This window comes from Euphorbia lathyris, chromosome 1 (assembly GCF_963576675.1).
Source record: "Euphorbia lathyris chromosome 1, ddEupLath1.1, whole genome shotgun sequence".
Lineage (NCBI taxonomy): Eukaryota > Viridiplantae > Streptophyta > Magnoliopsida > Malpighiales > Euphorbiaceae > Euphorbia > Euphorbia lathyris.
In genome coordinates this window covers 99,695,138-99,762,482 of record NC_088910.1, presented here as the reverse complement: position 1 = coordinate 99,762,482, position 67,345 = coordinate 99,695,138, and the positions used below count along the sequence as shown (strand labels likewise).

The window sequence follows — 67,345 nt, the reverse complement described above, 5'->3', positions numbered from 1 at the left end:
ACGCAAGCAGTAATGTGAAACGTGTAAGTTGAGATACTTGAAAGGTTGTTGATAGTGAGCCACCGCAGTTCTTCTTCTCGAGTCCTCGAGTGAGTATCTGATTATATACAGTAAAGGATTACAAAACTAATGTATTACAATTTAAAAGATTAAATTAAATAACAGAATAAATGTCTTACTTGATCGCCTCGATCTGAGCCTCAATGTCCTTGTGCACATTCGCCCACACTGTATCGAGTGCACCAGTAGATGAATTCAACCACTGTTTCAACTGTGCATATGAACTCTCCACTCGACAGGTTGTGGTGTTTCCTAAGTGCAACACCTTGTTCGTCCATGCTCGATAAAACTTCTCTTTATGCACTAGCCATGTGGTCTCCACGTACTCTATCACACGAGGCCAGTTGGTAGTAGTATTCTTCATGGCTACCACGGCCGCCTCATATTCGGCTACTGTCGGGGCTTTAATTATACGTTTCTATTTGGAATTCTTAAAAATTTCACCAAAACTCTTCATTCCACACAACTTGCCTACTTTATCCTCCACATCTTTATTAATATGCCATGTGCACAATAAATGATGACTATGAGGAAATACCTCACGAACCAGTCTCATCAGTCCTAACTCCCGGTCCGTAGCAATGGCTGTCAGATGCACATCAGGTTGGAGCAAAAGCTTCAATTTTTGTGACACCCACATATAACTTCCCTCAGTTTCATCCTTCATGATTGCATAGGCGATCAAGAAGTTTTTGTTTGAAGGCGTCATTCCAATGATCTCAAAGAATGACATCTTATACTTGTTTGTTTTATATGTTGAATCCATACCAACAAACAAGTAATAAGATCGGAACAGTGTGATTGATGTAGGATGTGCCATAAATAAGTGAGTCACAACATTGCTGCCCGGCACCGCTTGCGTCCAATGTATGTATTCCTTATCTATAGCAAGCCGATAAAACTGACCAATTACATCCCGACCCTCAAAGCTCTCAGTCCTGATTTTCTCCCTGTAGTTATAGATGTCTTTGTGTTGGGCAATCCTCCGGATGTTTTTCTTTGATTGCAGCAAAAATAGCACAAGGCTTAGCTTGAGCTGAACTCATTTCACGAACAAGTTTTTTGGAACCCGGGCTTAGTCCGCTCATCTGTCTGTAGCCCTGACGATATACAGCCAACTGATGACAGTGTTGTCCTCTATCTCCAGCAATCCCATTCACCACCCAACCGCCTAATTCAGCGATTTCCAGAACCTTTATCTGGAATTTGCAACCACAGTACTTTGTTTTTGTATCCCTCCGTAGTATATCATCCGTATCCATATCCCTTTTCCTTCTATAATTCTTAATACCACGAGCACATTTAACCAATATCCATTTTGACTTGCCCCCTGTCTTGTGCGACGCTGTGGTTAACTCGAAGCCGATCTCAATTGTCGTCTGTTTTGCCCAGTTAACAGCTTCATGATATGTTTGAAACGTTTGTTTGGGAAAAAACTGTGAACTATAATCAATGACGTTTCCGTCAAAATCTTCAAACGAAACCTCCTGCAAATGATAAATAACGAACATTACATTCCAACACGCGACATTTCTACAGCGTTTCGGTGTCTAAACCCGAAACAACAGCAACAAATATGCTCGGGCGTGTGAGCATCACGTCCCACCATGTGGTGGGGCATATGAGCATCACGCCCACCATGAGGTGGGGCGTATGAGCATCACGCCTCACCACATGGTGGGGCGTAATATTCAAACGCCCCACCACATGGTGAGGCGTGATGCTCACACGCCCGAGAGCCGAACCAGCAATTTTTTTTTAAAAAAATTTACAGAATTCAATGGAAGTTTAATCAGAAAAATACATCGATTTCAGGGACAGCGTCACTCTCGTCTCTTCCCGGTGATACCGGATTGCTCTCCATCAAACGTGTTGTCTTTGATTTCGGATCAAAATGTATTTGGGAGAGTTTGAGAGAGTTTGGGAGGGTTTGAAATTTTCAATTTTTGGTTAAAGGGCGGTTACGTCTTTTTTCGAGGCTGGAAGTATGAAATTGGGGCTGGATATAGTAATCTACTAAATAAATAATAATAATAACCATGCATATATATTCATCACCTATTAATTTCCAGCAAATAATTAGAAAATATGATTGCATGGACCAACCAATTAAACATATTAAGAGTTGAATAATGAACATAGGACCCATTTCTATCACACTCTTTTACCTGTATGAGATTGCAAATGAATTGGAATTAATTATTGTTGTATTCATTCACTTTTCCTGTCTTTTTTATTTCTCTTTATTCTCCTTTTCCAGACATCTTTATATCATTCTACTCATATTGCTATTTTTTTAACAGTCTTGATTGTATGCATTTTAATAAACAAGTAGAATTTGCTCATTCACGGTTAAATCTAAGTTTATTAGAATTTTAAGGTAGAAATTCAAAACATCCTGAAACTTAAATTAATAAACCTATATCTAATGATAAATAGACAAATTCACTTGCTCATTAAAATACATGTGAAAATCGTTGCTTTTTTTTAACATAAGGTTTTGCTCCTTGTTTTCTATTTTTGCTTCTATTTAGTTTGATATTTGACTTTAGACAACATTTTATTAAATTAATTAAAGTGATACATGTCAATATATAAAGTTGACACATGCCTGTAAACCATGACATGTATCAGAATAATTTGATAAATAAATTAATATTTCATTTTAGAATAAATTATCCAGCAAACCAAATTGAAGAGTAAAATGGAATCTTTATTCAAAATTACATCTGTGTGATCATATTGTTTTTTCTTTTAGAAATATTCTTTTTAGAAAAACAATAATCCATTTCAGTAACCAAAAAAGTATACATCAATCATTTATCCCATTTGTAAAAAGTATTACTTTTATATTTGGTCAAAACAAAATGCATACTCATCATCCTCTAGCAACAAAACATGTAAGTCGGTTCAATATTTATTTTTTAAATAGATAAGATAAAAATGAAAATTAAATACTCAAAAAATAAATACTGAATTTTAAGTGTTGAATATTATAAATGTTAAAATTATTAAATGATACACATATTTGATAAATATTAAAAATAAGTACTGAATATTAAAATATTAGTTGATAATGTTTAACTTAAAATTTTAAGTTAAATATTTTGACTTAAGAGAATAAATGATATATAACTTAATTGAATAATTTAAATGGTTAATAAAAAACTCATTATCAAACACACTTAAACTAAAAAAATGCTTAATCTATTAATTTAAGTGATTTTTATTGTTATCAAACAGGTCCTAAATCAATAAAATTAATTTTATTCCTACTTTCAAAGGTTGTTCACTTTAGCATAAACTCAAATTTGCCTTTATAAAAAAAGGTAATTGCTTCCATGATTGAAGTACCAAAAGAAGGAAATTAGGGGTTAAATTCTTACTTAGACATAAATTTTGAGTTTGGATCATGATTTAACACAAAAGATAACCTTACTTTAGCAACCAACGACTAAAAACGTTGATGATATAAAATAAATAAGTTGTCACATTTCAATTTTAGGAATCACGGAATGCATTAATTTTTTTTTAGTAGATAAGAAGGCTTAGAAAGAAGAAGAAAATTGAGAAATGGAAAAAGCTAACTACAAATAGACTCGTCTGCTCAAATGCATTAGTTAGATTTTAGTTTTTCAATTTATTATGTATATAAGTTTGTGTGAATTTCTGATTTCGGATATCCAAAATTTGACTTAAACTATTATTTGGCTTTCGGACTATTCAAAATTTTGTGATTTGATATCTGACCTATCCTAATTAGTGCAATTTGAATGGAGATTTAACATAATTATTATTCTATTAACACATGATGATATTTTAACACTTAAACTTGATAAATTTTAGTTTTGGGATTTGTTTTTATTTTCTTTTGTAATCTAATTAATTATTTTCACATAAGAAAATTTATGTGGCAAATGAACTTTAGGACAACGATATGTCAAATCTATATGTCAAAATATCACCACATATCAGGGGAATAACGGTTTTGTTAAGTCTCCACCCAAATTGGGTGAAATTTCACGAATTGGAATAGTTCATGGGTCAAATATGACTGAATAATAGGTCAGGGGGCCAAATGATAAGATTTTGGATAGATCAGAGGCTAAATAACACTTTCAACCTACAAAATTTCTTACCATCTAAATACCTTCTTACAAAATAGCGTATGTGTCCGCTATCCGCTGTATACACTCTCATAAGAGAAGAAAAAGCAATGGAGATTAGAATTTAGAGCATATACGAAAGATTCTTTTAATCATCTAATTATAGTTTCCTCATAGTCTTTATTAAGGTTGTAGGATGCCATTTTCTTAATGCCTCCACATGTATCACCTTTTTTTGGTTATATTCACACGGAATTCTCTTGATGCATATCTAATGACTTTCATTTATGATCAATCATTCAAATCCCAGACATGTGGCTATGAGACATTTAGATGGTCGTACATTGGTTGTTGTCCACATCCTTGACAAATAGTCTAATGATACATAGGCATTCCTACATCGATATTTATTTGAACCCCTATCAGACGATTCTAGAACATCTGGCCAAAACCTTACGCTGAAGTTCAGATAACATTAGCTTGTTATCAGACCCCTCCTCCCCCAAAAGGGTGAGGACACCTTTTAAAGCTATGATGACGCTTTGATTCCCATGCTTAACTACCCAGCCTACGATCTGAAAAGAATGCCCCTTGGGTGGATGGATACTCGACAAGTGTATGTATCTAATGTGAGAACATGCCATGAGTCTCTCTTTTTTAGCGTTTTCAATGAGTCTCCTTCTATAAATTGGAATTGGTTTATTCACTTTCCCCTTTCATGTTTTCTACCTTCTTCACAATCCCTTTCACCTCTCTGATATTTCAAGTTTGGAATTTTTCGTCTTTGTAGGCAACTGATTTTCTTCTTTCTCTGGTATGTTTTAGAACTCACTTCACAATTCAGTTTTTCTTCCTCTTCTTGTTCTTATTCTTCTTATCGGTTTAATAGGCACGATATGACTCAATAGTCAAATAGGAAACTACCTCCTTAAGGCCACTGTTCCCCCAGTTGTGACCATAGACTCGTCCAAAACTCATTATTATCTTCGAGATCCTTCAAATGGAGAGGCTTTTGCTTCAGACATGAAAAATATATTTCGATAAAGTAAATAGACGTCGACATGTCCAAAATCCCTAGGAAAAACCGAGTAATTAAAGATCCCACTTATAGGATCCATGATAAGATGTCAAAGTTTATTTTTAAAAAATCATATACAAGTGTATCGTTTATCCTTGGTTGAGGACGATGGATATTTTGATTGCTCATTCTAAGGGTAAAGTGCACCTTCCCCCATCGATTACTTCACTATCTGTCTTGACCAAATATATAACAGATTCTCATAGCCTCCATTTTGGAGGTGTACCATTTCTGTTCAGGCCAAATCCATATGGATGTTTGGACATAATTGATATGTTTCTACTGGATGTGGAAAGCATAAGTAGATCTCTAAACCCTTGCATCTCTGTAAGTTGTATGCACATAAGGTTTGGGTTTCAGAGGATCACTTCACCTTCTACTGAATCCCCGGTTGTCTTCATATGTTCCTTAACGACAAGTCATCATTCGTAAAACATTGAAGGAGTTTTGGTTCTTCATGAAGATAGATTCAGTAACTCCTTTGAATTTCCCTTATCTTTGGAATCTCAACACCAAAAAGAAAAAATGCACTTTGAGAAACGAACCTAGAGGAGGATACATTCATAAATGAACTCCTTAGTCTTACACCGTAGCTTTGGACTTGTACCAAAGTTCTATATGTCTACCTATGTAAAAAGACTTTGATCACCTGGGACAAAGAGACTGGACGTCCTAATACATAACATTCTTCAAATCTCCACCAAGTAACCATGTTGTTTGTATGGTTCGATTTTTTTTTTACTTTTCCCCCTTTTTATAGGGAACTGTGATTTGCCATGTTGCATGCTAACTTTGCAATGTGAATATTACCCATTGTCCAACATAAGGGAAAGATCATACCCTTAGGTACCGAGGATGCGGAGAACCTCCCTCCGGCCAAAAAAAGATGAAAGTAGTCGAAAATCTTAGGATCAATGAGGCAGAGGTTACCCTCTTCAAGGCAAAGTCAACTTCATTCTACTTTAGGTCAACTATTAAAACTCTTCTCATATATGATTTTTAAAGCTTTTGCACCTTCCTTTGGATGACATGGTATAAGACTAATCGGTATTATCACATGGAGGATCTTCTAATTTATTATGCTTTCTATCAAGGTGTTGTTAACTCTTTGTCTACTGGTGGTAAAATGCGACTGGCTAGTCCTCTTGGTATTGCCTCTTTAGATGCCTGTCAGCCTTTTCCCTAGGGAGTTATTAAGCTTAACTGTGATGCGTCTTTCTCGATAAGAGGTAGTATAGATGCAATAAGTTTTATAGGAATGAATGATTGAGGGGTCGTCGTGGTGAGTGGTGCTTGTCCTACTAGAGTGTGTTGGTTGGTGGAGCATTATGAGTTGATGACAATTCTTAATGGGGTTACTTTTGCTAAAGATTATAGCCTTTATAGCATTATCTTCATAATATTATCATCGTTTCATATTGCAAAAAATGCTATTGAGGATATTATTCGAGCCATTGATGTAAGTTAGTTGACACTATTTTTCATTTGATCCGACTCTAAAGCCTCAACTTTTCATTCCTTCAGTTTCATCTTTGAAGGAAGAAACCAGAATTTTTATACAAAATTATCCTAAAGGAAAATAAAACAAGAGAACACTTTTCATATGAAAATAAAACAAAGAACACTTTTTTACACAAATAGGACAAAAAATCACTTTTTTTTATACGTGAGCTAAACGCAAACAACTTTTTTATAGGAAAATTTCCATCAGTTTAGCGGAAATTTTCATAGGTATAGCAGATCTAACTTTAAGATCACTAAAACAATACAGATTTACCTGATAGTTCACAAAACAAGGCAGGTAGATTTTGTTTTAGGTACTTATTTTAAAGATAACAGTCATTTTTGTGAGATATAACTAGATCCTCTGCGTACAAGGTAGATCGACCTTCTATAAGAGAAACCAATTTTTCCTTAAGAACAAGGCTGGTCAACTTTGTTTGGAACCCTGAAAAATTCGATCGACCTTGTTGCCTAGAAACAACAACCAACTGGAGAAAAGAGCAATCAAAATAAAACTCAAAACATAAACAAAACACAAGAATCAAGGCCCCTCAATTTGTTAACTTTGTTGCATGTATCTAGAGCGTTCGTAGAGTCCAGCTTAGTGTTTTCTCACATTCTAACCCGTAGCCAAAGCTCTTGAAACGAAACCAAACAAAATAAGAGATTTTTTAGAATTTCAACACAATGTACACCAACTTATGAGTTAAAGAAGCTTAACAAGTTTTTGAAGTGTTGGAAGATATTTTGGCGACTGAGATATGATTTTTGGATGATCAAAGCTCTCAACTTAGATTTTTCTTTTTATATCTCTATAAAATTCAAGTTTCTAATGAGATAAAGTCTCTCATCTCTCAAAAACTCAAAATTTTATAAAATCTGCAAAATGATCACCCCATTAACTCTTCGAAGTTGAATGGTACTTATGAGGAGGCTAGAATGTAACCCTCAATGTGTTCCACTGTGTGATTTTAATAAAATTTCTACTTTACCCGAACTAAAACTGATTGACTTTAATTAGTTTGACTCATGACAAGTCTGATCGATCTTATCATACAAGAGATAATTGAATTGTCGCGTACTTGATATGCAGTAATTGTAGTTCTTTTGGATTTTAGGGGACAAGACCAAATGATTTTTATGATCAAAAGAAGGCGGATCAGATAACCTTAGTTGACATATTCTGAATTTGATTTTTGTTTTGTTAAGCTTTGACTTTGATGTATGAAAATTGAAATTTACCCAATCAAACATGTAGCTTAAGGTTAACATGAACACTTTATAGGGGTTAGAAAATTCGTGCCAATAGTGGTGATGATGTTTTGATTAGACTTAGGTTAGAGAAGAAGAAGAGAAATCTCTAATTAACTTCCTTTTTCTTATAGTGAAAATCAGTTAAGATCCAAAATTGATTCATATATATTCTGAAGTAGAAAGATAGAGAAAAAGGAGTTTGGAGAAATTTGAGTATTTCATTTTTAATTTATCCTTTTTTTTTATTTTTTTAGGCTAATACATTATTTGGGGTCTGAATTTGTTTAATAAGCTTGATTGATCCCTGAACTTTTAAAGTGTCCTAATAGTTTTCTCAACTTACATAAAATGTTCGGTTAGCCATTTGAACTTGCGTAAAATGTAATCAACTAATTACTCAATTGTAAAAAAGTAAGTTAAATAAAGAAAATATATTGCACACATCTTAAAAAAAATACAACGACCAAGTTTCATCAGTTGCGTGTCAACAAATCTTGCCAAATGTCCATCAAGTTTAATGGTGAATTTATATATTAAACCAAAAAATGAGAGCTAAAAAGTAATTTTTCAATTTAGGTTTTTTATTACAAAATTTTCAATTTATTTTTTTTGTTTTGAAAGGACGAAACTTTTCAATTTATTAATTAATCATAAAGATTGCTAATAATCAGGCTTTTGAAGTGCAGTTAAGAGAATAATATGTCCCATCTCATTGCAATCAATAACATGAAATAAAACGAAGGGGATTGTTTTTCTGTGGGTCCAAAATAGACTTTATGCTCGTGTCTGTCTTAAAACCCATAAAAGATAAACAAAGATAAAGAAAAAGCATTTTCTTGGTATTCAGATCAGATATAGTATAATAATATTCATCTTTTGCAAATTGCAAAATAATATCTTCATCATAGATATCTAAATTGGGCATTAAATAAAATCATACTACTAATATTTGGCTCTTTATAACTATGTGTCATTTAAATTCCACATAATTTTTTTTTTTCTTTTTATAGAAATTTTTCTTTTCATTTATATATCATTTTATTATATTCAAAACATTATATATATGCTTCTCATAATAAAATCTTATCTAAGTGAAAAATAAAAGTTACCCGAATAGTAAAGAGTTGATATTTACTTAGCAAATTTTAAAGTTTAATTCGTTACTCAATCAAAATTCTAACATTTTCAATAAACAAGATGTATATTGCACTATAAATCTTGATAGAAATCATTTTTTTTTATTGACATGGAAGGCTGAAAGCCAAGAAACAAGAAAAAAAGAAACATGAAGTAAGAATGAATCACTTTACGAAGCATTGATCCTCTATCATTAGACGACAAGATCTCCTAGAGGCCTGCAGAAGGCGAATCAAACTCATGATGACCCATCGAACAATAACCTGCGAAGTTCGCCAACCAATCAGTATCACAATTTTCTTCTTTTTAATTATGCAGAAACTCAATCGACCAATCCCTGTCCTGCCGCTCTTGGCAGCGAACAAAAATCTAGTCGTATGGGTGGTGGAGATCCGTCACACCGGCCAATAGCTGCAGCATAGTCCTCGAGTCCAACTCGACTTTAACCTTCTGGAATCCCTTATCCTAAAATAAGCATAAACCATAGTATAGTCCCCAAATTTCTGCCAGCGTAACCGTACAAAACCCGATATCAACACAAAAATCTCCAAGCCATTCTCCTTTCTCATCTTAGATTAGACTCCATGGAAGCAAGCCTCGGGTTCCCCTTACAGGAACCATCAGTATTAACCTTAACCCAACCTGTCTTAGGCACCTGCCACCTCACCCAAATGCAGCGATGAACCACCGCGTTAGTACCTCGGTTGTATGTATGAGCCTGCTAAAATTAGGCACAAAGCTGAGTAACACTAGTATAGAAATGGCCTACGGCCATGCCTTTTTAGCTACGGTTATTTGCAAAACCGTGGCTACAGGTAATCAGAGTCGGTTATTTAAAAAACCGACTCAAATAGTTAGAGCATTGGAGTCAGTTTTTTGAAAAACCCGACTCTAAATGTAATTTTTAAAAATGGCGCACGGTTTGAACGATCATTGGTGTCGGTTCTTCTTAAACCGAGGCTAATGACCTAATAATTAGCGTCGGTTTAAATATAAACCGAGGCTAATGAGCCAGTAATTGGCATCGGTTCAGATAGAATCGACCCCAATTATTGGAGTTAATGGTGTTGGTTCATTGAAAACCGATGCCAATTACTCTTTAGAGTCGGTTAATTAAATAACCGACTCGAAAGATCCATTTATGAATCGTACGTATGGTTCTCCCCTTTCTCTTTCTCTCCTTTGCGCAACCTAGGTATTAGCATCTTTCTCCTTCTTTCTCTCATTTGCGTCGACAACCACCATTCTTTCGATTGTGGCAGAAACAACAGAAAAGAGGTAAGGGTCTGCTTGGATGGGGGTTAGAGGAGGTTCATTAAAGGGAGGTTATTTTCCTAACCTTGTTTGGGAAGGAGTTTAAGTGGAGGTTATTTTTCTAACCTTGTCTAATCTTGCTTGACTAGGAGTTTAAGTTTAAATGAGGGTTAAATAGAGGTTCAAAAACCTTAAAATAACCTCAATTTCAGTCTTGAAGGTTATATAAATAATCTCCCATCCCCTTCCTTTCCTTTCCTTCCCTCCCCTCCCCTCCCCTCCCTCCCCTCCCTTTAATGAACCTCCTCTAACCCCCATCCAAGCAGACCCTAGGTGAATGATTTCTTTTATGGGTTAGTGTTCTATCTTCTGGGTTTCATTTATGATTTCTTTTTCTGTGTTCTTTCTTATGGGTTTCGTTTATTATGAGTTTTTCGGTGTTCGTGTTCCGACTTCTGGTTCCGTCCGTGTTCGTGTTCGCTCTTCTGGTTTCCTTTATCATATGGGTTTAGAGAAGCCATTAACTTAGGTTTGCTTAATGTGCAACACCACATCCACATGTATGTCGCCAGTTTCTGAAAGCTGGAAACTATGAACTTGGGAAGGAACATCGTTATATAGCAGCTAATAGAAGTAATTGGCTTACATTTACTTGTGAGTCTGTTTTGTCTGTTTCTTACAATACAACATTAAGATTGAGCGTTATTATTGAGCATCTGAATAACTTCCTCAATATGTGATTTATGATCTTTGGTTAAGGGTTATCTGTAAGCTTAAGACAAAAATTGAAGTTCAAGTTGAGTAATTTCATATAATTACTGCTCATGTTGGTTAAGATTCATTGCTCTGACTTATAGTTATGCCGATTGATGAGATTTTAACTGATTTGAATGCTTCTGTTGTGATTATTTTGAATATGTTTGAGATTGAAGGTAGAACCACTTCATGCATTGAAACTTCCAGTCTGGTTTTGTTGGTGAAGGTGGTTACTTTTATTTACTTAAGGCTCTCTTCCAGCATTGAAATTATTTTGTAAAGTGATATATTGGTGTCGTTTTATTTCCTTGCCTTGAAAACTTATCCATTCAATCTCGACAGGTTTTCCCGTGAGTGAGCTGTCAGCACCAACGAATCTCGGAATCTAAGATTATAAGGAATTCAGGTTCTAGCTTATAGATTGTTGATAAATTGCATCTGTAAGTTTACTTTTTTAAAATTGATAAACTCCCTCTCATGGTAATTGTTGTGTTCTTTGTGCTTCAGTTTAGGATTCATTGGGACCTCAACATGTTCAAACGTCTAAGAGAAGAGAGGATTGATCCTTTCTGCCAAAACCCGAAGGTCAGTTCATTTTCTTATATTAACCCGAGCAGAGAGGTTACATTGTTGATTTACTTCAGAACCTGAGTGCTGACTAATTAATTACAAGAATCAAACTTGAGTTATGAGTTAGGAGTTATAAAAAGACTGGGATTTTGGAAGGGATGGAAGTTTATTTTCAAGTAAGGAGTTCTGTAGTTGAATCCAATGGTCAAAGTAATGGTTTGAGCTCTGATAATAGTTCAGAGAACACTAAGTTTGAGATGAAAAAGTTCACATTCCTTCCTAAGATAGTTTTTGAGAAACATGAGGAGTTCTTGTATTTGCAACTTGCTTAAGGTATGATCTCAGATGGTGTTATGAAGGATGACAGAACACCATCAATTATTACACAATAAACTTGCTCACTCATGAGCTTTAATGTAACGAGTTCATTATTACACAATCAATTATGTTTTTTATTGCCTATACCTATTTGCTTTGTCGATCGGTAGTTTACTGTCTATTTTCAGTTTTCACATTGTGTCACCACTTTACTTTTATTATCAATTCAGCAAAAGGATACTTGTTTCCCTGTACCTGTTCAAATTTTGATATTAAGCCTCTGAACTTCAAATATGGTAAGATTCAGTCCATGTACTGTTTATTTTGATCAAAATTTAGCCCCTTCGTCAGCCGTGTGATACATGCTCCATGAAGTGGAACATTTTTTATATTTTATATTCATAAATTGTCTATTTGATTTGGATCTGGTATTTTATTGTTCTAATTTCTTATTTCTTGCGCAGGTTCGGGAAACTTTCCTAAGAGCGACAAGCAGAGTGGTGATGGATGGATGAATCTGCTGAGGACAGAATGGGTAAATATGGAAACATGATTTTTGCATTAAAAATTGATTAAATCTTGATTATAATTTTAATGGATAATCTTGTTTCATTATATTTTTTAATGCCAAACATATGAACTTGTTGTTGTATGTGCTTTTTACCTTTACTGTATATTTCAAATGTCATATATGTGTTTTTCTAAATATTCATGTCTTTTATTCGTTGGTGTAGTGGGTGGTAATATCATACTTGTATTTGGCTATATGGTTTTATTTTCGGTTTTATATCATATCGACACATATAGATAACTTAACATGATTATGATAAGATAAGCCGAATTGCCACTTCTAAAGATAAGCCAGAGAAATCACGTGTTCATCCATAAATTTAGCTGCTGTCTCAATGTATTTGCTTCTTACAAATTGAACTTTCAAACAATATTTTAAATAGTATATTCACAAAGCACAAACACACAGACATGTAACACAATAATTGAAACATTTCACCAACTTCCCCTATAAAAAGACAAACACTAATAATCAAATAAACCAATAGAACCACCATAAATACACCAATAATGTTCAACCAAACCTGAGGATAGGAATCTAGCCTAAAAACATCCAAGGAGCTTCTTTGGAGCAGTTCCAGTTGCTCGGTACTTGGCAACAATCTCTTCCGCCTTGAGAATATCTTTCCCGCGTTTAGCTTCAATCACTGCTCTTTGCTCTTCTGCTGCCTTGTGAATTAGTGCCACTTTTGTTTTTCATTTTCTCTGCATACTCTGCCTTTTTCTTCTCCAGTTTTTCCTAAACATACATAATTAATGTCAATTAGTAGCAGTGTCAAAACCAAATATTTGAGGGTGAAACGATAGAAATTCATTAAGAAATACAATTTTTTTTAGGAAGATAAAGAATTACTGCAGGCTGTTGTTTTTCATATGTAATTTTATGTTTTCACTCCCTCTTAACCTCAAACTTTCTTTTCACACAGTAAGGTTTGAAATTGCAATTTGTTGTTAATGAAAAAACTCATTTAGCCTTAACGAGAGGAGGCTTGAAATTACACTATTAAACGCTAAGATTAAAATTCATTGTTTTGTCCGTGAATGTTAAATCCCAAGTTAGGGGAAATTTTTAGCTTTTGGCGCAACGGTAAAAACGTTGTTGCCGTGTGACCAGAGGTCACGGGTTCGAGTCTTAGGAGTGGCCTCTTGCCAATTAAATTGGCAAGGGAAGGCTTGCCCCCAATACACCCTTGTGGTGGGACCCCTCCCCGGACCCTCGCTCAGCGGGGACGCGTAATGCGACCGGGCCGCCCTTTATCCTTTTGAAATATAAGGTTTAACTTGTTACCTCAATTTGCTTCAACTCAGCCTCTATGGCTGCTTTCTTGCTGTTCTCCCATGACACAATGGCAGATAGTTTTCTGCGAGCTCTGTTCAACAGATCATTAGCAAACTAAGTTAATCAAAAGCTTAATTGGTAAAAAAGGAACCATGTGACTGAAAATGAAACTATAGAATATGATTATAGAGTTAAAAGAAAAGAAATCCAATATTGAGGATCTTACTTTACAAGAGGCATCAGTGTCAAGCTCTATAACAAAATATACAAAACACTGTTTCTGCTAATCTGTGATGAACTGAAACCTCATCTACCTATCTTCTATATGTCTTTTTTTTAGCAAAAAGAAAGCTTGGAATCCGGTAGTGTCTTCTCGGGTTTAGGTCATCCAAGTTCTATCCTTGTGGCCTTATCTTCTCAAAATTCAAGAACACTACTTCTGAACAAAATAGGAAACTAGCTTGGTTTGTATGTAAAAAGGCAGGCAATACAACAACTAGGCAGTTCAAAATCAAGCAGAAAGCTGGAGATAACAGTTGTAGTTGCATTGAAGATTGTAGAAGCTGGAAAAGTTTTCCCTCCCCTTCTAAGAATTCCATATCAAACCTTAATTTATGTGCTGTCTTAGTTTAGCAAAATGACAACTGATGAGCTTTTCAACAATATGAGTTATCCATTTACAATTCGACGATGCATCTATGTAAGCTACTATATACATCAATTCAATCACATTCTTCAATGAATAACTCGTCCATTTCTGTCTATAATTAATTTCGAGAAGGAGGTCTATATTCTCCTTGTTCTATTTCCTGCTACGTTGAGGGGCTATGGCTAAGTTCCATGATTTGCAAACAGCTCAAGTATAAAGGTAAACGATCTTAATCAGTATGTTTTCCTGCAATTTCTTGAAGGATACAAATAAAATGAACTAAAAAGTGATAAGTTATGGAATAATTTGACAGTTAAGCAATGGTAAAATGAGTGATGATATTGAAATGGGGATGGAGACTCCAAGGAGCAGCACCGATGTGGGAATGGAAGCTTTCAATAAGCATGTATAATTTTGTATTTCATGTAATTGATGTCCGAGCTAGCTAGGAAAATAAGGGTTGAGAGCCTAATTTATGGTGGTTGTCTGTGATTGCCTTCTTACACTTGTACTTCCTTTAGATACAAGAGGTGGAGAAATAGGTCGATAAGGTCTTAAGAACCTCCAAGGTATGTTCACATCTTCCAATTAGCATAGATTTTGCTATATTAAAAGATGGCTTGTTTAGAGAAACACAGTGATTCTAGCTGTTAGATCATGATGCTTCATCACTTCAAATATAATTAATTTGGACAGGATGCTAATGAGGAATCCAAGTCTGTGATAAAGCATATGTCGTGAAAGGTAAAATTATGGTCTACATCTCAAGTTATACATGTTCCACTTATATCTTTCCTTTCTATAAAAATAAATATAGCTATAAAGAACCGAATGGAGAAGGATATTGATGAAGTGGGCAAGGCATAAGTTTTGAAACTAAAAATTATGCTATTTTGGATAAAAATGTAGCCATAATTAATTAAATTTGGTTCCTGTTAGACAATTGACAACTCGATATAAACTGGAAACAGCGAGCAAATATTTCAAAAGGCAATTCAAGAGGATGGGTAGAGTTCAGGTATGAATGGAATTCTAATCTCTTATCTGTACCAATTCAACATTGAATTTTTCGATTAAGGCATTGGTTGTTGCAGGTGCTAAATACTGTGGAATAAATCCAAAAGAGGCATGATGCTGTAAAGGAAATAGAGAAGAAGCTCATTGACTTTCATCAGGAAAATGGAATTAAACATGAATTAGAAAACAAAAATTGTGTTGATGTGTGATATACTTAAACAGATATACCTTGATATGGTTGTTCTTGTTGAGGCCCAAGGAGAAATTTTAGATAACATTGAAAGTCAGGTTTGTTTGTGCGTTTCCTGTTTGTAAATGAAACATTGAATTTCAGATGGATGATTCTTAAAAATGATAAGTACAGGTGACAAATGCAGTAGATCATGTTCAGAATGGTAGAGATGCTCTTCAAACTGCAAAGAATTTACAGAGGAAGTCAAGGAAATGCATGATGATTGCTATTATTCTGCAAACAATTTACAGATGGAGATTATCATTCTCCATGTTTAAAGCCAGAGATAATAGTTGAAAGGTGTAAAGAAAAGGGTTACTCAGTAGTTACAGTTAGCTGCAAAGATAGAGCCAAATTGTTATTCGACATAGTATGTACTCTTACTGACATGATAATACTTTGTTTATCATTGAATCTGTCCTTTTTCTTATTTCATAAGTAAAAAGTTGTTTAATTAGCAAAATGTCTGCTTTAGCAATTTGTTGCTTATAGTTTGATGTATTATATTGCAAGTTTTATATTGTTGTTTATAGTTTGATGCATTACGACAGATTTTATTGTTATAATATTTGTGTATATTTTTATTGATTTTGCATTTAATTTCAGTAATATATCAGGATCAGTTTTGATTACAGTAAACGATTGAGGATAACAAATTTTGTTTACCGTTAATTACAGTAATACAAAAAAATAGAGCAACATTAGTCATGGTTGCAGAACAACCAACTCTAATGATTAGAGCATTGGAGTTGGTTGTTACAACAACCGACTTCAATGCTCTTATCATTAGCCACAGTTTTTCTACAACCGACTCTAATGGTTAGAGTATTAGAGTCGGTTGTTACGAAAGACCGTGGCTAAAGACCCTTTTAGCCACGGTTTTTCGCAACAACTGTGGCCAAAACATAAGACATTAGAGTCTGTTATACTTAAAAACTGACTCTAATGCCTCTTTGGCCACGGTCGAACAACCGTGGCTAAAGATGTCAAGCATTTGCCACGCCTCCTTTGGCCACGGTCGTACAACCGTGGCTAATGATGATAAACGACCGTGGCCATAGGCCATTTCTGTACTAGTGTAATAAACCTAGGACAGTCAATCAGACGAGTTCTCCCTTTTACAACCTCATCTGCTAACGACAGGGAACCATCGCCAGTCAGTGGCCTATCACTGTACAATCGATCCTTCCACAATCCCACGTTAGGTACTCGAATGAGCCGATTGACACCTGAAAATATCCATTCTAGTACAGCTATCCCCATATTTCGATCTCATCACATGCACCCAAAGAGAGTTAGAATTAGTCAGTAGAGTCCAACTTAGCTGAGCGAGCATAGCTAGGTTAAAATGCTCCATCCATCTGATCTCGAGACCTCCCTCATTTTTCATCTTACAAGATATAGCCCATTTAACTAGGTGAATTTTTCTGTCCCGACCATGGGATCCCTAGAGGAAGCCTCGATTGAACTTATCTAATTGATTACGTATACTGCGAGGGAGTAGGGCAGTTTGCACAACATAATTCAAAATAGCCGACATAATAAACTTGGCACGGGTCAACCCTCATGCAAAATTAAGGCACTTGGCTTTCCATCTCGCGAGTTTAGCATGGACTCAATCCAGGACATATCCATAAGTTTCCTTGGAAGTCTGCTGATGAACCACATGCATGCCTAGATAGCGACCAATGTCAGTAGTTTGAGCAATGGCCATAATGTCACACATTATTTGACGAGTAATATTAGAAACATTAGTAGAAAACAAGACATGAGATTTAAAAATACTCACCTTTTGTCCTGAGCAATCTGAGAAATCACAAAAAAATCTCCCGAATCAGATAGGCTTGCTCCACTGAGGCTTCAGCCATTAGGACGATGTCATCCGCAAAGAAGATCTGGGAAAGAGTCGAAACACCATGAGATAGGCTGACAGTCTTCCAACTTCCTCGATTAACCACATCAGTAATTTTATATAAATTAAACAAATAATTTTATTTTTCTATAAATTAACTACTTCAATAACTTTAATAAAGTCACGAGATTTTTTTATATAATTTAATATGAATATTTGCTAGAATTGTTTGATATTTCTTGATAAAAGAATATATAAATCGAAATGAAATATCAGAAACAAGTTGATTTAAGACTTATCCACAACTCCTAACTATAATTATTGGTTTAAAATACTCAAAATGCATCTCCATTTACGCATAATATAAAATGATTAAATAATTGTTAGTTGTTAGAACAAGAAGGATTAAGAATAATCAAACAAAAGGAAACAAACAAAAGCAATAATCCAACCGTCCGTTCTATAATCTCAACTCAACTTATCAAACACAAATATCTACACACACCCACGCTCATACAAGGCAAGTGTTCGAACATGCAGGGAAGTTTAAGGGTGTGTGAGCGAAACGCGCGTGAAAGAGAGTGGGGGAGACAGATTAGGGAAGATCCCCATTGAAGAGGGGTCAGCTACTTTTGGAAACTGTTGAGTTGTTGTTAGAGTAAACGCAGGTGTCTGTATATTTTCTATGTAGGTACTTATAATATTGTGTGCCCAAAAAGCATGGAAGGTAGAGAATCTAGAATTTCTCAAAATTAACATTTGTCCCCCATATCTTTCTTTCACATCCCTATACTAAATTTAATTTAATTAAATTAAATTATTGAGGCAAGCTAAGGTATAGGTGAAGTAAAGGAAGGTTATTAGAATAATGGGAGACCGGAAGTTGACAATTTTGAAGTCATTTTTTCTTTGAGAAGAAGAGACTTTTCTGTTACAGAAAGAAAGAAAGAAAGAAGAAAGATCTCTCTTATTTGGGAATTGTGGGGGGGGGGGGGGGATCTATCTTTCTCTATTGAATTCAGATATTTCAGTTAGATACTTTTCTGGGCCAGCAGATCTGAGTTTCTGTTTCTGCTCATGATTCTATTTTCTGAAATTTCAGTCCAAGGTTTTAACCACCAATCACCATGGGGTTTTGGTTCTTGGCTTCTTTCTGAATTTTCTTTTTGCTTCTTCCACTCCGAATTCTTTTGGAGCTAACCCTGGGGTTTTATATGGTTTCGTGGAGGATGCTATGAGGTAATTTTGTTTTTCTGTAATTTTATTTTTTTCTATGGCCGATCGAAGTTAGTGTTGATGAGTTCTGGGGTTTCATTGATAATTTGTTTCCAGTGACGAGTTTATGTGAATTAGATGTTTTGATTTGCTTTTCCCTTTTCTGTTTATTTGAATCTGTTTTTGATGATCCTTATGCTGAATTTGATCATGCAGAATTTACCCTCATTATGATTAGAAATGCTGTTATTTTCATTGAAGTTTCATGTTACGAATTAGGGCTTTTCATTCATTTGAGCTCCTTTTTCTTCTTTGTTTTGGGAACAATTTCCTTTTAGGTTTCACTTCCACTTACTCTATCTCTCTGTTGGCATATGAATGATAAAGATTGTTATCAGTTATGTGATTTATCTCTATTCTGGCTTTGATTGCTGTTTGGGTTTCTCAACAATGTCATTTTTGGTAGCATTGTGTAAGGCCCTTGAACACTATTTCTCGCACACAACTTCCGAGTGCTTATCCAATTCACCTGAGTCTAGTTTGTTTGTTTGAAGAAATTATTCATGAAGTTCTACTGAGCTTCTACTGTTTAGCTGTCGTTCACTGTCACTTCGTGTTTTAATCAAAATTGTCACTGTCAATAACTTCACCCTTTTTCCTTTCGAATGACTCCATGGTCCGTCTTTCTTCATATTTATTCGTAATTCAGTTGATAGTTTGACGAACCATTGAACAAATGTAGTGAGTTCTTCCTTGTATGCAATTAGCTCAACTTTGATCTCTTCAGGATCATTGGATGTCATACAGGTTGAGGGTTTCAATCATTCGTTAGTTTATGTAAGCATTGATAGTGATTGGCAAAAGCAGAGGTTGAAGCAATTGTTTTGGTAATAATGGATTGTTCTTTATTGATAACTTGCCGTTTGCTTGAACTCATCTGCTGTATATGTTCAACTGATACATCTTCAGTTTAATTTATTTTGATATTTCTTGAGTTATTTGCAGGAATGGGTACTAAGGTGCAGCACAAGATGTATCTACCAGGATATTATCCAATGAGAGACTTAAACAACGGTATTGGCAATGGTAGCTGGCCTTCCCATCATGAAGATAAAACTTTCGTGCAGTACTATGGTATGTTTTCTGCACAGCCGACAATAGATGGATATGTAGGATACGAAAAGGAACAGCTGAGGCAAACCATACTGAAGCATGAAATGATATTTAGGCAACAGGTATGGTGATTCATTTGAATTTTAACTGTATCAATTCAAAGCTCGATCATAATACTTTGTTGACCAAGATAGTATAGTCATGAAACGGCCTTTTTGAGCACGCTTTGGCCTAATGAAGTGAGCATGATGTTATATTTATTTTGTGTAACTCGGTTGTGCAGCTCCATGAACTGCATCGACTGTACAAAATACAAGCGGACATGATGAATGAAGTTAGAAGCAAGGAACCACACAATTACCTTAAAACCAATGGGACATCACAATCAAGATTTTTCGCCATTCCATCTTCAGAAGACAAAAACAGGTGGCATGATTCTAGTTTACCGCCAGTGGCCCTTACTAATCATATTCCATCATCCGCATTAGGTGCCGATAGCATCCAATCACAGTTAAGTTCCATGAAGTTGAAGACAATGGAATCTGGATGTGGTAATATCCACAAAGGGTCGAGGTCTAATGAGTATGACTTTGTTGAATCGAAATGCAAGAAGCTTCAGAGAAGATTGTTTGACCTGGAACTTCCAGCTGATGAATGCGTAATTGACGAAGAGGAAGGCCAAGGGGCATCTGGAGGATCAGGAGTGGAAAGTTGCCCTCCTAATAGGAATTGTGAGAAAAACAGCAATATCTCCTTGCAAAGTGGTGCATACTCTATTTGCAATGGAGATGCTTTGAGTTCATGTGTGAATTTAAAGAGAAACACGGGATTCGCTGATCTGAATGAACCTGTCCTGTTTGAGGAAGCATCTGGTACAGCTTCTGTTGATATTCTAGGTAACATTACATGCTCTACAGAGAATATGCAAAGGAGAGATCTTTCTGCAAGTTCATGTTCAGGCATTTTGGCTAAAGAAACTTCTCAGAGCCCCTCTAAAGAAAAGGATGGTGTTGGCGTTAGTAATCTGCGTTTGGAAAACGGGAATGGGAAGGGAGGTTGGCCGCCTTATACATTTAACCCTGGTGAGGACATAGCCAATATTTTCTTTGCTTTATTGTTCTCTAGATTCACTGTCTGTCTTTCGTTTATCTTCTAGCAGTACAGTTAGTTTGACTTTTACTTCCTTTTTCAGGCCAAACCGCAGAAAATAGAAGTTCTCAGGATGGAGGTTTGCATTGTGAATATTTGCCCGCAATATGCGAATCATCGCAAATTGGATCCCAGAAGGCCGACAAACCTGATCAAAATAGGAGAGAGCAATCAACAAGGAAGACCATTTTTGGTTTAGAAATCTGTGAAACGAATCATGATGCATCTTTTATAGCTAAAGGAACATGTACGCTGCAGCCAATCATTCCCAAATCTAATGTTGACAATTCAGAGTCACCTTCCATTTCATCTTGGAAAACACATCCAGCAAGCTGGAGACAGAATCTAACATCAGTCCAGGGGAGCTCTAGTATCAGTACTTTTCCTAAATCAGATAATGGATCAGGAATGCATCACAGTGAAAGTGCATGGGATAGGTTGGCAGAATTATGCCATCAAAATAGCCTTTACACTGTTTCTCAGTTGGATTCAAAGGAATCACAGGGTTTTCATGGATCGGTATTAAGCTTTGGCTGCCCGAATGGAGTCAGTGACAGCAACTCTGCTTCAGGACAAGCTCCTCAACATAGTCCTGCAATTAACTTAAGGAGCTCTGGCTGGTTGAAGAATTTAAAATCTGTGGATGAAGCAAATGCTGTGTTTCCAAAAAGCAGCCAGAACGAAGCAATTTCTGATTCAAAACGAGTTTTTGTTGATGATCTAAAAAAGGAGGAGAATCTGAAAGGAGGGTTGTCTTGGCTAAGAAATAGTTCACTTTGCAATGGAAAGCATTCCAAAGAAAGAGACGGTTGTCATCACGCAAATTTGGATTTCTTGCAAAACAATTCCCTGCAGTATTCCACCAAAGCTGAAATGACGAACAGTGCCTCTCAAAACTTGATTCAGGATTCCTCGTTGTTGAAAAATTCCCATACCTGTGATGCTGAGGACAGGAGAGCAGAAGAAGTTGACGGTTTGAGCAATAGGAAGATTCTTGAGGTTCCTATTTTTGAAAAGCAAATGCCCAAGGACTTGTCTTCTGCAAGCTCGACGTCGAAGTCCAGTGTATCAGAAGTTGAAGTTAATGGTGTGAACTCTGTTAAACGTGGGTTACTTCTTACCGATCTTAATGATGATCCTATACCATCTGATGAGGGAGAGGTACAACACCTGAAGAGTCTGGCTACTGAAGAAGTATCACGTGTTTGTAAAGCTAAGTTAAGGGATTGCATCGATTTGAATGTGAGCATGATTGAAGAAGAGGCTGAACTGAACCACTTTTCTTCAACACCTAAGACGAAGATTGCACTTGATATAAATTTGGAGGCCCCCGTTCTTGAGACAGATATGGATACTTCTCCAGATGAATTTATAGAAACCAAACTTAAAGAACCATTTGATGCGTTAAAAGACGAGTCTGGAGAAGGTTTTATGAGGGTTGCTGCTGACGCCCTAATTGCTATCTCATCATCTGTTATCCACAGTCAAGATGATGCAACACATCCCGATGTCGAAGCTTCATTATGTGATTCCCTTCAGTGGTTTGCAGAGATAATTTCTTCTCATGAGGTTGATCTCCGGAACGATGTCCAATCAGTTTCAGCTGGTAAGGGTAGTAGAGATAGCGATGATTCCATACCAAATGGAATTGATTATTTTGAGTATATGACCTTAAATTTAACCGAAACGAAGTTAGAAGAGTATCATTATGAGGCTGAGGTTGTTATAGAGTATGCAAAAGAAGAAGTTGCATTGCCAAGACGGGGTAGGCGAGCTCAGGCAAGGCGAGGAAGGCAGCGGAAGGACTTTCAAAGAGATGTACTTCCTGGTATTGTCTCTCTGTCAAGGATTGACGTGACTGAGGATCTTCAGACCATAGAAGGGCTTATAAGAGCAACCGGTGGCAATTGGCAGTCGAGTTTGTCGCAGAAAAACTCTCTCCGGGGCAAAGGAAGGGGGGGCAGAAAGCGGTTATCAGCTTCTACGCCCTCTCCGCCTATAACAACAATTAGTCCGTCCCAGCCCCAACCTCAGCAACAACCGAAATGTGGAGAACTGGGATTGGAGGAAACCAGACTAACCGGATGGGGAAAGAGGACTAGGCGTCCGCCAAGGCAGAGATGTCTGATTAATCATCCTTCTTTTCCATTACAATAAGTAGATAGCAAAGTCTGCTTATGAGTGCAAACGGGAACTGGAGGCTTTCTGATGGCTGTCTGCCTGTCAAAATATTTCAGGCAGTGTGATAGACATTGTAATATATGATTCGGTATCTTTCAATGTTGAGCTTCCAGGGTGAGCTTGTTCTTTTCATCACAAAATAAGTGATATTGATCCTTATTTGACATCAAACTGATTTTTTTCTTCTTCTTCTAGGCGTTTTTAATTCTAGCTTAGTGTGTAATATAATCAGAATACATGTTTTGGAAGTTTGAACATTCCCTAAATTCAAAAGTTATTACGTTTCCGGGTTGAAGAGAAATGATAAATCCATGTAGTTTGATTTGATGATTATAACAGTGAATTCAAAGGTTCAGCTTATAGCTTGCAGTTGCAGTAAACATTAACTTATGGAGCTGGCGAGTTGGCACTCGTGTTTGGCAAAGAAAGGTTTGGGATAAAATTAGAGGTTTAGACTAGTCAAACCTCTAGTGGTGTTTGATGAAAATATGTTTCGATTAGTTTTTTGGGTTCAAATTTCTAATTTTTAAAAAGCTAGTTTTAGGAGTCTTTTCAATTAGTTTATTGATGGACATTTTTATCTCTGATTACCACCTTTTACTTAAACAGATGTTATTTTGTTCTTTTACAAAAAAACTAATAAAATGGTAAATATATTCATTTAACTACATTTTTAGTGGAAACGATCAGTTAATAAATCTAAAGGCTTAAAGCATTATTTGGCCCTTGACTTATCCAAAATTGTGTCATTTGGCCACTGACCTATTATTTGGTCATATTTGGCCCCTGATCTATCCTAAATTGGTGAACTTTCATCCAATTTGGATTCAAACTTAACCGAATCATGATCTTATTGATAAGTAACGATATTTTGATACTTAAACTTAATAGATTTTAGTTTAGGATTTATTTTTTGTTTTTTAGTTTTTTTAATCTAATTAATTATTTCCATATAATGTGGAAAAAAAACTTTGAAAAATATCATGTTTCAAGTTTAAGTGTCAAAATATTGTTACTTATCAATGAGATCATGATTCGGTTAAGTTTGAATCCAAATTGGGTGAAAGTTCACCAATTTGGGATAGATCAGGGGTCAAATGTGACCAAATAATAAGTCAGGGGCCAAATGACACAATTTTAGATAGGTCAGGGGCCACATAATGCTTTAAGCCTAAATCTAAATTTATTTAAAAATTATACTTCTATTCAAAATTATATAGATTAAAATTAATAACTGAACTAATAAATATTATTATAAACTTTGAGAAGAATATACAATATTAAATTTTTATTTTAGTAAAATGTTAAATTATAAATTAATTAATATATATTATAAAATATATTAAAGTTCTTGATCCAATTTGAAGATCATAAATGAAGATCAAGATTCCACTTTTACTAGTAAAAATATAAAAATAATTTATTATTTAAATATATCTATAATCTATATAATAGCGGAAGTAGAGAGAAACGAGGAGAAGTATTTTAGAGGTATTTTTGATGAGTTGTCAACGTAGTAAAAAATCAGATTAAAAAGATTTAATTAATTAAAAATAACAGATTTATATTTATAATATATTAAACAATTACTAGTCTATTAATTAAAATAATAAAAGAAAGCAAGAGTTACGGAAAGATGAAAAAACACAAAGCAAAGAAAATCCAAAAGTCACAAATAAACTTCTATATAAAACATGATAGATAGTATTCAACCATTATATTCATTGATCATGATAGATAGTATTATATTTCTGAAAGTAATTATTCGATTTTTTTCATATGTTGTAGTTATTTTGTTCTCAATTATGTTGTTGTTTTATTTTTATTAAAAAATAGTTGTTATAGTTTCATCTTTCAGATTCATTTATATTGTTACCCAGGTTCTATACCTCTCGCTATCTTATTCATGTTTTCTTTTTTATTTATCTTTTTTTTTTCAAACTGATATCTCCAATTGAAGAAATCCGATAGAAATAGAAGATGCATGGACAACTAAAATCGGAAAACACAAAAATGTCAAAAATTATAAGAAATTCTTACGTTTCTCAAGGTAATTATTCGATTTTTTTCATATGTTGTAGTTATTTTTGTTATCAATTGTGTTGTTGTTTTATTTTTATTAAACAATGGTTGTTATAGTTTCATCTTTCGGAAATGAAATTCCATTTCTGTCGTTACCCAGGTTCCATACCTCTCGCTATCTTATCCATGTTTTCTTTTTTATGTGTCTTTTTTTTCAAAAGGACTAAAATAAAGATTTTGTATATTTGTATTCTTTTTTAGTATATGTTGCTAGGTGTTATCGTTTCGATTGTTAATTCTACCTAAAATTTAGATTTTAGGCTTTATATGAACTCAATATTTAGCTTTTTTAATTGTGTTGTTGTTTTATTTTTATTAAACAATGGTTGTTATAGTTTCATCTTTCAGAGTTCCATTTCTGTCGTTATCCAGGTACCTCTCGCTACCTTATCCATGTTTTCTTTTTTATTTGTCTTTTTTTTTCAAAATGACTAAAATAAAGATTTTGTATATTTATATTCTTTTTTAGTATATGTTGCTAGATGTTATCGTTTCGATTGTTAACTCTTACTAAAATTTAGATTTTTCGGCTTTATATGAACTCAATTTTTAGCTTTCTCAATTGTGTTGTAAGCGTCTAATACACTTGATAAGATGTTTATTCTTGAAGAGTGTGGATTATGCTAGATACGAATTCAAAATAAAGGTAAATAAAAACAAATTTTGATGCTCAAAATCCTAAAAGTGTACATTAATTATGAGATATTGAGATAATTGCTTTTGTAACATTGGCTTATATAGTTTTTAACTATTATATTATGGTTCGTACAAAATTGTTAGTATTTCAAGAGTTTTTAACAGATGAAATTGAAACATGATCATAGGACAAGTTGTTGAAAAATATTAATTAAAAAAATATTATTATTTGAATCTCTTCAAATTGTCAAATGTTGAGCATAATGATTCTAATTAATATAATTAATTTCACATATTAATTATAAAACGTTTTTTTTTTGTACTGAGTGGTTACAATTGTTTTTTTTTTGTAGGAACATGAAAGAAAAAACAAAACAAAAACCTAACCTGGGATTAGCCTAGGGAAGCTAACCCCCACCACGTCGTCCAAAAGGAGCGAAGAAAGAAACGCCAGAGGAGAAGAACATGTTGTGATCCCCCACATCTCTTCATGGTTACAATTGCTATTTAATTCTATTTAACTAAAATTAATTTATGGACTTAATACTTTATTAAGAAAAAATAAAATGTTTAATTAATGGGCAAAAAATATTTTCACGAAGATGGTTCTCTTATAATTATATTTTTTGACCCTTCATTTTTGTTGTAAATATAATATCTAATTTTAATTATAGTTTAATTCAATTTTTAGTTTTTCATTATATTCTAATATATTTCTTAATTAATCTGTTTTTTTAAATTGCGCACAATGCGCTTACATTAAAGAATTAAAGAAAGAAAAATCTCACCCCACCCTAATGTGATTCGAACCCATGACCTCCCTAGCCATAGGTAAGCTCTCAACCACTAGGCTAAGAGCTTCACCATAATTAATCTCCTATTTTATTATTATTGTTTCACAAAATTTCAAAATATGAAAATGTATTAAAATTCCTAAATAGTACAAATCATTGAATTTTATAAGAATAAATAAATCATTCACCTTTAATTAAAATTCCATAAAAAAATTAATCAATTATTTTCAAAATTAATTTAATTTGAATTATCAATAAAAAATATATATTAATTTCAAATATACATAATATAAAAATTTTTCATAGCATGATATAAAATTACTTAAAAGTATATATGTCAATTTATTTATTTATCTAAATTATATAAAAGTTTCATACCACGTGCATCGCACGGGTTTTCGACTAGTTTTTATATATTATAAAAAGCTAAGTTATAACAAGTGTATATGATATTCTTTTAGAAGGTAATTAAGAATATAAATTATTAAAAAATAAAATAATAGCTATAAAATATCAATGTCTTTATTTGTCATTTTACATAAAAAGCTATTAACAATCGGCTGAGTTTTATTAAACAAGTTTACACAAACAGTTAATCAAATCAACTAAATAAAAAAGGTAATCAATTAACCGTGTGTATTTATCAAATATGACCTATATATCCGGATAAATAAACAACCTTGATATTGATATAAAAACAAATATGCATCAAAGTAGGGGTGACAATGGGAAAAGGATTATCCGAAAAACGCGGCATCCGAACCGGCGGGGATGAGGATTCAAAGATAGGCATGAAATCCCTCCTACTATGACCAAAATTTATGGAATTGAAAAAATCTTTCAAGTTCAAATTAGTAATATAGTTCAAGATCCATCTAATAATAAAAGTTAAAATTATCTATATATTTAAAGATACTTTGTTAACTCCGAAATCAGCACCTTCAACTCATTTAACATCACCGATATCCTCATATTCAATCACACCAACTATACGAAACCAACCATCCTCTGATAACTCGAGCATTGATCCTCCGATCAAAAAAAGACACTTTGAGTAAAGTATGTTAGGATAACTTCTTTTACAATATAACTTTTTTTTTTATTGAAGGCTGGTTAACGAGAAAGTGCAAAAAAACAGACATCCCAGCTACGCTGGCACCTCTGAAAATCACACCAAACCCGAATTTTTTTTTTTACAATATAACTCAATTTTTTAATATTGTAACAAACTTATTTCTTTCAGCTCTGCCTCATCATCGTCAAAGTAACATTAAACAATTCAATTTAACATTTTTTGGGTTAGTTTATTCTCCTTTTAATTGTTCAACAAATATCATTAAATTTTACTTCAAAATTATATATATATTTTTTATTTTCATATAAGATATAGGAGACGAAAACATTTGTCTTCATCCAACTCTATCCACCTATTCGAATTCTACTTATCCTATGCGAAATATCATTTGCGCACTTTTTACTTTAACTATTTCTCTTTTGTATACAAAACTGCACTTTTGTACGATTGAATCAATAAACTTTTTGTTTCCTCTAAAGATTATTTAGAAACTTTTTTTTGTTGTGTATTTTAAAATTTGATTTTCTAATAAAAATTAACAATTATTAAAAAAAACTACTTATTATATTCTTTCTATGTGAGAACATATAGTTTGAAAGACTATATACAAAATTTATGTATAGAATAAGATTCAATTGATAAGTATAATAGATAAGATACACTTTACCCCAAAGCAAAGCGAGGGTATTCTTCAATTTTTGAACAATTTTATTAGAGTTCGTTGTTTTCATACACTTCTATAGGTAACAAAGTAGATAGCAATATAAATAAAACCTCAGTTCCATATGTTATTGGGATTTACGGACAGAATCATCATCTAATTGGTTTTTTGTTGCCCCCAACTGATCAACCGCCTAAATTTCTCCAAAAATATATTTACGATACAATTAATGAAATTACAAAAAAGAATTTCTAATTTCAACTTACAATCAAACAAATATTTTTTTGGGTGAAAATATTACCTCTCTTGGTCAACGAGGATTGAGGACGATATCGGAAAGGAAATAAGCGAATAACATGAAGAAGTATCTCTGTGATTACGAGGCAAGAAATTTAGTCTATAGATTCTCGCTCTTTTAAATTCGTCATTTTTTAATGTGGACAAAAAGAGTCAAAGAGATGGTGAATATGCAGTTTGGTTAATGGAAGCGTGCAGAGAGAGATATATAAATGACATTATATAGTATGTGAACTTTAGGGTTGAATATGAATCATTTGATTATTGTTGTACGACGAGGTATTTGATACAACGATAATCATATATTTTATTTATCGTTGAGTTTTTTTTTGGGTTAGGTAATTTTCATGGTATCTTCCTAGTTATAAAGAAAAGCACTTTTGAAATAGGAACAAAAAGAAAGAGAATATGTTGTGCCCAAACTCACACAGGGTCCATGACCCAGCTAACTTGACAAATTCTACAACCTTAAACCCCTTTCTTCTTCTCTTCTCTTCTCTTGTCTAGTAAAATAATCTCACATTTCCCAAACTCCAATCCCTCACGCATTTCTAAATCCCCTTAAACTTGCATCACAACCTTCGCCATTTTTTGCTTCTTCACTTTCATTCCAAAATGGAACATGGTGCTCAATCTCCATCTCCTCCCTTTGATTGCATAATCTTAGGAGCCTCAGGCTTCACTGGCAAATACGTTGTCAGAGAAGCTCTCAAATTCCTCAATACCCCTTCTTCTCCCCTCAAAACCCTTGCTTTAGCTGGTCGCACCCCTAGCAAACTCACTCAAGCTCTCAATTGGGCTGCCCATCCTAATCCACCGCCTTCAATTCCTATCCTCACTGCTGATAACTCCGATCCTGCTTCCATCCGCCACCTCTGCACTCAAACCAAGCTCATACTTAGCTGCGTCGGTCCCTTTCGTCGCCTTGGCGAACCCGTTGTTGCTGCCTGTGTGGAAACTGGGTAAGTGTGAAGTCCTTAACTTTTTGTTTTTGGGATGCTAATATGCTATTGATTGATGTGGATTTCTTCAATTTCGTTAGGTGTGATTACTTGGATATATGTGGGGAGCCTGAGTTCATGGAGAGAATGGAGGCGAATTACCACGAGAAAGCCATGGAGACTGGTTCCTTAGTCATTTCGGCATGCGGGTTTGATTCAGTTCCTGCTGAAATGGGTTGGTTGTTCAATTCCAGGCAATGGATGTCTCCCTCTGCACCTAATCAAATCGAGGCTTATTTGAGCTTAGAGTCTGAGAAAAAAATGGCTGGGAACTTTGGGACATACGAATCTGCAGTTCTGGGAGTGGCCAATGTGGGCAAGTTGCAGGAACTCAGGCGTTCAAGACCTAAAAGGCCAAAGCCAGCGGTAAGGAGTTATTCTATTTTGATGTATGGTTGAATGGTATTAATTGTTGGAAATGCGTCTCCTACTGATTACTATTATAGATATACTGCTAATCATATTAGTATATTGTAGGCACTAGGCTGCAGTCTGAACTAAGACACTGTAATTTTACCTTTTAAACAAGCAAATCAATTCAACTGAGCCTTTATCCTAATCCACTTTGGGTTCACTAAATGGATTACTTTTCCTTTGAACAAATGTTTGATCTTTATTCAGGAATAATGAGTTTATCGCAGTACTATCTAACTCAATCCGTTATATGATCATTGCGTTTGTAGTTGGTTCCTTTGCTATATTTCCAATTTGTGTAGTTGCTGCTGCTGTATGGAGAAATAAGTTATCTGATGAAACATAGAAAGATCTTATCAGTTTAAATTTGGATAGATGCATTTTAGTTGAGTGATAGTTTTGAGCCAATATTGTGTTCTACATATAATTGTGAGTTGAACTGTTTTGAGTCATTATACTGGGATTGACATTCAAAGTGGAGGTCCTATATGGTTCATTGATATGAGTTCGTTGTAGTCATGATTTGTTGCTCTTCCATATGAAGAAAGATTTGCTAGATACTGAGTCAAATACCTCAAGTCTTGTAGGTTTCCGGATGAAGTTAGGTTCAAGTTGTGAACAAGCTATTAGAGCCACCTAGTCTAATGTTGGAATTGTCCATATGTCTACTCTTGCATTTGAGGGGTTTTCTACTCTAGGCAATCCACCCTCCTAGAAGAACCAAGAATGGAATTATTCCGAAGTCCGTTAAGAGAAAAGGTGGCACGACTTTTATTTTATTTTATTGATAGCTGTTTTCAGTTTTCTTTTTCCCTAATTGTGTATTGGAGAAATCAGTGTTGCTTTCTAAAAGATTTCTGGTGTTGTACAATTGTGGTACTTGGATATTCTTGTTTTAGCTCTTCCACATTATAGATCAATGATGATTCTCTTATTTTATTATTCTATATGGACTATGAAATATACATTAATGATGTTACATTTGTATACATGTTTGCAGATTCCTGGTTCCTATCCTCCGAAAGGACCCCTACTCGAACGCCAAAAGGAGATTGGTGTTTGGGCTGTGAAACTACCTTCAGCTGATTCTATTGTTGTCCGAAGAACTCTTGCAACTCTGGCAGAAAACCCCCATGGTCTGCCTGGGGTTAACGAGAGTGCTGAGCAGATCAGAAAAAGAGAGGTTTTCTGGTCAAATGTAAAACCTGCCCATTTCGGGGTGAAATTAGGCCTTAAAAAGCTATACGGTATCTTTGGCGTAATCACATTTGGCATGTTCTTGGGTCTACTCAGTAGAAATGCTATTGGGAGGTGGCTCCTCTTAAAGTTTCCATCTTTTTTCAGCCTTGGACTGTTCAGGAAGGAGGGTCCTTCTGAGGATGAGGTAGCGAGTGCTTCGTTCAAAATGTGGTTCGTTGGACGTGGTTTTAGCGACGCAAGTCAAGCTTCCCAGTCGAAGATGAAACCGGACATGGAAGTAGTAACGAGAGTAATGGGACCCGAGATAGGCTATTTGACAACTCCCATAATCTTAGTTCAATGTGGTCTTATCCTTCTGAGCCAACGGAACAATCTACCAAAGGGAGGAGTGTTCCCACCCGGGATTGTTTTTGGGTCTACAGATCTTCAAGATCGGCTCCAACAGAATGGAATGTCGTTTGATTTCATTTCAAAGAGAGCTCTTCCTGCTTAACTTCTGCAAACCTCATTGAAGCTTGAGGGAATTACAACAAAACTTTGATATCTCCACACACACACACAGAGACATATCTAATAATCAGAAAAGTTGTTATTTTAGTGTTTTGTTTTCTAATAACAAAAAAGAAAGAAATGTATTAGCTCTATGTCCAGGGGTGAAAAACTGTTATTTCTGAATTAAGATCAAGATTACAAGATTCCTTAGAATTCTTTTTTGCTGTTGTATTTCTAAAACTCTTAAATGGCTGTTTGTTTTCATTCTTTGGAATTGTTTTTTTGCCTTTCAATATTAAACTAAACTGGAGATAGAAAATGTTTGGTAAAATTTAAAACATAAGCAGAAAAAACAATTAGTATTGTAATCTTCTGTGCTCTTATTTCTCTATTTTTCTATATCACATGATATACATTTATATACACACTAGCTCACAGACAGTCAACTATCTTTACCCCACAAGTAGCCTCATTTTTACCTTACAACAGCCTTCACACTTTGTATTAATTACATTGACAAATTACATTGACAAATAGCACCCTAAGCAGCCATATGCATATACTATATTAATTACACTCCCCCTCAAGCTGGAGCATAGATGTTAATCATGCCCAGCTTGGTACATATATAGTTAACCCGATTTCCTGGTAATGCTTTTGTAAACACGTTTGCCAATTGTTCCCCTGTTCTGATGTGTGGAGTTGTGATTGTGCCATCTTCTAGCTTTTCTCGAGTAAAGTGGCAGTCAACTTCTATGTGCTTTGTTCTTTCATTGAATACAGGATTGTTGGCGATATAGATAGCTGCTTCATTATCACACCATAACTTCATGGGTTTCATCTGAGCAAATCCAATCTCACCAAGGAGGTTGCGTAGCCATACAAGTTCACACGTAGTCTGTGCCATAGCCCTGTACTCAGATTCTGCACTGGATCTGGATACAACACTCTGCTTTTTACTTTTCCAAGATACTAGGTTGCCTCCGATAAATACACAATAACCCGTAGTAGAACGCCTATCTGTAAGATCTCCTGCGTAATCCACATCTGTAAAACCTTCCACAGTGTGATGACCATGATTTTGATATAGTATACCACGCCCCGGAGTCCCCTTTAGATATTTCAGAATATGACTAACAGCATCCCAGTGTGAAGTTCTTGGAGATGACATGAACTGGCTTACAACACTTACCGCAAAGGAAATATCAGGACGAGTGATTGTAAGATAGTTCAATTTTCCAACGATTCGTCTATATCTTTCAGGATCCGGAAGTAAATCTCCATCATCGGTCTTCAACTTCCCATTTGGTATCATAGGTGCATCACAAGTCTTTGCCTCAATCAAACCAGCGTCACTTAACACATCTAGACAGTATTTCCTCTGAGTGAGGTAAATCCCTTTACGGCTTCGACAAACTTCAATCCCCAAAAATATTTCAATTGTCCTAGGTCCTTTGTCTGAAAACAGGTACCGAGGAATTCTTTCAGTTTTATAATGCCAGTTTCATCATTTCCAGTAATTACAATGTCATCAACATATACTACTAGTAAAATGCATCCGGAACTAGATGATGAGTAGAACACAGAATGATCATATGCACTTCGACGAAGACCAAATTCAATGACAGCAGCACTGAATCGTCCAAACCAAGCACGAGGAGATTGCTTCAATCCATACAAGGACCTGCGTAACCGGCAAACTTTCCCATACTCCCCCTGAGCAACAAAACCATGAGGTTGCTCCATGTAAACTTCCTCGCGTAGGTCACCATTCAAAAAGGCATTCTTGACATCAAGTTGATGAAGCTGCCAGTTGTAAGTAGCAGCCAAAGAAATGAACAATCGAACAGAGGAGAGTTTGGCAACAGGGGAAAATGTCTCTAAATAATCGATGCCATAAGTCTGAGCATAACCTTTTGCAACTAAACGAGCTTTCAACCGAGCAACAGAACCATCTGGATTGAACTTGACAGTGAACACCCATTTGCAACCAATAGCACGCTTCTGAGATGGAAGAGACACTAGATCCCAAGTATGATTTTGTTCAAGAGCATGCATTTCCTCTTTCATTGCTTGGAGCCAACCAGGATGATTTAGTGCTTCAGAGAGGGAGGAAGGAACAACAACGGAATCTAAGGAAGCTACAAAAGACTTCGAAGAAGGTGATAATGCATCATAACATACAAATGAAGAGATCGGGTAAGTGCATTGGTGGGTACCTTTTCGGAGGGCGATAGGAAGGTCAATGCTAGGATCTGAAGGTGGGGGAGGATCTGGAGACGAAACTGGAGGGGGAACACTGGCAAGTGGAGCACTAGAAGGTGCAGCACTTGGAGGATGTACACGCCGAGAATAAACGTGATGGACAACTGGTCGAGGAGGAACAGAAACCACCTGCTCACTTACAGTATAAACAAGATAATTATCGTCAGACGGACTTGTCGGATTAACAGAAGGAGTTGATTCAAGACCATAAAAAGGAGTGTTTTCAAAAAAGGTAACATCAGCGGACACCAAATAACGACCCAAAGAAGGAGAATAGCAACGATACCCTTTTTGAGTCCGAGAATAACCCACAAAGATACACTTGATGGATTTGGGATCAAGTTTGGAGACTTGTGGTCGCATGTCTTGAACAAAACAAGTACATCCAAAAACACGTGGTGCAAGAGGAAATAAAGAAGACGATGGAAACAGAAGGGAGTATGGAATTTGACCGTTAAGGACTGAAGATGGCATACGGTTGATGAGAAAACAGACAGAGGAGACTGCATCTGTCCAAAAAGTCTTAGGAACCTGCATATGAAACAACAGTGCTCGAGCAACTTCTAATAAGTGACGATTCTTACGTTCGGCAACACCGTTTTGCTGAGGGGTGACGATGCAGGAAGTCTGGTGAATAATACCATGCTGGGAAAGATACGATTGGAAAGTACAAGATACATATTCTTTAGCATTGTCACTTCGCAAAATACAAATAGATTTGTTAAATTGTGTGCGAATCTCAGCATGAAAGGTACAAAAGATAGTAAATAACTCTGAACGATTTTTCATAGGATAAAGCCAAGTAACTCGAGAATAATCATCAACAAAGGTTACAAAATATCGAAAACCAAGTTTGGACACAACAGGACACGGACCTCATACATCAGTGTGCACCAAAATAAAAGGAAGACTCGACACGTTTATTGATTCGTGGTGGATACGAAACTCTGTGATGCTTAGCAAATTGACAAGTTCACATTCCAGAGTCGAATCACGCGGAAGACTAGGACATAACTTTAGTAAAACTCGAAAAGACGGATGGCCAAATTGACAGTGAAGTCGCAAAAGAGACGCGCTTGTGCAAATAATGGATTTTGACACTTGCTGATAAGTTGAATCAAGTACGTACAATCCATTTACCAGGTTCCCTCTACCAATAATTTTCTTCGTCCCAAGATCCTGAAAAATACAATGGGTAGGATAAAAAACAACAGAGCAGTTAAAAGTTTTAGTAAGTTGGCTGACAGATAATAAGTTAAGAGGAAAATTGGGTAAACATAAAACAGAGGATAAAGGAATATTAGATGTTGGGTGAGCTGTCCCTTGTCCAATTACAGAAGCAGTTGAGCCATTGGCTAACATAACAGATGGAAAATTGGTCAGATGTTGAAAAGAAGAAAGAATACCTGTGTTGCCAGTCATATGGTCTGTAGCACCAGAGTCAATCACCCAACTACGAGAGGAGGTGGAGAGACATGCCACATGATTACCTGTATCAGCCAAAGCGGAGGTTGAGGTTGATGGTTGTTCTGCATCATAAGCCGCAGAAAGTTGTTGGAACCGAGCATACTCTCGGTAGAGATGGTGACAGAGGGCGGGGTTGGAATGATGCCAGCTTGAGTTGCCATATTTGCAGATCTTCGGGGAGGGTGCTTTCCCGAGTGTTGGGATGGTTTACCATGTAGTTTCCAACAATGTTTCTTAACATGCCCTTCTCCCCCACAGTGATAACAAGTGCGAGGGGAGCTACGGTGGCCACTAGGAAGAGTATTATCTCCACCTCTCCGACCTGGATTAGCATTGCTTACCAAGGCTACTGTGTCAGAAGACAACGTACCAGAAACCATTACGCCATCCTTACATACATTAAGTAAACGAGAGTAGTAGGGATGCAACTGGGGCGGGGAATACTCGTACCCGTCGGGGCCCCGCCCCGTTTTTTGGCGGGGACGGGGATGGGGACCAATATGGTCCCCGTAGGCGGGGACGGGGCAGGGACGGGAAATGGTATCCCCGCCCCGCGGGGATCCCCGTACCCATACTCGTATGAAAATTGATAAATGACAGAAAATATCAATTATTGTGAGAATTTTTTTGTACAAAAATTGAAGTAAGTACGTACATATATAATAGAATGAGAATGTCATCAAATTATCATTTTTCTCAAAGCAGACAAAAGACAATCTGCTTCAGGTATAGCTAATTACATTTTAGATTTCAAATGAAAAGGACACTATATATTATATATATTACATAATGAGAAGCAGATAAAGCAGTATAAAACCATTTTTATATTGTCATCAAATTTATAAGAACTCAAATTTAGCTGATATGATATATGGTTTGTATTCTCTATAACAAACAAAGAACACTAAATCAGCACAATTCTGGGTCTATTTATATATTTATATTTTATTACATATATAATTCAGTGGGTGTATTTTTATATTAATCTATATAATAGCATCTATAAATTATGAAGGTGATTTAGAATTTTTTTTAATGGAATTATGAAATTATAAAGTTGATTTAGAATTTACTATAATTGATAATTTTGTACTAAATGGGTAAACGGGGATTCCCCGTACCCGCGGTTTCCCCGTGCGGGCGGGGACGGGGACAGTTTTTGTCCCCGTTTAGCTGGCGGGGACGGGGACGGGGAATCCCCATTTAGGCGGGGACGGGGATGGAAAACCAAATCCCCGCCCCGCCCCGCCCCGTTTACATCTCTAGAGAGTAGACTTCCGCGAAAGACGGGAGTGTCCCACTAGTCAACAGCTGTGTACGGGCCACATCATACTCAGGACCTAAACCTGCCAAAAAACACTGAACAACAACGCGCTCCTTTTGTGCTTGCATTTGCTTCACATCAGACACAATAGGAAACATACTGTTCTCTTCTTCGTATGCCTGTTTCACTTCAGTGTAATATTGCAGAAGAGACCGATTTTTTTGTTCTGCACGATAAATCTTTAACAGTAACATATGAAGATGAGACATATCCTTTTTGTTAGCATACAGAAACTCCAGATATTCCCATAACTCTTTCACAGTCTCACAGTGAGTCACAACATCATCTACAGTGGGATCGAGAGTGTTTTGAATTTGATTAAACAGTTTGTAATCCTCCATTAACCATTTCTTACGAGCATCAGCACTTGTTTTAGGCGGAGGATTACCAGTTAAATGGTCTTCTAAATCAACACTGTTGACAAATCGACGGATAATGCGTTGCCACTGAGTATAGTTTTGACTCCCTATTAATTTTCTATCCGTAATTTTGGAGGACCCTAACGTAAATTCAGTCACAATTTTCTTTTCAATGCCTTCCACCATGAAACTAGATGAAATATATATATATATATATTTTTTTTCTTTTCTTTTTTTTTCTGTTTTCTTTTTTTTTTCTATTTCTTTTTTTTTTTTAAGTATAAATTTAAAACACTTGAAATTAAAGGTACACTTAAATTAAGAGGAAAACCCTACTTTTAAAAATAAAACAACAGAACCGAAAAAGAAACTACACCTAAAAGGAGTACCAGAGATACAGAAACTGAGGAGGAACTTGCCTGACGGTGGCGAGCACAGAGGTGGCCGGAAATTAGATTCCGACGCCGGAAAGCTAAAACGGAGGTGAGAAGGAGACGGCACGCGCCGTCACGCGCCGGCGTGTGGAGGCAGAGGGAGTTTCTGGCGGAGGCGCGTGGGACTCACGCGCAGGTCGGTAGCTGGTCGGACTTCGGAGACAGGCCGGTCGGAGGCGGAAAGGACGGTTGTGATGGGTGGTGAGATAAACTGAAGTCTGGAAACATACACAAGGGACACAAGCCCTTCACTGATAACCCTGGAAATTCTACCCAGAACACACAAGCCTGGGAAATACTAGCCAGATAACACAAACCCAAAAATACAGAGAACCTAAGGCTCTGATACCATGTAATCTTCTGTGCTCTTATTTCTCTATTTTTCTATATCACATGATATACATTTATATACACACTAGCTCACAGACAGTCAACTATCTTTACCCCACAAGTAGCCTCATTTCTACCCTACAGCAGCCTTCACACTTTGTATTAATTACATTGACAAATAGCACCCTAAGCAGCCATATGCATATACTATATTAATTACAAGTATCAACTACTTATCAACAACAATTGAAAAAATAATCTCACATTGTCGGTACATTTAGAATGACCTAAATAAGGAATTCTAATCACATTGGATGGGTTAAACTCCAAAATAAATCCTCAGAAACCTTATGAGGATGCAGAAAGATACAGGAGATTAGTGGGTGGTGGCGCTTACTGTATTTTGTGTTTTTACTCGTCTTGATATAGCTTTTCTTACTTAGGACTTTAGCCAGTTTATGCTAACTTACACGGTTGCAGATGATGTCATGTCTTGGAGCAGTTGGATGCCTTAAAGGCACTCACCATCTTGTTTATCTTATCAATTTGGTAATGATCTTTATAATCTAACGGCCTATTGTGATCCAGATTGTGGCAGATCTTTATAATCTAACTGCTTATTATGATCCAGATTGTGGCAGATGCAAAATCACTGGTAAGATACAGGGTTTTGCATCTTTTTGGATGAACAATTATTTCTTAGAAATTCAAGAAACAGACAACATTCAGCAATTTATATTACATCAAATTTTATTTTCTATGAGAAGACAAAGTATGTTGACATTGATTGTCATATAGTTCGAATTGTTTTTAAGCATGAATTTATTTTTACTCTTTATATAGCTTGTGCAAATCAATTAGCAAATTTGTTTACTAAGCCTCTTCATTCCGTTCATGTCTCGAACTCTAAGCAAAATGAAATTATTTAGTTATTCACTTCTTCCTCAATTTCTGAATATATATATAAAAAGCTTGGTAAATCAGTTTAACAATATTAGCAATGAATATTTATATTTTTAGTTGCCCTTGTGTTTTTATTTAGACAATAAATATCCTCACTTGATATAATTCTGATTGGAACTTAATAGTGCTTGCTAAATCATCATTAAGATCATATAGTAAATTTAGTTGTTCAAATTTGGTGCTAGATCAATTTGCTCCTGAATTAACTATGGAATGAATTTAGTATTTTAATTTAATATTTTTAGGCAAATTAATCCAAAATAACATAGGTCAACATTTGATTTTGACTTGTGTCAAACAATACTCCCTCCATTTCAAAATAATTATCACATTTGAAATTTTTTTCTTAATTCATATTATTTGTCACTTTTAATTTCCAGTGTAATGATTTTATTATCTTACTTTCATTAATGAGTTTAATATTAATTATATTTTTTCTCATTTTAAAAGTGATTCAATTAAATGAGCGACATAAGAAATGGGGATTATTAATAAAAAAGAGATAAAATGTATTTTAACATATCTTCTATGGATTTAATGTAAATCAACCATTCTCTTAATATTTGTGATTAGTTAAAATGTGATAATATTTTGAAATGGATAGAGTAATAAATTATTTATTGAATGTGATATAATTAGATTAATTTGACATAAATATTAAATTGATACTTAAAAATTTATTTTTAAAGTTATTGTAGGTAAAAATAATTCTTAAAAGTTAGCAACAATGATTTAACAAGAAATCAACCATTACAAGAAACACAAGGAACACATATCTAGGTACATATAAATTCAATGACATAATAGTAATAGATCATGAATTACAAGAATCAAACAACAAACACATAAACACCATAAATCATAATTTAACCAAATAAAATAATATTATTTAATGATCCGATCTGATCTGAGACCGACCAGATGTTGTCGTTGACTTGTCACACGTGCATTGTAAAAATTTATAAAAATCAGGCAGAGAGCGGGGAGAATAGAATTTGAAGAGTAAGAACTATCGAATGGACATAAGAATTCCACTCCGATTGAAAAACCTGAAATGTCCTCCCTTCCATTGGATCAGCAACCACTGACCACTCAAACCAGCACCCTTTTTCTCCATTCCCCACAACTTTCATCGTTCCGACATATCCATTTATTCCAAGGTTATTGTCAATAATCTCATACCTCAGACACCGTTCAACAGAATCCACCATCACCAGTTTCTCTTTCGCCCAGAATATCTCACCGGCGGCGGTTGGTTCAAAGGCACAGTACCGGATAAGGCCAGGCTTTCCTTCCTCACCCTCCAATCTCCGGCACTTGTGAACAAGAGGAAAAACTTTGTGTATATTGCAAAAGTCGTGAAACAAAGGCCATACTTTATCTGCTGTTATTCCTTTCACTTCTTCTCTCAATTTGGCTTCCCATTTTTCTGCCATTACTCCCTCCAAATAAAATTACAGTACCATAAATGTATAAATGTATAGGCCTTTTATATAATTAAGATAATAATTATGCCGGATTGTATATATTAAATAATGAATAAAATAGTAAAAGTGGAGATACAGTTGGATTTTGTTGATAATGCATGATAACAAGAAACAATGACACTCCGTCTGTCCTGTCGCCTCCAGGAATATAGATATGGATATACTAGTTTCAAAAAAAAAAAAAAAAAAAAAAATTTAAATACTTTACTGTATTAACATTTTTTAATATATCATCAATTAATAAAGAATTTAATGATTAAAGTATTTGGGTCAGGAGCAATTTTACTCCTAACCCAAAACGTTAGGGGTATTTTACCCCTAACGTTAGGTGTGAAGACACATATTTCTTTAAAAAAAAAAAAGAAATATGTGTCTTCACACCTAACGTTAGGGGTAAATGATGAATTGAAAAATCTCATTTTCCTCACACCTAGATAATAATAAAAATAAAACCCCTTAATACTTCTAAAGTTTTGCTAAAAAGTGTATTGATAATATTTAAAAAAAAAATGACGAACTGGAAAATATTAAAGGAAATATAATACTCGTATAAAAAAAATGATTGCTATTCATTGTTATGGGTTCAACCCATATTTAAAGTCTATTTATTATTAATTTTGGTTTCTTTGAGAAGCTTAGGTTAAGATGTGTTTAAGTGAATAAGTTGTCATTATTGAGATAAGTGAAATGAAGAAAAAAAGACACAAACGAAAATTTTCGGTTTTGGCCTTTCTCTCCTTAGGTCAGTTCAATTTTTTTTATTGATTCCCGGAGATTGAACCGTCGGATCGTCACGATTTTTGGGCAGAAGTTTCTTGACATATTGTTCATTGTTCTCACCGTTGCGACTGTCGTTCGGAAGTCTGGAAGGTCTGTTCGGGTCTGGGGCAGATTGTAGACAGATTATTCTCTTGTGTGATATTTGTTTTCTTCTTGTGATCTCTTATTGTTCATGATTGTTGTTGGTGGGTTATAAACCTTTGTAAGACTTTGTTGGGTTTGTTTTGTCCTCAATTTTATCATAATAAGAGAAGAATGGTGAACTCCTCAAAAGTCCCGTGTTTTTTACTCTTCACACCGAAGAGGTTTTCCACGTATAAATATTGGCCATGTTTGGTAAAGAGCGTTTTGGGATAAAAAGAGCGGTTTTGACCAACTTTAGCGGTTTGACCATTGAAACCGCTGATTGGAGTGTTTGGTGGAGAGAGTTTTGGGATGAAAACACTAATTTAGAAAAAGCTCCTTTTATGAGCTTTTTCAATTAGCATTTCGCAATATTAAAATTAATGGACTTCTTTAACCATAATTATTTTATGTATATTTTTATGTATTAAAAAAAGAAATGCCCTTATTCGTCTTTTTGCACAAACCGCTATTATCAATCAGCTAATTTTTACCAAACATGTCTACACAAACAGCTAGTCAAATCAGTTAATGTAATCAGCTAACAGATAACAGCTAATTCCCAAACAGGGCCATTGTGTTGTTAATTGTGGTTTAAATTTCCATTCTTGAGGTTATATTTACTGTTTTGATTTGGAACTTGAGTTGTGCTTTGGTTGATTGTTTGTGAGATAGATCCTTGTGGTGTTGTTATTGGTATTCTGCGTGTTTGATTGTGGTTATTGGTAACCCGTATTTTGGGACATTCAATCTTCATATGGATTTGTGTCTATATTTATAGTGAGTGTATAATAATAAGGTAAGATACCAGTATTTGTTAATTAATTACTAAGAACTTTATTATATACTATTACAAATTATAATGTGTACCCTTTCATAATGCATTTGAACAATTATTTGGTGTGCATTTTTTAAGTTATATTCGAAAAAGAAATGTGCGATTTCGTGTTCTTTTAGATTAATTGTGTACCTAAATAATTCCTATTAATAAAAAAACATAATTTATTGATATAATAATTAAGACATTACCAAATTACTTTGTATAATTTATAATAATCGATAGTAATAAGGTAGTGGGCCGAAGAATAACTAATGAGTCTTTGCGAGGTACCTCTGAATCCGGAAATACTTCCGAGGTGCTTCCGAGGTGTTCAACGTCTCTGTGTTGGGATGGTCCCTGGGAAGACTATGACGATCAAGTTAGTATGGGATTAATCGAGGTGCAAAGTATATGTTAGAGAGAGACATAAAACATATCCTCCTTGAGTGAACATTGAGGTTTATATAGACTTGATTGTGGCCTATTGGGTCGGTATTTGCTTGAGTTGGATGGGGCAAGCCCATTGGCTTTTAAGTGGGTTTGGACTTGGTCCAGATATCTTATAAAGTAGTCCCCCCCGGAACGAGGTAGAGTGGCGAACCATTCCATATGAAGCTCGCAGGTGTTTTTGTGCTCGTGTGCCTTGGAGGGTTCGGACCCTTCACTTGGTCGATCTAGGTAGGGGCCACCATGCCAGGCTTCTTGGCGCGTGAAGCGCAATGTTTTTGAAATTTTCATGGAAGAGACCTCTGAGCTCATTCGGGTGCAATTTTGTCTCTTACAGAATTGATGTTGAGTAACTATATAGGCGGCACGTGCGTGCCAGTTGTCACATTTATTGCTTATTGATTGGTGGTGCTGGTGTTGCGGCTTATAAAAGGCTGGTTTGTATGCCTTTTCACAACTTTTGATTCTCCTAGTTCTTATTTCTTAAGCTTATAAATACAAGAAGTTTTTAGCTCTGAAGACACAGTTTTCTTTTAATCTTTTCAATCAAACTTTCTGGGCAATTAAAATACTCTTGCTGTTCCATCATCTTCGACTTTGAGTGCACAAGTTCGAAGGTCTCTGTGTTAACCTTGGGGAGCGACCGGAATTTCAGATTGCACATCGGTCTGCCGAAATCGCTTTCAAGGCAGTGGCCTCCGCCACGACACAGTTCGTTTCCTGTTCAATTTTGCGATTTGTTTTTCTGTTACCCTAATTCTTTTCCTACAATTTGAAAGCGAGTTTCTATTTCGCAATCATGTCTGCTCTAATTGTGAAATCCCTTTCCGACCTCTCCAAACTTGAGCCTCTAAACGGTCTTAATTACAAAAGATGGTCACGGAAAATTCTGATATTCTTTGAACAACTCGAACTGGACTATATTGTTGTCCAGCATCCACCCTCTGACCCAAATGGTCCTGCCATGTCTCTGATTGTTTAGCAGTATGACACCCAATCTGCAAGATACGAAAAAGACAACAAAACAGTTATGGGTCATTTGCTAAATCATATGTTGAACCCACTGTTCGATATTTTTGTAAAAAAAAATCTGCCAAAGAAATATGGGATACCCTGAAAGAAAAATACGGGTCTAATGATGCTGGTAAACGTAAGTATATGGTTGGAAGATGGCTCAATTATCATATGGTTGATGAAAAACCCATCATTGACCAGATTCATGAATATGAGAATCTTGTTGCTGAAGTTCTGGGTGAAGGCATGACTATGTCTGACCTGCTGCAAGCCAGTGTCCTTTTAAAAAAATTTTCGCCTTCCCGGAGTGATTTCAGAAACCACCTGAAGCACAAGAAAAAAGACTTCAATCTCCAGGAGCTTGTCAGCCACATGAGAACTGAAGAAGCAAATAGAATGAAAGATAAGCAACTTTCCTCAAAATCTGTTCAATTAATGCTAATATTGTTGAATCTGCTGTGGTGCCAAAAGACAGGACTATAGGACAATCCAGCAAATTCCAGAAAGGCTCAAACCAGAACAAGACTTTCAAGAAGAATGGAAGAATTAAGAAGAGGAAGTGTTAGACAAGGTGCCGAACGGCCTCGCCCGGGCGGACCGGGGGGTGGACACCTCATGGCGATGTAAGCGGTGATTGGCGCCGAAAGCAACCAATCGTGGAATCAAGCTGCTCGGCAGGACCGGAGCTCGGAGTATGGAAGAGTCGCCACCCACGAATGGGAAAATGAACACCGATCCCTTGCGGGAGACCGGTGAGGGTTCGGGAAACTTAGGTACGAGCCGAGAAGGCTAGCTCCTTTCCGGAGAAAGGCTACTAGGCACCCCGACATCGCCCGGTTATGAACCACCGGCTTCCTACTCAGCGTGTTGCGATAACGGACTAATCGCATATTTCTTTAAGTTTAAAATTCGTTTGAAACCTTTTTCTTTCTCGCTTTGAAAACCGTTTTGAACATGTCATTAAAAGCCACTTTAATAAAGAATCACCCATTTACATGAATTAAAATACATAGGAGAGAGAAGGGGGAGAAGAAAGAATTGATTTGTTTACAACGTGATTTATGCTTTATATTATACACTAACTCTAAGCTAATCTCATTCCCCAAAACGAGTTTATTTACATGATTCGTACCTTAATCGCCGTTGGAACGATTTAGGTACGTTTTAAAACCCCATTAATTTATATGACATCGACTTGAATCGCCGTTGGAACGACTCGAGTGTTTGAAAATGTGGAATAAAAACTTTAACTCCAAAAACGTGATTAGGCATACAAGTCCATTTATTTTGTATAAACCATTTAGTTAGGAAAACGATTCAAAAGTCTATTATTTACAATGAAAACGATTTTAATTACAAGATTCGCCTAATCCGTCGTTTGAATGGATTAAGGTTTCAACACGTGATATTTTGGAAATGGTTTAAAAAAACGTCAAGAAAACGTTATTTACACTTTAGGAATATTTAGAAAAACTTTAATTTAAACAAACAAATTAAATTCTCTTTTTGTCTTTTATTTTCCCCTTTTTCACTCAATTATCCTCCACTTGAACATAATTACACTAATGAACCAATTAAACCAAAATTCACCAAGTAAAACTCATTTGGAATATATACATATAGAAAATCTAAAAGGAAAATAAAAATACATATTTATACATATATACAAGAATGGTAAAAATAGTAATAGTATATGTAAGTTAAATATATGGTAAGAAACAAAATAATGGTACATATATATAAGTGAAAATAGAGATAATACTAATTAAAATACACTTTGATTTCGATTTAAGAAACAATGTAAAAATAGAGAATAAAATCCATGAATAAGAAAGTTAAATTCATCCCAAAATAGTTTTACATAATAAATATATAGAAAATAAACCCCACCCTAAATAATGGCTAATATAACTCAAATAAACCAAAAAACCATATACATGTACAAATATGTCACTTTACAAAACTAAATTGATGTAAATTAAGTTTAAAATATAAAGTAGATAGATAAATAATATGTAATTAATAGTTATATAACCCAAAGTAATTTTCGTAAATACATTACATAATTATACACATATATATGCAAGGACCAAAAGTCTAAAAGTTGAGAAAGAAGGACCAAAACAGCATTTTTTACATTCCAGCAGCTTTACCGACGGAAAATCCGTCGGTAAACAACCTTTAGTGACAGAAAACGGAAAATTACAGAATTAGTCCAACAGTTTCCAGATTTATTCAAAAGCTTTAGATTAGATCCATTCTATCGTTTTGGATCTCCGAACTACCAAAATTGGATCATAGTCTATAACGGAGATTCCTAAAACGAAGTTTTATTTCAAAACGTTATTTGGAAATATTTTCAAAAACTTATAATTACAACGTTTTTAAATCCCGAACTACCTTTGAATCGGATCATGGTTCGTATTGGAGATATTAAAACGAGGTTTTTATTTTAAAACAAAACCGAACGTTTACTTAATACGAGACGAAAATTAAATAAATACGAAAAATTAAATAAAACGTGATAAATAAATAACTAAATAAATAAAATTATAACATAAAAATAAATAAATAAAGGAAATAAATTAAATAAAATAAAACGAGTCTAGTCCTCGGATAATACCTCAAGATCGGTATCTGACAGTCGAAGTCGGTTGATTCCGCGAATCGTGATTTTCCGGTGTTTTTAGTAAAAATTTAACTTTTAGAAAATTCGGACTTTTTGAGAAAATATTTTTCTCAAAAAAATTCACTTTCTCTCTCTAAAAATGTCTAGAGTGAGAAAGCTGTCCCAAATTTCCCCCCTTCAATGCATGGGGATCCGTGCCTTTTTATAGGCACGGATCCCAAAAAATTTTGGGCGTAGCCCGACGGGCGTCGGGCTACGCCCAAAATGTTGGGCGGACGCCCAAAACTAGTTGGGTGAACGCCCAACTTATGTTGGGCGAACGCCCAACATATGTTGGGCGCACGCCCAACTGATGTTGGGCGCGCGCCCAATTTACGTTGGGCGTTCGCCCAACATAGTTGGACGTTCGCCCAACGACCGTTGGGCGTCCGTCCAACGATGTTGGGCGTTCGCCCCACGTCGTTGGGCGCTCGTCCAACGGCTGTCGGGCGTGCGCGCCCAGCGGCCGTCGGGCGTGCACCCCGCGCTGTCGGACGCGCATCCAACTGTCGTCGGACGCGCGCCGACTGCCGCTAGGCGCTTGCACCACGTCGCTGAGCACTCGCGAGCCGTCCACTCGACGACCGCAACTCTTACTGACCTCTTGTTTTTTATTATATTTTTTTTTGCTTTAAAACTCCCGAAACCAACCGCTTCAACCGTCTTGTTACAGGTTTTCATCACAGGTCCTCCGACTCGGTGTCTACAGTTGCCCTTACTTTTCTATTTTTACAGTGATGTGTGTGTTTTGAAAACGTTTTTTGCTAACGCAACACATGCAATGTAAATATATTAAAGTAAAAGACACATATAGAGTAGGAGGAAGAATACTTGATCTCCATGCCGCATGCTCCGGCCTTATCTTCGATCTTCGCCTTGGCTGTCCCGTCCTTGCCTCTGAATCGACTGCAGACGAACGCTCCTTCCGACGACCCTAGTCTCTAAATCGACCGCAGGTGTATAGATCTATCTAGCGACCCTAGTCTAAATCGACCGCAGGCAAAGTTGCTCTTTCTAGCTACCCTAGTTTCCAAATCAACCGCAGGTAAAATTGCTCTCTTTAGCGACCCTAGTCTAAATCGACCGCAGGTAACATTGCTCTCTCTAGCGACCCTAGTCTAAATCGACCGCAGGTAAAGTTGCTCTTTCTAGCTACCCTAGTCTCCAAATCAACCGCAGGTAAAATTGCTCTTTCCAGCTACCCTAGTTTCTAAATCAACCGCAGGTAAAATTGCTCTTTCCAGCTACCCTAGTCTCTAAATCAACCGCAGGTAAAGTTGCTCTTTCTAGCTACCCTAGTCTCCAAATCAACCGCAGGTAAGATTGCTCTTTCCAGCTACCCTAGTTTCTAAATCAACCGCAGGTAAAATTCTTTCGTTTGCATATCTCGAAATCAATCGCTCGACCTTAATCTCTATATCGATCGCAGGCGTTTTCTTGTATTGTAAATCTCCAAATCGAACATTCGACCCTAATCTATACATCGATCGCAGGCGTCCTTTCGTTTGTATATCTCCAAATCAACTGTTCGACCCTAATCTATACATCGATTGCGGGCGTCCTCTCGTTTTGCATATCTCTAAATCAACCGTTCAACCATAATCTATACATCGATCGCGGGCGTCCTCTCGTTTTGCATATCTCAAAATCCATCGTTCTACCCTAATCTCTACATCGATCGCATGCGTTTTCTTGTATTGTAGATCTCCAAATCGAACATTCGACCCTAATCTATACATCGATCGCAGGCGTCCTTTCGTTTGCACATCTCCAAATCAACCGTTCGACCCTAATCTCTACATCGATTGCAGGCGTCCTTTGTTGACGATAGCTGGGCTTTATCACTCGTCCGAGAGTTTTTGACCGCAGTCGCTTTGATATTTGGGCTTTATCACTCGTTCGAGAGTTTTTGACCGCAGTCGCTTTGAAATTTGGGCTTTATCACTCGTCCGAGAGTTTGTGATCACAGTCGCTTTGATATTTGGGCTTTATCACTCGTCCGAGAGTTTGTGACCGCAGTCGCTTTGATATTTGGGCTTTATCACTCGTCCGAGAGTTTGTGACCACAGTCGCTTCTTTTTACCAGGATCGTCTGCGTTTGACCGGAGTCGATGATGCCGTAGACCGAAGTCCGTAGCGGGGCCTGTGCCCATTGATGATGCCGTAGACTGCAGTCCGTAGCAGGACCTGTGCCCATTGATGATACCGTAGATCGCAGTCCGTAGCGGGGCCTGTGCCCATTGATAATGACGTAGACCACAGTCCATAGCGGGGCCTGTGCCCATTGATCGAATTTTAATTTACCTATCGGAGCCTGCCTAAACTCACAAGGATTTCTTGGAGCTATCCGAGTATTTCTGCATGCGGCTTGACTTGAGTCACGCCCATCACCTGGTGAATATTTTTATGGTATGACCTAGTGTAGTGATATGTATGCACATGATTATGAATGAATATTTTTCTCTCTTTTTCTCTTTTTTATTTTTTTTATACATTGCTTCCCTCCTATTTTCTTTACAGGGAGACCTCCATTCTATTGACCGAAGATTACAGGAGAACGTGGCGGTTGGGCAAGGGGAGTGGCTACTGGATGCTGACGCTCAGATCGGACGTCATTGTCGGGATAGGGAGGATGAGCGCTCCAACTGGGAGGAGTGAGGCCGAGCAGCCGAGGAGAGGAGTCGTGTGGATATAGAAGCCCGACGAGCTGCTGATGGGAGTTTGCGGATTGCGGTGGAGAGCCGCCGAGTTGCCGAGGAGCGGGAACCTTACTTCGGAGGCTTTGATTCGTTTGAGGGCTTTTGGGACTTTGGGATTCCTTCTCATTGACAGTCCCGTCATTATTTCGGTTTACAACTTTATTAGTACTACCGTGATGTATGGCGGGTATATGTGAAAAAGATATTTGGGTAGGCTTTTTATTTGGTGGTGGGGAAAAGAAATGTATAACTCATGACTTACAATACCATGCATTCAGTCGATCATAATAATTCCAATCATTCTCTTCAAATATATTCATGCCTTTATTTATTTACAAACAACAGAAATACTTAGCCGCTTATACATTATTTTTATAATTGCTTAAGATACAACTACTATTACCAGGTCCCGCCTTTTTTCGGTTTTCAGATCCCAGCAATTTTTCAACTCTCCTTTTATTATCCCGGAATTTTCAAATGAGCACCCTTTCGGGTTTTCACCCATTGGGATGTCCCTTATTGTTGCATAGATCGCCCTTTGCGGGTTTTCAACCTATCGGGAATTTTTATTTCTTTTTTTTTTACGAAAAGTATTTCTTAGGCCTATCCAGATTGGTAGGTTCGGAGAACTCAATCCATCCATCGTGGTTAGTTTCACCGCCCCTTTGCTTAGGATCTTCTTCACGAGAAACGGTCCTTCCCAGTTTGGCCTAAACTTGCCCCTAGGGTCGGTGCGCGTCATTCGGATCTGTTTCAGCACCATATCCCCTTCTTTGATAGGGCTGACCTTGACTTTTTTGTTGAAGGCTCGGGCCATCCTTCTCTGATATAACTGCACATGGTAAAGAGCATCCATCCTCTTCCCGTCCACCAATGCCAACTGCTCACATCGCTTCTTCACCCATTCCGTCTCAGGAATCTCTACTTCTACTGCGATTCTCAACGATCGCTTTTCAATCTCAATTGGGAGAACGGCTTCCGCACCATACACTAAGGAGAACGGCGTTGCCCCGGTAGATGTTCTAATGGTGGTGCGATAGGCCCACAAAGAAAGTGGAAGCTGCTCGTGCCAATTCCGATGCGACTCCACTGTCTTTACAAGGATCCTCTTAAGGTTCTTATTTGCCGCTTCTACTGCCCCGTTAGCTTGCGGGTGATATGGAGAAGACTTATGATGCTCAATACCGTATTCTTAGAATAGACTTTTCACTTATCCTTGAAACTGGACCCCATTATCCGTGATCATATGATGAGGCACTCCGAACCTGGTGATCAAGTGCTTTTCAATGAACTTCCTCATCTCTTTAGACCCCAACTTGCTAAATGATTCTACCTCTACCCACTTGGTGAAGTAATCAATGGCGACTGCAATGAATTTGTGTCCGTTTGACGCATTAGGCCTCACCTCCCCGATGATATCAATGCCCCAAGCCGCAAACGGCCAAATGGGTGCTAACACGTGCAATTCCATAGCTGGTAAGTGATTATAATCTCCGTGGATTTGACAATCATGGCATTTCTTCGCATACTCATGACAATCTCTTTCCATGGTGAGCCAATAGAAGCCTTGTCCTATGATTTTCTTTGCCAATACTGCTCCTCCCATATGGGCTCCACAAATTCCCGAGTGTACTGACTCCATTGCCTCACGGGCTTCTCCCGCATCCAAGCACTTCAATTGTAAACCATCGGTGTGCCTTTTGTAAAGCAAGTCGTTGTGGATGACGAACTGCTGAGCTAGCCTTCTAATCACAGCCTGATCCCTAGGTTCTGATTCTGCCGGGTACGTTCCACTTTTCATGAAGTTTACGATATCGAAATACCAAGGCTTTTCATCTGACCCCAACAGCATTACATCTTCGTAGCATGGTTTGTGAGACCTCATCAATACCAAAGGCTTCGAGGCTAGGTTCCGAGGGTTATCCCATACTGATACCAAAGTGGCCAAAGCATCCGCTGCCTAGTTCTGCGCTCGAGGGATGTGATAAAAGCGACACTCGTTGAATCTCTGTGCCAACCCTTCTAGCTGGTCTAGGTACGGGCGCAACCTTTTCTCCATTACTTCCCAATTTCCCTATGCTTGTTCGATAATCAGCTTGGAGTCGCTCTAGATTTCAACATACAATGCTCCGAGCACTGCTAACGATTCTAACCCGTAGATGCATGCTTCATACTCGGCCATATTATTAGTGAGAGGGAACGATAACTTCTTTGCCATTGGGATCCTTTCCCCTTTCGGTGAGATAAGTAGAACTCCTACCCCAACTCCATTCGAGGTAACCACCCCATCAAAGAACACTTTCCACGGTATAACTTTTATTGCATTCAGATGTTCGTTGGGGAAATCATAGTTTATCTCTTCTTCTTCCGCACTTAGGGGTTGATTGGCCAGAAATTCTGCTACGGCCCTTCCCTTGATAACCTCCTTCGTTACACATTCGATGTTGAATTCGGATAAAGGCAACAACCATCACCTTATAAGACTGAAAATAGTGCCGCAGCTTCTTCGTTAGCCATACTACTGCCACACACGTCTTTTCGATCATATTATACTTAAGCTCGTATTCTTGGAACTTCTTACTCAGATAATACACTGCGTGTTCCACCCCGGTGTTCCCTTATTGGGCCAACATTGCTCCAATGGATCGTTCCTCAATCGCCACATATAGGAGAAGCGGTCTTCCAAGTTTAGGTGGTCTCAAAACCGATGGGTTAATCAAATAAGTTCGGATGCTCTCCAACGCTTGCTGACATTTGTCGTTCCAAACCATCGGTTGATCTTTCCATAGTAGTTTAAAGGTTGGCTCGCAGAGCATGGTGAGTCGTGCTATGAACTGACTGATATACTGAACCTGCCCCAGAAATCCCCTCACTTCTTTCTCATTCTTCGGTGGCGGCATTTCCTGTACGGCCCTTACATTATGGGATCCATCTCAATCCCCTTATTATGGCTCACATAGCCTAGGATTTTCCTCGATGAAACACTAAAGAAGCACTTCTTCGGGTTCAACCTTAGCTTGAATTCTGCGATTCGGGCCAAAAAAAACTTCTCAAGTGCCGTGAAATGCCCCTCTCCTGTCTCTGATTTGACCATCATATCATCCACGTAGACTTCCACCTCTTTATGTATCATGTCATGGAACAGTGCCATAGCCATTCACTGGTGAGTTGCCCCGGCATTTTTCAAACCAAACGGCATTACCCTACAGCAGTACGTTCCCCACTCAGTTGTGAACGAGGTCTTTGCCTTGTGCTTTTCTACCATTTGGACCTGCATGTAGCCCATGAAGCCGTCAACATTCGTGTGCAAGACGCTCGATGCAGCACTGTCGATTAATACGTCGATGTGAGGCAATGCGAATTCATCTTTGGGGCAAGCCTTGTTGAGATCTCTATAATCGACACACATTCTCACTTTACCGTCCTTCTTCGCGATTGGCACTACATTTGCAACCCAAGGGGGATAGTCGATTACTTCGATGAACCCTGCTTCTAACTATTTCTTCACTTCCTCTCTGATCTTATCTGCCCATTCCGGCCTCATGCGTCAGAGTTTCTGTTTCACGGGCTTAGCCTTGGGGTATGTTGGGATACGGTGGGTTACGATTGATTGATCGATTCCTGGCATGTCTTCGTATGTCCAAGCAAACACTATTTCGTATTTTTTAATTATTCTCTCAAATTTTTTCCTCTCTTCAATAGTTAATTCTTAAGCAATTTGTATAAGTTTAGGATTTTCATCCGTGCCAAGATTGAAAGTTGACATTTTTATTGTATTGATTTCAAATGTAGGCATGTTATATGAATGAGAAAGCATGGAATGATCAGAATCAACATCAAGCAAGTAAGAAAAATCAGAATTCATTTCATTGATAGTGTTGGCGAGTACATCATCGGATTCAAATAAAGCAGTAATACAATTTTCATCATCGGGGTTCTCGGGTTTCTCATAAGCCTTGGAGGTGTTGGGCTCGTCCACCGCTCCCACAGTTGCCTCAATGGTGATGACCTGCTCCTCGGCATTCAGGTCTAACATCATGATCCTCGATGAAGCAGCTTGCCTCTCCTTTGCCCCAGCTGGTGACGTCATTGAAGATCTCAAAGCCCGATAGAATCTTTCCTTCGATGCTAACAGCCATTTCCGACTCATCATCAGACTCATCCCAGATGTTGATTGGAACCCTCTGATTGATACCTTCCTCATCGGAAGAACTTCCCCAAATGTCCAAGACCATCAGATCCATTATGTGAGGGACATTCGGATTTACGTAGGAAGGGTCCAACGATCCATACCGAGCCCAGCCTATCAGTTCTTCATAGTCCTTGAGGAACACTCTGTTCATTCTTCTAGCCACGAGTGGAATAGCACCCTTCTGGATGCACCTGAGTTGCTCCTGATCGCTCAAGGTGATCCGACATGAGGCATACTTGAACCTCCATCTTCTAGCATAGTCCACAAATGCTTCTTCGGGGAATTGCTTGATCTTTTCTAAATCTTCCAACGACCCTATCCACGGAATGTACATCTCATACCTCTGCACAAAGGCCTCCATGAGGGATCCCCAGTCCCCTTTTGTCTTTACCGAGAGCATTCGGTGCCACATCAAAGCTCCTCCTATGAGTGTCTTTGGAAAATGCTGGACTAACTCACTTCGGTAGAGTCCCGCGTCAAACATGTGGGCACGGAGACGGTTTATGTGATCAATGGGGTTCTCATCTCCCTTATACTTAGACATGGCTGTTACTGCCTCAGGTGTCTCCTCTTCGGGTAATGCAGGCATTTCCTCTGGACATTCCCATGCGGCGTATTTCTTGATGAATCTCTTAGTCATTTTTGCCCAATCTGCTTTAACGTGCATTGCAAGAGACATGTACCACACTAGTGACTCTCCTGCCAATGAGTTGCAAAACAAGCTTGTAATCTCCTCCTCTTTGAAACCTAGAGGACCCATAGCCGACAGATAAAAATGTAGGTGCTCCATGGGGTCCTTCCCTTCATTATACTTGCTGACAGTCGGAAACGGGCGTTTGATAGGCCCAATTTGCATCGTGCTATGTTCCCCTGCCTGTGTTTTGTCTCTTCGATACTTCATCAAAAACAGGCTTGACATCAGTGACCAATGATGCTTAGTCGAGTCAGGTAGCGATTGAAACCACTTCGAAGGTTCGCCTACCAGCGAAAGATAGAACCATGGAGCGACTTCTTCCACTTTGTATGGCTCCCCAAACATAGCACACACGTATCTATACAAATGAGCTTTAGGGTCTTCTACCCCACTAAACAATTTCAACACAAGCATGATCCTCTGAGATGATACTTCCTCGGTTTCCTCAGTTTTAGTTCTATCGTCCATCACTTCTTTCGTTGGCTCTTCCTCCAAAACAGACACGTATAAACCATTTCCCACATTCCTTTTCTCATTGGAGTCCAACAGCTCCTCCTTAAATTCGCAGAATGACTCCACCACAAAGCTCTCTTCCAACCCAGATCCAATTGCGCTCACCCTATGACTAGGCGATGGATTGCACCTAAGGGGAGGGTTTGCTGACGATGGGTCGACTATTTTCTTTTTATCAATCAGATCCTGGATCTCATGCTTTAGCCTCTCACAATTTTCAATAGTGTGCCCGTAGTTACTATGGAACTCGCAATACCCCCTGGTTATCATCCGTGGTGTGGGTCCTGTCTTGTTCTTGGGAGTAAGGGCTTTCAGCAACTCCTTTTTCTGCAATCGTTCAAAAACTTTTGCATAGGTCAGATCAAATTGGGCGAACTGCCTTTTCCCGACAGCGTTAAGTTCCAGCACTTTCACTGCGGTAGGTTCTATATTAGTACTTGGCCCTCCGGCACTATACCCCGACTTTGTCCATTTAGTGCAAGCTCTTTTCGGCTCTCCATCCCCCTCAACTGTCAAAGCGTAGCCATACATCTGATTAAAATCGGTGAAAGGCATGCACCGCAACTCATTCTTAACATACGGCAAAGTGTTGCTGATTACCACCCGGATCTGATCCTGCTCCGACGGCTTTTGTTTCATAACTACTGCCTTAGCTCTCCACCTACTCACAAAGTTGGACAAAGACTCCCCAGCCTACTGCTTGGTGCTCTCTAGCTCCCTCAAAGTAACCTCAAACATAGTGTTGAAGCTATATTGGGTGATGAATACCTTCGCTAGTTCTTTCCAATCTCTCTTCGTTCCTAGTGGCAATGCATGAAACCATATGAGGGCAACTCCTTCCAGATAGGCGCTGAACAACCCTAGGATTTGTTCCTCCGTCAGAATTATGTGTTCCATTGCTGCCACATATTGGTTCACATGGGCGGTAGGATCCCCAGTTCCATCGAACTTCTTCATGTTCGGGAGCTGGAATTTCAAAGGCAAAGCAGTCGTCGATAAGTAGTTCTTCAAGTTATAAAAATCCTGACTCCCAGAGCCTACCCCGCATAGATCATGCACTTCCTGAGTGATGTGCTGCTTCCATTCCTCTTCCCTTTGTTTTCTCTTTCCCAAACTACTTGTTACGCAATCCTGATAGTTATTTCCAAAACGGGGACCCGTGCTCACAATGCTCTTAGCTGGTTTACTGCCACTCTTGTTACTCTTAATTGCAAGCTCGTCCAGCTAGACTAAAATTGCGGTTAACTGATCGTTGAGGTTGTTTACCACTCTTTCTAACCCTGATATTCTCTCATCTGGCATAGACATACTGACCGAAGATTGAGCTGATTCGGACAATGATGATTCGGACGTCACAATTGCTGATTCGGAACTGACGATTCGTAACTGATCAAACTGCCTGACTAGCCGATTATTCTCGCGGAACCACAACCGCTTAATGATGAAGTCTGCGTGAACGGCGTCCGTTAGTATGTATGCATGATTTTATATGCATGATTCGTGGTGTGTGCGTTTATTATTTACGGATATATAAGATAAGAAGAACAAACGTCAGTTTAATTACACGTATCACAACATCTCTCTTCCACCCTTATTCCTCCACACACTCGATGGTCCAAGTCTCTTTCCTAGGATTTTGGTTTGGGGCTCACATTGTGGTCCAGGGGGCGCGTGATGCCGTCGATTATTGCGGAAAAAGTAAATCATCCATTAGACAATACAGTTCGTTTTGACATATCAACGTTCAGTGACTAAGATATCGACCCAAATGGATTGTCCTTTCGAATAACTCGTCTCTTGTTATTTCGCGAGACGTATTAGTTCGGGTTTTGACTCCCTTTGAATGCATCTCGGATTTTAGACGTGGTACGAATTATCTTTCAGTTCAATCGTTCATTATTGACAATGACTCGTGGGTTCGTGTCTCGATTTTTGGATTACAATGGGATCTTTTTGGATTTATCGAGAGACGTAACCACGTGTTTATTTAGTGATGAAAGCACTTTTAAGGAACGGACTCATCGCGTAACGTGTTTGTTTTTAGCGTTAAGAATCTGTTTGCTTGTTTTTACTACATGAAAAGACGACGAGTCTTATTTGAGCGCACGATAATCTTTTGGCTATTAACAACTTTTTATTTCTTCTAAGTTACGGGATATACTATCCTAGCGTGGTTATAGAAAATCAACGTTTCGTTGAATCGCGTGCTTATTCGAAGCAGGGATATTACCGTCCTTTTTTCATTTAGGCACGAGTCGAGCAAACATGCAGATCGGGCCATATTTCTTGTAGTTTTGGTAACGGTCGAAATGATCGAGCCATTAGTCAAACCCACAGTCTCGTCCATATGGCGCAATTATGCAGTTTATCTTAATTCGGCTTTATGATTTTAAATGGCGTACATACCGGCTCGAGGCACGTATTTAACGGCATTGGTTCATTTTCTTTAACTACCCTCAGGATGGGTATATATCGTAGATACAGAATGATTTTGGTCATTTCATTTTTATTTTTATTTTCTTAGTCACTTTTGCGGTTACGTCCATTTCTCCTTAGAACAACGCAAGGCGTAACGTAAGAGTTCATTTTCCATTTAGAAGGGTCGGGCCACGTTTATGAAACTCTTTATGTTACAATGGGGTCGTTCGAAACAGAAATATTCTTTGTTTTCATTTTGTCATAATCTCGTTTTATCCCAACCTATTTAAAGAATGTGAATAACGGCTACCGTTAATATAGTCTTTTGAATCGAGATATAACTATCCTTAATACCAAACCGATCCATACTAATACGTGCTTACGTCATAACGCATTTCCTGAACATGTGCCTTCTTCGGGACACGGAAAGGGACCAGGCGGGTCGCACAAGTTCATTCGTACGAGATGACTAAGTCGTCTTTAGTTTGAATCGTTTCGATGTTTTGGAGTAGTTTGTATATCGGTTTAAGAGTATATATTAACGTATCGTTTCATTTCCTTTACACATTTTAGGATTAGACACGTATCATGGCAATTTGAAAACACGAACTGATTCATTTATCACATCAAAAATAGTAACGGGTAATCTTATGGCAACTTCTAAGGCTACTATATGCTGACACGGCTGATCGCGGGACCTCACAGGACCGCACAAATTCGCCCCTAACGAATGGATGGGGACCCTTTGGTGCCTTACTGTAAGGGGGAACTTACACTAGCCTCTTTCGAGCGATGAATGGACTCTCGCTAGAGGTTTCGCGGAAATTACCCAAAAGGTTTGCAATAATGCTTATGAATGCATACGAAAAGAAATAATACGATCCGTCCCCGTTAAGGGCTTAATACACGCCTTTCGGAATCAAATTTCTCGCTTCCCCAGCAGAGTCGCCACTTGTTAGACAAGGTGCCGAACGGCCTCGCCCGGGCGGACCGGGGGGTGGACACCTCATGGCGACGTAAGCGGTGATTGGCGCCGAAACTCAACCAATCATGGAATCAAGCTGCTCGGCAGGACCGGAGCTCGGAGTATGGAAGAGTCGCCACCCACGAATGGGAAAATGAACACCGATCCCTTGCGGGAGACCGGTGAGGGTTCGGAAAACTTAGGTACGAGCCGAGAAGGCTAGCTCCTTTCCGGAGAAAGGCTACTAGGCACCCCGACATCGCCCGGTTATGAACCACCGGCTTCCTACTCAGCGTGTTGCGATAACGGACTAATCGCATATTTCTTTAAGTTTAAAATTCGTTTGAAACCTTTTTCTTTCTCGCTTTGAAAACCGTTTTGAACATGTCATTAAAAGCCACTTTAATAAAGAATCACCCATTTACATGAATTAAAATACATAGGAGAGAGAAGGGGGAGAAGAAAGAATTGATTTGTTTACAACGTGATTTATGCTTTATATTATACACTAACTCTAAGCTAATCTCATTCCCCAAAACGAGTTTATTTACATGATTCGTACCTTAATCGCCGTTGGAACGATTTAGGTACGTTTTAAAACCCCATTAATTTATATGACATCGACTTGAATCGCCGTTGGAACGACTCGAGTGTTTGAAAATGTGGAATAAAAACTTTAACTCCAAAAACGTGATTAGGCATACAAGTCCATTTATTTTGTATAAACCATTTAGTTAGGAAAACGATTCAAAAGTCTATTATTTACAATGAAAACGATTTTAATTACAAGATTCGCCTAATCCGTCGTTGGAATGGATTAAGGTTTCAACACGTGATATTTTGGAAATGGTTTAAAAAAACGTCAAGAAAACGTTATTTACACTTTAGGAATATTTAGAAAAACTTTAATTTAAACAAACAAATTAAATTCTCTTTTTGTCTTTTATTTTCCCCTTTTTCACTCAATTATCCTCCACTTGAACATAATTACACTAATGAACCAATTAAACCAAAATTCACCAAGTAAAACTCATTTGGAATATATACATATAGAAAACCCAAAAGGAAAATAAAAATACATATTTATACATATATACAAGAATGGTAAAAAAAGTAATAGTATATGTAAGTTAAATATATGGTAAGAAACAAAATAATGGTACATATATATAAGTGAAAATAGAGATAATACTAATTAAAATACACTTTGATTTCGATTTAAGAAACAATGTAAAAATAGAGAATAAAATCCATGAATAAGAAAGTTAAATTCATTCCAAAATAGTTTTACATAATAAATATATAGAAAATAAACCCCACCCTAAATAATGGCTAATATAACTCAAATAAACCAAAAAACCATATATATGTACAAATATGTCACTTTACAAAACTAAATTGATGTAAATTAAGTTTAAAATATAAAGTAGATAGATAGATAATATGTAATTAATAGTTATATAATCCAAAGTAATTTTCGTAAATACATTACATAATTATACACATATATATGCAAGGACCAAAAGTCTAAAAGTTGAGAAAGAAGGACCAAAACAGCATTTTTTACATTCCAGCAGCTTTACCGACGGAAAATCCGTCGGTAAACAGCCTTTAGTGACAGAAAACGGAAAATTACAGAATTAGTCCAACAGTTTCCAGATTTATTCAAAAGCTTTAGATTAGATCCATTCTATCGTTTTGGATCTCCGAACTACCAAAATTGGATCATAGTCTATAACGGAGATTCCTAAAACGAAGTTTTATTTCAAAACGTTATTTGGAAATATTTTCAAAAACTTATAATTACAACGTTTTTAAATCCCGAACTACCTTTGAATCGGATCATGGTTCGTATTGGGGATATTAAAACGAGGTTTTTATTTTAAAACAAAACCGAACGTTTACTTAATACGAGACGAAAATTAAATAAATACGAAAAATTAAATAAAACGTGATAAATAAATAAATAACTAAATAAATAAAATTATAACATAAAAATAAATAAATAAAGGAAATAAATTAAATAAAATAAAACGAGTCTAGTCCTCGGATAATACCTCAAGATCAGTATCTGACAGTCGAAGTCGGTTGATTCCGAGAATCGTGATTTTCCGGTGTTTTTCGGTTTTTTTAGTAAAAATTTAACTTTTAGAAAATTCGGACTTTTTGAGAAAAAAAATATTTTTCTCAAAAAAATTCACTTTCTCTCTCTAAAAATGTCTAGAGTGAGAAAGCTCTCCCAAATTTCCCCCCTTCAATGCATGGGGATCCGTGCCTTTTATAGGCACGGATCCCAAAAAATTTTGGGAGACGCCCAAAACTAGTTGGGCGAACGCCCAACTTATGTTGGGCGAACGCCCAACATCGTTGGGCGTCCGCCCAACATCAGTTGGGCGTTCGCCCCACGTCGTTGGGCGCTCGCCCAACGGCTGTCGGGCGTGCGCGCCCAGTGGCCGTCGGGCGTGCACCCCACGCTGTCGGGCGCTCGTCCAACTGTCATCGGACGCGCGTCGACTGCCGCTAGGCGCTCACACCACGTCGCTGAGCACTCGCGAGCCGTCCCCTCGACGACCGCAACTCTTACTGACCTCTTGTTTTTTATTATATATTTTTTGCTTTAAAACTCCCGGAACCAACCACTTCAACTGTCTTGTTACAGGTTTTCGTCACAGGTCCTCCGACTCGGTGTCTATAGGAAGGTGGTGGAATTCTTTGTGTGTGGTAAACCTGGCCACAAGGCATTTCAGTGCTACCAAAGAAAGAACCAACGGAACACCAATCAGAATCCAAATAATAGAGCTGCTCCACAATCTAATCTGGTGGAAAATGAAGAAATTATTGCTGCTGTTGTGGTTGAATCTAATCTGGTGGAAAACAAAATGTACTGGGTACTAGACACTAGAGCTACAAGGCACTTATGCTCAAACAAGGACATGTTTCATCACTTTGAGGACGCTGCTGATGGGGAATGCGTCTACATCGGAAACACCACTACTGCTGGTGTTGTGGGTAAAGAAACAGTTTTAATTAAGTTAACTTCTGGAAAAATCTTATTTTTAAATCATGTGCTGTATGTGCCTGCTCTTTGTAGGAATCTTATTTCTGGTAGCTTGCTAAATAAAGCTGGTTTGAAAATTATTTTTGAGGCTGATAAGGTTATTCTCACTAGGGATGAGACTTTTGTGGGAAAAGGGTACCTACCTGATGGCCTTTTTTATTTTGAACACTGTCCATATGAATTCTATTGGAATTAATGCAAGTACCTCTGCTTCTGTTTACTTGAGTGAATCCATTGATATGTGGCATGGTAGATTAGGACACGTAAATTTTGCTTTATTAAAAAGTTGGCAAATATGCATGTTATTAATGTTACTAATTCTGAAATTAATTCCAAATGCTCTATATGCGTGGAAGCAAAATTTGCAAAGAAACATTTCTTACATGTTGAGAGTACAAGTATAGAACTGCTTGGTTTAATTCACTCTGATTTGGCTGATTTTAAAAATTCTGTTAGTAAAGATGGTAAAAGGTATTACATTACTTTTGTTGATGACTTTTCTAGATATACCAAAATGTATTTATTGAAATCAAAAGATGAGGCTGAGCAAATGTTTATTAAATTTAAATCAGAGGTAGAAAATCAATTAGATAGGACAATAAAAAGGCTTAGGCCCGATAGGGGAGGAGAGTATGGAACCTTTTTCCTTAAGTCCTTTTGTGAGAAAAATGGCATTGTACATGAGACTAGTGCACTGTATACACCTCAACAAAATGGTATAGCTGAAAGGAAAAATAGAACTCTTAAAGAGATGATGCATGTCATGTTAATTAGTTCTAGGTTATCTGATAATATGTGGGGGGAAGCTATCTTATCTGCATGTTATATTCTTAATAGAGTTCCTCACAAAAAATTAGACAAGACTCCTTATGAACTTTGGAAGGGGTTTGCACCCAATTTGATTTTTTTGAGAGTTTGGGGTTGTCTTGCTAAAGTTGCATTTCCATCCTTTAGAAAGCCAAACATAGATCTCCTCTTCTAAATCTCCATTTATGAATCTGAACGACTACAACATATGTGAATCTAAATGGAGATTTAGAAGAGGAGATCTATGTACACCAACCACAAGGACACGTCATACCTGGACACGAGGACAAAGTGTGCAAATTGAGAAAGTCACTTTATGAGTTGAAACAAGCACCCAAGCAATGGTATGAAAAATTTAATAGTGTTTTACTTTCCAATGGGTGTGTGGTTAATGGATCGGATACATGTGTCTATTCTATGTCTTGTGATTCGAATTATATGATTCTATGCCGATATGTAGATGATATGCTTATCTTAGGGACAAGCTTAGATATGGTTAATGACACAAAATCTTTTCTATCTTCTCACTTTGCAATGAAAGACATGGGAGAAGCAGATGTAATTCTTGGCATCAAAATTACTAAGACAGAAAATAGGTTCTCATTAGGACAGTCACATTATGTTGAAAAACTGTTGAAAAAGTTTAACAGTTTTGATGTAGTTCCAGCTAGAACTCCTTATGATCCTAGTGTAAATTTAACAAGTAATATAGTGTCTCCCAAGAGGAATATGATAAGATCATAGGTAGTGTAATGTTCCTAATGAACCATACTAGACCTGACATAGCCTATGATGTTAGTAGATTGAGTAGATATACTCACTGTCCAAATAATGAACACTAGGGTGCACTTTATCGCTTACTGAAATACTTAAGAGGTACCATGAATTATTGTTTGCACTTTACTAAATTTCCTGCTGTTTTAGAAGGATATACTGATGCAAATTTGGTTATCTAACAATGATAAGGTGAGTTCCACCAGTGGCTATGTTTTTGTTCTAGGTGGTGGTGCAGTGTCTTGGAAATCATCCAAGCAAACCTGTATTGCTCGATCAACCATGGAATCTGAATTTATAGCTCTTGAACTGGCTTGTCAAGAAGCAGAATGGTTGAGGGCTCTAGTAGCAGATGTTCTGTTATGGGGGAATTCTTCTGCACTTATTTTAATGCATTGTGATTCACAGGCATCTATCGGTACTGCAAAGAATAGTGTCTACAATGGAAAGAGAAGACCTATTCATGTTAGATATGGAATTTTGAAACAACTCTTGAAGAATGGGGTAATTTCCTTAGACTATGTGAGGTCGGAAAAGAATCTAGTAGATTCTTTTACCAAAGGGTTACCTAGAAGAGTTGTACTTGAGTCGTCGATGGGAATGGGTCTAAAGCCCATTGAGTAAAGGAAATATGGTGGACACCACTCGTGGTCAAATGAAGCCATATTGTCCTTGGTATGCACTATACTTCTCCCATTCCTATGGCAAATAATAGTGCGTGTGTAATCCATAGTCCGTTAAGTGGTGGTTCATGATCATGGACTTGATGGATGTGTTTTGGAGGTTGATTTATGAGAAACTCTTAACGATCTCATTTTAAGATCAGCTACTTGAGTGTGGAGGTGGGCCGCCTTCTATGAAAGACTTGTGCAGTCTTTCTAGAGCACTCATGAGACCCAAGGTGTACGCATGGCCTTCAAAAGCATTGTAATCTTTTATCGCGGAACAACAAAAGTTTTTAAGGTTATTTACGTGTTGTGGGGGATCTCGGATGAAGTTTTAGAAGTTGAAGACCAATTCACTTCTAAAACGTCACTCTGTTGCCTCATCTCACTACGTATCAATTCAATCGAAAGACATTGATACTTAAGTTTTCCATAACCTTATCCTATTCCCTTTATTTGCCCAGAAAAATTATCTTCTTTGTACTATTTTAAAAATGTTTTTTATAAAGCCATTGTGGGGGATTGTTAGAAAAAATGACTTTGGTATTGAAGAAAATAGCTTTGAATTGTGGGGGTATATTTGTCTTTAGGGACTTTGCTCTTAAGAGCACTTTTCCTATCCCACATGGGAAACTTACAAACATTTGAGTGGGTATATATAGAGTTGGGCTTTATAAGCCTTTAAATTGTGTTAAGTGGGTTTTAGCAAATATACCACACGCGCGCGCTCGCTCGTTCGTTCGGGCGACGCCCGCCCGTCCCGACTAGGCCCGAATTTTATTTTTATTTTTATCAGTTTCACTCCTTTGAAGTTTTCTTCAACAGTTTATTTAGTAAAAAAAATAACCTTATTTTTCTCCTGTTCTACCTCCACGTTCTAACGTTCATATACACGTTTTAACGTTCTTATTTCTTAAGCTTATAAATACAAGAAGTTTTCAGCTCTGAAGATACAGTTTTCTTTTAATCTTTTTCAATCAAACTTTCGACTTTGAGTGCACAAGTTCGAAGGTCTATGTGTTAACCTTGGGGAGCAACCAGAATTTCAGATTGCACCTCGGTCTGTCGAAATCGCTTTCAAGGCAGTGGCCTCCGCCACGACACAGTTCGTTTCCTGTTCAATTTTGCGATTTGTTTTTCTATTACCCTAATTCTTTTCCTACAGTCTTTATATTCTTACATGAAGATCAAATGACATGTTTGTAATCCTGGTCACATGCAATTAGATATCCACAACATGCTATGAACATAATTGGAAATTGTCCATTTTGGATCACTTACCTAAGGGGTTTTAAAAGACGCTAGGCGCTAGTCGGGCGGAGAGGGCCCTTACTAATTAATCGGTGATTAATCGGATTTGTATTTTTTATATTTATTTATTTTTTATTAAATAAAGTATTATATAAATACCATTAATATATGAATTATACTATGTAAAAATAATAATATAAAATATTTAGGATAGAAAAACATACATATTTTAATATTATTTATATTAATGTCCTTAAAAAAAATAACAAATAGATCAATAAAATAATATGTATATTGGTTAGAGCAACTCTAATGGTTGGATACTCCAACCATTGACACCTCATCAATTTACACTATTACAAAACATTTTCCATATTAAAACACTCTCCTAACAAATCATCTCTAATAGTTAGATACTTTCATCTTATTTAAATGGGTCCCATAAATCATTATATTTTATTTTTTTACTATAATCTAATTTTTTTATTATTAATATTTATTATATTAAGTTATTCATTAATACTTTTTTATGGTAATTATTCCATTTTATTGAATTAAAAAATAACTTTTATAAAAAAATAATATTATTATGTTAAAGCGTGTATTGCATTTGAAAATGCTAAAAAGAAATGGGTGAATTAAAAATTTTCAAAAAAATTCAATATATTAAAACACATTAAACAAAAAAAAATCAATATATTATATATTAAAAACTTAGAAAATAAAATTGCAGGTAAAAAAAGAAAGAAAGAAATGATATTTTTTTACTTATAAAGAAATGGGCCCACTAAATCAATAAGAGGTTAGTATCCGAATTTGGACACCCTCCAAAATTGGATACAAAACTTTTGGTTCATTCTAATGGTTGAATACACATTTCATTGTTATATTATTTGCAAGTTAGTCCTTTTCTAAGACCACTAGAGATGCTCTTATGTACTAAAATTTTATTGTTTAAATACCTTTAAACTTTTATTGGTCTCATATGCACACAAAAGCTGACTCAAACAATCACACGTAGAAATGTTTAATATTGCAAAAAAATTGTAGTCTTTCTTAATACACTTTATTAAACTTTTTCCATTCTCCAAGTATGATACTACACTGATTACAATATAGCTCCCTTCAATCAAATAATAATAATAATAATAATGTAGTTCGGGCAAGCTTTTGGTCTTCATCATCAATTTTTAATAAAAAAACTGATGTCAAAGGTAAGATCTTTGGCATTGATTTTTTTTCTAATCGTTGCCAAAGATCTTACTTTGGCATCCGTTTTTCATTAAAAACTGATGCCATTGATCATTGGCAACGGTTTTAACAAAACGTTGCCAACGATCTTTCCCTTGGCATTAGATTTTCATTCAAAAACTGATGCCATTGGTTGTGTTTGGCAACGGTTTTAATTATAAAATGTTGCCAAAAGTAAGACCTTTGGCATTGGTTTTACAACTGATAGCAGGCAATGACATTACTATTATTGGCAACGGTTTTAAAGCCGACCCTAAAGGCCAAAAAGACCCGTTGCCAAAGACCATTTTTGTACTTAGGAGAGGAAAAGTAGAGTTGATCTCGAATAGAATATTCTTTTTACTACTTTTAGTTAAATTTGTTTGAACAATTATATGATATTTTGATGTTACATATGATACAGATTAATAACGAATGAGTTAGTTTTGATTGTAAACTAATAAAGAGGTTCTTCTCTAGCTTAACTAAGAGTGAATCACATGTAGAAAGGTGTAAAACGTTGTTCTTCAAAGAAATTTTTGATTATGATTGAAAAAGATGAACAACTCTACAAAAGTTGGGGTTTAAATTATTAAATACCTCCTCTAATTTAAAAACAAAACACTATAATACCATAACTATGGTTACAATTTATAAAGAGAGTAATATGAGTAAGGTGGGTGAAGTGGCGAAGTGTTATAGTGGTAAATAAACCTTAATAGCAAAACATAAATATTTGGGTGGCAAAACAATAATATGGTGAAACATGAATATGTCAGCTTTGGTCTCATTGGTGGGTAAGTTAACTCACACGACGTGTGAGATAATTGACACGTTGTGTGGCTGTAATCTCCGGAAGCTCCTTCTCGTTCCACGATGATTTTCCTCTCTCCACTCTACAGGCCACACAACGTGTGAATGAAGGCCACATATTATGTGATTTTCATTCAAAATTCCAAGAGCTTCAGCCACAAGCCCACACCCCGCGTGCCTCCGTGACACGCCGTGTGGGTTCTTTCTTCCCACATCTTCATACATCTCTTACCTCAAACTTCGCATGGCTAGTTGCACACATCGTGTGAGACACTCATGCAGCTTGCCTTTCTCTACCACTAGAGATTTCCACATCATTCTCTCATTCTTCAAAGGGTTGGACTTTGATTTGCCTTTGGTAAACTCAAGAGACCCATCCGGCTTCCATAGGCTTAAATCATGCACGTTGAATGAAGTCAACATCTTACTGAGCCAATTCGGGAGGGTATATGATAGACATTTGTATTGACCTTTGATGGGTGCCGATTCCACCAAAAATAATCCCAACTTTCCCTAAACGAATAATTTGTAATAGAGCAAGTAGAGGTCGAACCCAAAGGAATAATATTGATTTAAAACTTCTAATGACCTAACAAAATAATTAAATGGGGGGTTTGGAATTGTGAAGTTTATTAAATTTAAATGTAACAAGTCAAAAATCATAAGAAGAACAAAACAGAAATTAAAGAAGGTTTGTGAATAATATTTTGATGAATTCGGTCAAGGGGAATCACAGGATAATTCTTACGTTAACGATCATTGACAGATAAAATTTTATTCTCATGTATTCATCGGGTCAGTTTGGCGTGTTCTTCCTTAATAGTGAACTAGTTAAGCACGA

General features: G+C 36.8%; 2 protein-coding genes and 1 long non-coding RNA gene across 11 annotated transcripts; all 3 read left to right on the top strand.

Moving 5' to 3' along the window:
* Nucleotides 1-10,665: 10,665 nt before the first annotated feature.
* Nucleotides 10,666-16,302, top strand: LOC136208764 (uncharacterized). 9 transcript variants are annotated; one of them, XR_010677282.1, is made up of 9 exons: nt 10,666-10,745; nt 11,491-11,554; nt 11,656-11,733; nt 12,501-14,753; nt 14,848-15,103; nt 15,231-15,278; nt 15,474-15,552; nt 15,629-15,839; nt 15,916-16,302. It is a non-coding gene; the product is annotated as an uncharacterized lncRNA (long non-coding RNA). The 9 variants fall into 9 exon arrangements; XR_010677281.1 differs by lacking the exon at nt 15,916-16,302 and having other exon boundaries at nt 12,501-12,571; nt 14,667-14,753; nt 15,629-15,838; XR_010677283.1 differs by lacking the exon at nt 15,916-16,302 and having other exon boundaries at nt 14,848-14,940; nt 15,056-15,103; nt 15,629-15,838.
* Nucleotides 16,303-18,338: 2,036 nt separating this feature from the next.
* Nucleotides 18,339-23,620, top strand: LOC136208762 (uncharacterized). Its single transcript, XM_065999927.1, has 4 exons — nt 18,339-18,874; nt 19,856-20,085; nt 20,247-21,045; nt 21,156-23,620. Exons 2-4 carry the CDS (start codon nt 19,858-19,860, stop codon nt 23,267-23,269), a joined length of 3,141 nt encoding a protein of 1,046 aa, XP_065855999.1. The 5' UTR covers nt 18,339-18,874; nt 19,856-19,857; the 3' UTR covers nt 23,270-23,620.
* A 5,645-nt stretch (nt 23,621-29,265) lies between these two features.
* Nucleotides 29,266-32,158, top strand: LOC136208759 (probable mitochondrial saccharopine dehydrogenase-like oxidoreductase At5g39410). The gene is made up of 3 exons (XM_065999916.1): nt 29,266-29,800; nt 29,881-30,205; nt 31,254-32,158. Exons 1-3 carry the CDS (start codon nt 29,454-29,456, stop codon nt 31,944-31,946), a joined length of 1,365 nt encoding a protein of 454 aa, XP_065855988.1. The 5' UTR covers nt 29,266-29,453; the 3' UTR covers nt 31,947-32,158.
* Nucleotides 32,159-67,345: the final 35,187 nt, after the last annotated feature.

What these genes read in the sequence shown, in the direction of transcription:
- LOC136208759 (XM_065999916.1), top strand. Translation starts at nt 29,454, where the DNA reads ATGGAACATGGTGCTCAATCTCCATCTCCTCCCTTTGATTGCATAATC. An exon ending in GCTGCCTGTGTGGAAACTGG is followed by an intron (nt 29,801 to 29,880) that starts GTAAGTGTGAAG and finishes CAATTTCGTTAG; the next exon opens with GTGTGATTACTTGGATATAT. An exon ending in CTAAAAGGCCAAAGCCAGCG is followed by an intron (nt 30,206 to 31,253) that starts GTAAGGAGTTAT and finishes ACATGTTTGCAG; the next exon opens with ATTCCTGGTTCCTATCCTCC.
- LOC136208762 (XM_065999927.1), top strand. Translation starts at nt 19,858, where the DNA reads ATGGGTACTAAGGTGCAGCACAAGATGTATCTACCAGGATATTATCCA. An exon ending in AAATGATATTTAGGCAACAG is followed by an intron (nt 20,086 to 20,246) that starts GTATGGTGATTC and finishes TCGGTTGTGCAG; the next exon opens with CTCCATGAACTGCATCGACT. An exon ending in GCCTTATACATTTAACCCTG is followed by an intron (nt 21,046 to 21,155) that starts GTGAGGACATAG and finishes TTCCTTTTTCAG; the next exon opens with GCCAAACCGCAGAAAATAGA.